Source organism: Equus caballus, chromosome 4 (assembly GCF_041296265.1).
Source record: "Equus caballus isolate H_3958 breed thoroughbred chromosome 4, TB-T2T, whole genome shotgun sequence".
In the NCBI taxonomy this organism is placed as follows: Eukaryota; Metazoa; Chordata; class Mammalia; order Perissodactyla; family Equidae; genus Equus; species Equus caballus.
In genome coordinates this window covers 83822641-83876045 of record NC_091687.1, presented here as the reverse complement: position 1 = coordinate 83876045, position 53405 = coordinate 83822641, and the positions used below count along the sequence as shown (strand labels likewise).

At 37.7% G+C, this 53405-nt stretch overlaps 2 protein-coding genes across 10 annotated transcripts; both read right to left on the bottom strand.

Annotated features, from left to right (window-relative positions):
- Window positions 1–12022: 12022 nt before the first annotated feature.
- Window positions 12023–35969, bottom strand: HYAL4 (hyaluronidase 4). 8 transcript variants are annotated; one of them, XM_070265003.1, is made up of 6 exons: window positions 34126–34168; window positions 32592–32803; window positions 23653–24652; window positions 17569–17658; window positions 15883–16008; window positions 12023–12214 (listed from the first exon to the last, which is right to left on the bottom strand). In XM_070265003.1, the coding sequence occupies exons 3-6, from the start codon at window positions 24604–24606 to the stop codon at window positions 12200–12202; spliced, it is 1185 nt and encodes a 394-aa protein (XP_070121104.1). In that variant the 5' UTR covers window positions 24607–24652; window positions 32592–32803; window positions 34126–34168; the 3' UTR covers window positions 12023–12199. The 8 variants fall into 8 exon arrangements, with proteins under 8 accessions (XP_070121104.1, XP_070121105.1, XP_023495358.1 ...); XM_070265004.1 differs by having other exon boundaries at window positions 32592–32800; window positions 34126–34164; XM_023639590.2 differs by lacking the exon at window positions 32592–32803 and having other exon boundaries at window positions 34126–34161.
- A 4528-nt stretch (window positions 35970–40497) lies between these two features.
- On the bottom strand, window positions 40498–49905 carry LOC106783049 (hyaluronidase-4). 2 transcript variants are annotated; one of them, XM_014739028.3, is made up of 4 exons: window positions 49690–49896; window positions 48058–49009; window positions 44795–44884; window positions 40498–41041 (listed from the first exon to the last, which is right to left on the bottom strand). In XM_014739028.3, the coding sequence occupies exons 2-4, from the start codon at window positions 48976–48978 to the stop codon at window positions 40562–40564; spliced, it is 1491 nt and encodes a 496-aa protein (XP_014594514.1). In that variant the 5' UTR covers window positions 48979–49009; window positions 49690–49896; the 3' UTR covers window positions 40498–40561. The 2 variants fall into 2 exon arrangements, with proteins under 2 accessions (XP_014594514.1, XP_023495356.1); XM_023639588.2 differs by lacking the exon at window positions 44795–44884 and having other exon boundaries at window positions 49690–49905.
- Window positions 49906–53405: the final 3500 nt, after the last annotated feature.

The window sequence follows — 53405 nt, the reverse complement described above, 5'->3', positions numbered from 1 at the left end:
CAATGTTGGCAGCAGAGGCAGCAGCAGCAGCAGCTCCCCATGTCAACAGCAGCTCTGACTGCCCGTGGGTCCTGTCCCCATGCTATTCCTCACTATTCTCTAAATAAAACAGCATTACTGCCAGATCTTGAGAGTCCAAGAAATCTTTCTTTCTTTCAACTCCTTGGCTCACCGACCCCGCATCAGCAGTAATCTAAGTTTCCTTTAAAGAATGGTCAATGAACAAGGAGAGATGGGAAAAGGAAGAGTCATACCTAGCAAAATTCACTTCAAATTGCAGAAACTCAGTAAAAGTTGTATTTACAATTAAAATGCCTCTTTATCTCTACCCATAGATTGGGAGGCTACTGATTTTTTGCCTCAACAGAGACCACATGCTCCTAGTTAAAAGAAGTAGGAGAGCTCAGTCAACCCTTCTGCAGGAGAGCTCAGCTAGCCCCTCCATGCTGACATTTCTCGCCAAAATCTAATTACAAAGAGCATTTCAGAGCAAAAACTGAATATGACCGAAGTAGTTCTATGCATTTTGGCACAAATGGAGGGTAACTGTGAACAAGATTATTCAAGAAGTGATGTTGAGTAGGCTTATTCCCAGCATTTTTTTCTCCAAATTACAGGTAACAAACTATTAGTGGGCCATAAAATTGATTTAATTGGTTGTAACGCAAATGCAGGAAGTGCTCCCTGACCTGCCCCTTTCTGCCTGCAGTAGAGCACCCCATGTGAAAGGTATACTCCCTCTGCCAAGAAGAGAACATCTTATCACCGGAGACTGGGAGTTGACACCAAAATGGATCTATACAAACAAACCTACTAAAATAACCCTTAGCTTCCATTGATTTCCCTCATATATATCCTAGTCACTCTCTCACAAATTACTTCCCCTAGAAGCTTAAACCCCTTTCTTTTGTCTTGTCCTTCCTCCACAATTTATCATTCTTTGGCCCTAACTGCTTCTTTGGGTCTTCATTTTTCCTATGAAGGCTCCCATGTGCATGTAAAACTATTAAATAAAGTTTGTATGTTTTTCTCCTGTTAATCTGTCTTTTGTCGGTTCAATTCATAGGCCTCAGCCACAGAACCTAAAAGGTAAGAGAAAGCTCTTTTTCCTCCCTTATACCTGGCACATAGTAAATACCAAATAAATGTAAGTTGTTCCTGTTGTTATTATTATTAGTGATATCATCCCTGCTTCTACCCTCTTCTGTATGAAAGGCAGGGAAAATCATGAAAAATTGAGGCAAAGCCCAAGACAGTTGAATGATTCATAGATCTGCTAGCATTGAAGCTTCCCTAGGAGGGGCTGGCCCCATGGCCTAGTGGTTAAGTTCAGAACACTCTGCTTTGGCAGCCCAGGTTCACGGGTTCTGATCCTGAGCATGGACCTACACTGCTCATCAAGCCATGCTGTGGTGGCAACCCGCATACAAAAAAGTAGAGGAAGATTGGCACAGATGTTGGCTCAGGCCCAAACTTCCTCATTAAAAAAAGGGAAAACTTCCCTAGAAAATAGAAAAAAAAATGTTTAATCTAAATATGGAAGCCCTAAGGCATTGTTCTGGTGGAAATGAAATACTCAGCAAATTCATACTACAGTGGAGCCAGCCCTGATGATGGTTCCTCAGCAATGGCATCTGTGACCATACAGCACACTCGGAGAAGGAACCTGCCCTTGAAAGTCTTCATGGATCATGACTTTCTCAAGAGATCAGACTGACTCAGGCTTAGTGTGCACTGCCTGGATCTGGCTGCCTCTTTACGTCTCTTTGGGGGAGTCCCTTAAGCAAACAGTCTATTCAAGCTCAGACTTCAAACTATCTTCCCTCAGCCTGATTAAAATATTTTTCTGACTTGTCAAATGTGATTTATCTAGACAGTTTTCAGTCTTTGTAATTGAATTAGTGGAATAAGTAAGTGGCATATAAGTAAGTTACATTTAAAATGAATAGTGGCAAAACTAATTTTAAATATAGAATCCAGATATTTTTACACTGTTTGGTGGTTATATATTAGTTTGGCCAAACAGGCTGGCTCTGCTTCTATCTCACAAAAGAGAAAGAAGATCAGTCACCAAAAATCAAAGAAGAAATAGTTAACAAGATTATCTCTCAGGATCAAACTCACTCTGTCTATTAGCATGTTAATTACATCTACAAGATATGAGTAATCACTAATAACCATTATTGTTGTTGGTAAAGTAAACAGTACATCTAGCATATTGCATAAACATACCAAAATGTGTGACAGATGCTATCCAAAAAGAAAAATTAACTACAAAGTCAACCTTCTAATGCCGTTATAAAGATGTATTAATATTCATAGCTATCTCTGCCCCTCTACACTACTCCATAAAAACCTGAGCACATTTACCCTTAAAGATGAGAAGAGCAGGCCCAAGAACAGAGGAAAACAGGAGTGCCCTCAGGTTCTCACCTGAGACAAGAGAAACAGGAACTCGGTGCTAAAGTGCTAAGCAACTAAGTATCTGGTTAGTTTATGACAAGATGGGAGTGTCCCTGAGACTCACCAGTGGGGAGATGGCAGAGGCAGGGAAGAAACTCTGAGAGGATGGATAAATCAGCTGTGAAAATATCCAGGATTATTCATTATGATTGGAGGCTGTTCCACTTTAGAATTTGGGAAGAATTTGGACCAAGTATGAAGTTGGGGGAGGGATGACCCAAGTAAGAAGGTGGGGGACGGAGCAAATACGAGGTTGGGGGATGGGGACAAGATCTCTATAAAACCTACTCTTTTGCTAAAAAAAAAACAAAAACAAAGACAAAAAATAGAACAGACAACAAGATAACTTTAAAGAGTTAAAAAGAAATTTCAAAGGCATGTGCTCACTTGTCAACACAATTACAGGGCAGTGAGTCTCCCGAGGTTGCAGCTAATTAGCACTTTAGCTTCATAATGAATGTTTACAGTTTTGACAAAAAATATTGTTTTTATTCAATCGCGTATGGCCTGTTTGCTTTAAGCATGCAAATAGCTACATTCAATAGCTACAGTTCAAAAAATCCAAGATATAAGTAATATTTATTGATGGCCTAAACTGCTTTAACCAAATGTGCAATCTTTGTTATATTTTAAGTGTTAACATGAGTACAGCAAGCCTTTCATTAAAATGTCATTAAGAAACAATATTTACAGGAAAGCAATTCCAACCAAATCTCTGAAATCAGGCAATCAACAACTAGCTAGGAAGTCATCGAAGGATTTTCAGTAAACAATTAATTATGGCATTTAAATGTTTCAGTAACACTCTGTGGTCAAAATTATGATCCTCATTTTTCAAGTGAAGAAATAAGCATTAGAAAAAAGTAAATAACTTGCTCACCATCCCGAAGCTAGAAACCCCGTTCTAGCTAATTCTGAATCTCTTGCTCTTTACAATGCTTTCTAGTGGACAAGTCACTATCATTATGGAGATGAAAATATGAAATAAACACAGGACATTTTCTGAGAAGGTGTTACCACACAAAGGGCATAATCTGCTCGCCGCAAGACAAAAGTCAAATCGTCAAGAGACAAGATGGTGGCAGAGAAAGGGCATTTTGTTAAATGATAAGCTAGCAAATAGGAAGGTGGAGGGACTAGTGTCCTAAAGAATCATCCTGAGTGGGGCACAGAACCTTGAAGCAGTTACATAGGCCAATGAGTTACTGGGGGGGTGGTTAGGAATGTTGCCCCTCTGGCGTTACAGACTGGGAGTCGCCACACCAGATCTTTCAGTTGTCATTTGATGATGGCTACCAGCATAGACTCTCTGTGTGGGGGTCATCACAGTCCTAAGGAACTCAAAAGAACGAAGTTATTCTCTTATCACAGCTGGGAGGTATATACGCAAGCAGGGGTCATAAAATCTACAGAGCAGGTAGATCTCCTGGAGGATGCATTTCCATCTGGGTCGTTAGTAAGAGGTCATTCAAAGTTACAATATGGTTTCTTTTCTACAATATAGCTTCCCTTATTTCAACCTTCTGTTGAGCTGGTATCAATTGGAGACTGAGTATTTTAATTGTCTAGTACAGTATGTAGATGATGGACGCCTTTCTGTTTGTATAATTAACCTCCATACTTTTTTTTTTTTTGCTATTAGAATCAACCTTACTTGAAAAAGAGGAATTAAAGCTCAGTCTAAATATCTTCAAAGTGAGCATTTAGTTAGACTCCACTTCAGTGCTCTCACCCCTAAGCCATCTGCCTGCTTCGGTTTAGGTAACTTTAACAGAATGATTGCTTCTTTTATTAATTTTTTGCTCAGCTGTTTTTTTGTGTGTGAGTGCATTTACTCCAAATGATTAGAGATGTTAGCGTGGCAATTGTGTTTTACGTTTTGACGTAGTTTACTGAGTTTTGATAAGAAAAATGGAAATGCTGTATTTCTATTTGCTAATTTTCCACTTCATGGGACCTAAGAAATTAGAATGAGAAATCCTTTAAACTAAGAGACAAAGACTTTACCTAAATTAGAGGTAAATTTGAATTATTTACAGGAGTCTTTTATCTCCTGGTTAACGGACATTACCTTCTAACTTTGCCACCAGAGATTCACTGAAGCACAGCCTTGTTATATACCTTCCTCAGAAAAATACAATGGAGAATGGGTGAAGCCTGGGCCTATCAGTATTTTTGTGATATAAAACACAATGAGGGCAGACGACAAAGGGCACTAGCTTGAATCTAGCCTCAGCCCCAAATCTGAGAAGAGTTTGAATAGTCACGAATATTTTAATTTTTCTTTCTCTCCTTCCCTCCCTCTCCCTTCCTCCCTTCTCTCTCTCAGATGCTGGACATATATTAACATATTTAATCCTAATAATATGCCTATGAAGTAGGCACAAGTATTGCTCTTACTTTACAGATACCATTCAACTTCTTTTGACCTCAGGCCAAGCAAACTTCAGTCTACTCCCTTGGATTCAGATTTCAGAACCGTGTCTACTCCACTGGCAGAGTCCTGGAGGGCTTTAGTCCGGATGAGGAAAATAAAAGAGTTGCATTGAGGCCGGGTGGGTTCTTCAGTTCAGGAGATCTATTTCATCAAAAGGCTGGCTTGGGTGACGTATGAGATGTTTCTGGCTATCTTTAAGGATTTAGAATAAACTTAAAATCTGAGGGAGAGAACTCTAGAAAGTGTTCAAAGGAGTGTGGCTGAAACTAAGGTACCAAACCAGAGGTTTGTCTAAAACTACACTGTGTTCAGGACCTGCAGTCCCTTGTGGCATTGGTGTCTGTGGTCGAGTGTAGCTCTGGCAGCTACTGTACCATGACACAGAGAACCACCAGAAGGGACAGGGAGTGTTCCACACCTCCACCCTGCCCCCTTCCGTATGCCTACTAGCGGTGAAACTGGTGAGTCTCCATTTCTCCACTCAGAGCGTTGTGATAGACACCGTAATACTCTGCCAGCTTTGGCTTTGATTCTGGTTTCTCCCCTGTGCTCTTGAGAACGCTCTTGGCCCTGATCTCTAAACCCAGGTAAGGCTTCCCACACTGCTGCCAAGTTCTGCCATATACTCATTTGCAAATAATTAAAATCTACTGCAAAGTGTATTATTCTACTAACAACAATAATGGTTATTAATCACTACTCATATCTTGTAGATGTAATTAACATGCTAATAGACAGGGTAAGTTTGATCCTGAGAGAAGCAAAGCTTCTTTGATTTTTGGTGACTGCTCTTCTTTCTCTTTTGTGAGATAGAAGCAGAACCAGCCTGTTTGGCCAAACTAATATATAACCACCAAACAGTGTAAAAATATCTGGATTCTAGATTAAAAATTGGTTTTGCTACTATTCATTTTAAATGTCACTTACTTATATGCCACTTACTTATTCCACTAATTCAATTGAAAAGACTGAAATAACCTCAGTTAAAATTTCTCTCTTGCTCCAATTCCTTAGTTAACATTACTTCTGTTTACATTTTCATGATATAATAGTTTAATAGGCTCCTTCAGTGTCTTCACTCATTGCCTGAGTTAGAATTTCAGACATTGCAGAAGGATATTGAGATGCTCTAGTGTCCCTAGTATGTCTCAAACCATACCATAGGTGCCAACTACTTAACTTATTGATTCAACCATTTAAAATGGAGTATTGATTACATGGCAACCACAGGCCTCGAGGATACCACACAGACCAGTCTCTGTTCTTATGGAGCTTACATTCTAGTGGGAGGAAATAGACGATAAGCAAGTAAATAAATGAATAATTTCTGAGTGATAAAAGCTGTCTTAGTCAGTTCAGGCTTCTATAACAAAATACCACAGACTAGGTAGCTTATAAACAGCAGAAATTTATTGCTTACAGTTCTCGAGGCTGGGAAGTCTGAGATCAAAGTGCCAGCATGGTCGATTGAAGGTTCTCTTCCAGGTTGCAGACTTTTTGTTGTATCCTCACACAGTGGAAGGAGGCTAACACACTCTCTTGGCCATCTTTTATAAGGGCACTAATTCCATTCATGAGGACTTCACTGTTATGACCTGAGCACCTCCCAAAGGCCCCACCTCCTAATACCATTAGGGCATTAGCATTTCAAAATATGAATTTTGAGGGAATGCAAACTTTCAGACTGTAACATATGTTATTATAGAATTTTAAAAGAAGCATGAGAAAGAGAGCAATCAGGGTTGAACCGGCAAAACTTGTCCACTTCAAAGTGTAACATATAATGCTGACTCTTAAAGAGACTGTATCAGTCACCACTTTCTCCAAAAATTAAGAGTGCTATTTGTCCATTCCCAAATTAACACTGTACTATTATACTTCGTAAAGTCTTTGCCAATCTGAGTAGTGTAAAAATGGTATCTCATTGTCATTTTAATCACAATTTCTCTTATTTTGAGAAAATGAGCCATTCATAGTTTTTCTTGCCTGTGATTTTTGTCCACATTTTTTTCCATGTTAGATTTGAGTTGTTTTGAATTTATTTGCTTAAGCGCTTTTTACATATTGCATAAGGAGAATTAGTATTTTGTCACATATTCCAAATGTGTTTTTCTGACTTGTGTTTTGACTTGTCCATGGTATTGTTTCCATGCAAGAAGCAAGCTGCTTCTTTTTGTTTGTTTCTAAATATTTGGAAAATAAGTGAGACTTAGGTCCCCTGTAGCAGACTCTAAGATGAGGTTTTATGGGCAAGTGATTTATTAATGAAGTTTTCTCAGGAAAAAACTCTTAAGAGAATGAAAGAAGAATAAAAAAGTGGTCAAAGCAGAAGAAAGGGGTTGAAGCCAAGAAAGCCTGCAATTTCAGGTAAAGTCCCCAGGAGGGCAGCACTAGCCTGATCAGACAGGGGATCCACTTAAGGGCTGTGGGGAAACAAAACCACATTGACCGGGCAGGAGGGAGGAGGAGAAGCACACAGAATTGGGGGAGGGAATGCAGGACATACAATAAAAGGGACCTTGGGGGATCTGTGTGGGCACTGCCAGTGTTTGTTAACAATGCATCAGTCAAGGGTCAATGGAAGGAAAGAATACAGAAGTTCAAACCCAGCATTTTATTTCAATGTGGAAGTCTCATTATTTACTTGTGATTAATTATTAAACCAGGTAAGAGAAGGAATCCACCCAGTCAGGACAATTTAGTCCGCCCTGACCTAGTCACTAACGATTACTCATGTATAATTTGTTTTCATCTCTCCGTCACCTCTTCCTGGATTTCCAGTGAGGCCTGATGGTGCCAAAGTTATTGGGAAAGTCAGTTTTCAATAAGTTGAAGGCCAAGTAAGTAACTGCAGGTGTAGATCTTGGGGGTCTATGAAAAGACGTAATGGATTGAAAAGAGGATACTTGGTCTTGGCTAAGGAACACAGAATTTAGTCTTGTCTCATTACTAATAAAGGATATCTTTGCTATATTTCTGGAGTGACTGGAAAATAGGCCTTGATATTGACTCCCATTAACATCTCAGACTATTTTCTTCTTGGAAGATGCACAGGCTCCACTAAAAATAAATGTTTTTCTTAATCTTCTTATGAAATAAAATTTTATCTTATGAGGTAAGGATCAGGCTGAGAGCGTTTGAAGGAATCTTATACCTCTTTCAGTGACAAACACTTCTCTGGCACAGAGCGATATCAGTTTAGGGCTGCCCTCTCCCAACTGTCACCCCCAGGCATGCCCATGTGTATGCATGTAGATTAGTGGTTCTCTAGAGTTGTGGGGAGGATTGGGGGAAAATGGACAGTGACTGCTAACGGGTTTGGAGTTTTTGGTAGGGTGATGAAAATAAAGCAAAACAGACTGTCAAATGATAAGCAGGATAAGCAGAGAAAAAAATGTCCACTTGGACACAAGTCCAAAACTATAGAACTCCAAAACTAGACACAACATCTTAAACTGGGCCAGACAGAGAAGATAGGTTACTTACAAAGGTAGGCAAACAGATAGAAAGCAGTTTTCTCGATAAAAGCAATAGAAAACTGTGATCTACAAAATCCTAAGGGAAAATAACTATCAATCTATGCTTTTACACCGATCAAAACTGTCCATGTTAAGGGTAAAATTAAGAAGTTATTTAATTAAAAGCACAGAGAATTCTTCCCCAGTAGACTTTCACTAATGGAACTCTAAAAGATGAAGTTCAGTAAGAAGGAAAGTGATGCTAGACAGAAGTTTGACGTATATATATATATATATATATATATATATATATATATAAAAATGTAAAATTAAGGAATAAAAGGAAATATGTAGGTAAATCTAAACAATGTTTATATACAATGAAAACAATAATGATGTTTAATTTGGGAAATTAAATGAAAAGAAGTCAAATATTGGACAGAAATTCAATTTACCTCGAAGGAGGGTAAGAAAGAAAGGAAGGGAGGAAGGGAGGAAGAGAGAGAAAGAGAGGAACAGGGAAAGAAAGAAAGAGGGGGGTGAGGGAGGGAGGGAGGGAGGGAGAGAGAGAGAGAGAGACAGAGAGAGAAAGGAAGGAAGGAAGGGGGAGGAAAGGAAAGAAGGAAGAAAGGAAGGAAAGAAGAAAGAAAGGAAGGAAAGAAAAAGAGAAAGGAAAGGAAGAAGAAAGAAAGCAGAAGAGGGAGGGAGGAAGGAAGGAGAGGCAAGCATCCCCATATTATGGCTCTCAAAACTCCTGAGATTAATCTAGTTGTTTCTATGGATACTGCTTAGGATGTAAAGTGGAACTCCAATTAACGTTCTTTAAAAGATCACATTACTTTTTCTTTTCCTGTTATGTATTTTAATTTTTTTCACTAGGAATGCACATTGTAGTCAGTTGGGGAGATTTTCAAAATACACATCAGCTTGAGACTTCTCACTCCACAGTGGGTGGCAGGAGCAGGAGTGTTTGTTTGGGGATGGCTCCTCAAATGATTTTAATATGCATCTCTGGCTAGGAAACACTGAATTATTATTCTTTGTTTTAACAAACATTTTCAAGACCTCCTGTGTGCCTGGTCTGAGCTTGGCCCAAGAATAAAATGGTGAGCAAGATGACTATTTAGAAAGTCGTTAAAATTGAAATCAGTAAACACCCCTAGGTGAAAGAGTGTAGTGCTCTGGTACACTTAGGTGTACCCAGTGCAACGGATTATACATTAGAAATACAACATTTACCATCTATTTTGGCCTCACACGAGAATCGTAAGTTACTTTTGCTTAGCAACAAATATGTAGAAAATTACTTCTCTCAGTATCTTAATAAAATAGAACACATTAAGTGGTCTCAAAGATGACCTGAGACTTTTCTTTCCAGACAGAGAGAACAGAGTACCCTCTTCTAAGTTTTCACAAAGTGATGCTTAAAGTGAAAAACCAATGGTTCCTGGGCCCACACAGAGGAACAAAGTATCAAGTTCATAAACAAATGTTCAGAAACATTAAAAATTTTCCAAGTTCTTAAGATTAGCATGAAAGACAAAGGAAGCAGTAAGTTTACATATTTAGTTCCCTGATAGAAACAAAAAGCATAATACAGAAATGCACTTTAACATGATATTTATTTTTCCCATTATTAAATTTTATTTTATAATTTTAAATTATAATAACATAGAGCTACTGCTCAAGGTCTAGAATAAGTAAACATCTAAAACAATTGCTAGCACTATTACTTTATATTTTATGTACATGGCTTAGTAATGGCTTCTTCTGGTTCCCTTTCCTTGACAAGATTGTCATTTCCTTTTGCTTGGTTGGTCAATCATTTACAGCTTTTGTATTTGTACCCCTTAGAATTCCATACCCAACAGACACTTGAGAAACTTTAGATTAATTTAGCCATCTCCAGAAAGTCTTTCTAAATTGTGATTAGAAATAAATTTCCAATGTATAAGATCATGAGTTTCCCTCAATCTGATTGGACAGAAGTCAAAATAAAGTCTAAACAAGACAACTGTATTTTAGACAACTTTTGACATCAGCATATGAGAACTTCCTCATTCTTTTTTAAAACTGAATGCTATCCCATTGTACAGATGTTCTATAGTTCATTTAACAAGCCTCATATTGAGATACATATGGATTTTTTTCTCCCTCCTCTTTTTTTTTTTTTTGCAAATTATTTGTTGACAAAACCAGGATATTTGTCCCATAGAGTTCCCTAGGATCTGGATTTTGGCTATTATATCCCTGACATGTTGTTCTGCATTTTTTGTTCTTTATGTTTCCTGTGCATTGGTATAGGCCTGATCAGATTTCAGTTCAATTTCTGGAAAGGTTTATTCTTAAACTGGTGTTACATACTTCATTTAGGTGGTACGTAATATCTGATTTTATCTCTTTTTGTGATGTTAGCGGCCCTTGAGGATCAGGGCCTAGGCCCATTTATTCATTGGGAATTGCAAAATGGTCGTGTTCCATCATACGTTCTTCCTTCATTGGTTTGAATGAGAAGAAACTTCCCCTCCTCCACTACTTGGTTACCTTGAGGCACAGTTCACACAGGAAACGTATAACACATGGTTGATTCTTTCCCTTTATTTACCAGTTTTCAGAGTAATGAGTTAATTCCTTAACATCTTCAAAGGTGGTTAACAAAGGTTTTTCTCTAGCATAGTTTTGACCTCATGGATTTAAATATATTTGATGCATTTCAATCCATTGCAGTTATTTCTTTAGTGATTCTCGAATCTTCCCTTCTTTGGCAGTGGGAGACTCTTTAAGTTGGTGCGAGAGCACTTTTGATACAATCCTAGGGATCCTCGATAGTATCCTGGCTTTATAGTATAGTAAGATATTCCAGACTCATCTTGTACATTTCCTGTCTTAGACCTGGAATCAGACATTTTCCTAAGAGGCTCGGTTTCTTTTATGGGTAAATGATATTTAGATATTTAGAGTAGAAGAGTTAAAGGTACATTGTTAGTAGATCCGTTAACAGTTTTTCTTCCATGGGGTGAAAAGAAGCACTGACTGCCTGATACCAGGATCACTATACTTGTGGGTTATGCTTTTCTGTAAATTAGTAAAAAGAAATTTGGTACAAAACAAGTCTCCTGTATGTTCTGCTGAGATCTAATCAACAGATAATTAGTTTAAGTTTCAAGAGAAAAGGATTCAAAGCCTAGGTACTTCTGTGTGATAGTGAGTAAAATATTTTACTACTCTGAGTCACGCATAATTTCTTCTACTTCAAAATAGAGATAATATTACCTACCACAGCTTTTATGGGGACCAATATTGAAAGCACTTGCTAATGACAGCTGACATTTGCTAGGGGTTTTTTATGTGCCAGGTCTTATGCTAAGTATGTTACCTACTTGATATCATTAAATCTGTGTAAAAGGACAAAGGACCCCATTATTATCTCCTTTTCATAAAAGAGAACACTGAAGATTAGAGAGGCTGAGTGCTTGCTGTTTCCATGAAAGAAAGTCAGGAAGATCGTAAGAAGCTGCGCTCATTAAGCAGTTTAGGAGGTAGATGTCCTATCCGGGAACAGCGCGCCACGTTAAATCCTCAGAGAATCTGTAGCTCGAATATCTGCAAGTTGACTGAACAGAACCAGGAGCAGTAGCCCAACTTCATAAAAAAACGCATCAAATTCGTGGTCAAAAGCTGAACGAATATATTTGGATCCTGTTACAATCAGAGTTACGGTGGAAAGAAAACGGCAACTGAGAGTCCAGACTGGGCTCTTTCACAAACTGGCTCTTTGACTTTGCCAAGTGATTTATTCTCTTCAGGCCTCAGCTCTTCAGACGAGTTAAACTATGTGATTTCAGAGGCTGGTGTGCTAGGATAAGAATAGAATAGCAATGCTTGAGAATGACTTTGCAATAACTCACTATTAGTGTGCAGAGTTAAAAAAAAATCTCTTATAAGAAATTTATAGCTTCTACCAATTCAGACTTTTGAATCATTCATTGATTTATTCATTCAGAATACTTATTGAGCACCTACTGTGTGCCAGGCACTGTAGCAAGGAGTGTTCTAGCAGTGAACAAAATGAAGTCTTTATTTTCCTAGTTTATATCCCGGTGAGGAAAGGCAGAAAATAAACAAATATGTAATATACGCTTTGTCAGATGGTGATAAATGCTCAGACTAAAGAATAAAGAAGGGAAGTCAATGGTGAAGGAAGGATCCAGCCCCAGTGCCTTCTTTGCTCTCCCTCGAACCCACCAGGCCCACTACTAAATGTGCACCAGCTAAGTCATTCGCCCAGAAGACCCTTTCCCCAAGTATCCTCATGGCGAACTCTCGCATTCAAACAGCATCTGCTCAATGAGGCCCAACACATGGAAAGCCCAACCTCCCCCACTCTGCTCTCTATTTTCTTTCCCATAGAGCTAACATATGACATAAATTGCTCATTTGTATGTTTAATGTCTGACTCCCTCAGCTGGAATGTAAGTTCCAAGAAGGCAAGGCTCTTTGTTTTGTTCAAGAACGCGTATCAGGGGCCAGCCTGGTGGCAAGTGATTAAGTTTACACATTCTGCTTCAGCGGCCTGGGGTTCGCCAGTTCAGATCCCAGATGTGGACCTACAGATGGCTTATCAAGCCATGCTGTGGCAGGTGTCCTACATATAAAGTAGAGGAAGATGGACACTGATGTTAGCTCAGGGCCAATCTTCCTCAGCAAAAAGAGGAGGATTAGCGGCAGATGTTAGCTCAGGGCTAATCTTCCTCAAAAAAAAGAAAAGAATGTATATCAAAGCCTAGAACAATGCCCGAGAAGAAACAATGCTTAATAAATTGATTAATCTACAAACTGATTAATAAGTGAATGACTGAATTAGGAGGGTGATCTGGAAAGCCTTCTCTGATGACGTGACTAAATAGTAAAAGCCTCACATTTAAAGATCAAAACTTAAGGAAAAGTGCTAATTAAATTGGCTTTATCTAGTTGATAGACTATTATGTGATCTTAAAATGATATTTAAATGATATTTATGAAGCTTATGAAATCGCATGAAAACTACTTACATGGTTAAGTGAAAAATGGAGGATACAAAAGTATGCCTATATTATTATTACAACCACTTAAAAAAAAGTCTTTAGAAGAAATGTGAGAAATAAATATACCAAAAGTTACCAGTACATGTTATAGTGATTATTGATGATCTCCCTTATTATTTTTCCGATTTTAGAAATTTTCTATAATGTGATTGTATCATCTTTCATGTGAAAATAAATTTAGTTCTTAAAAAGGTAATCTATGTAATGCTACCTCTCATTCAGGGTACCATAAAGACTTTCTGTTTTATTTGTATTTTACATTTAGAAATTACATCTTAACAATGTCAGTAACCTCTGACAAGCAGGGACCCAGAGTTGAAAAGAGCAAATGTTTCATAGAAAGACAAAAGAAGTGGAGGAGGTTGAATCAACTCTCATGCCTTCTATAATAGCATCGTCTATCTTGAGTTTACCTTCCAAGTAGACTGTCTCCAGGGGAAGGAAATCCTATCAACCGAACGTGCCTCTTTAGAGAACACAAGGCACAAGTGACTATCAATAGAACATAACATCAGAAAGAGAAAAGCGGGCGCTGGCCCAGTGGCACAGTGGTTAAGTGTGCACATTCTGCTTCGGCAGCCCAGGGTTTGCTGGTTCGGATCCCGGGTGTGGACATGGCACCAATTGGCACGCCATGCTGTGGTAGGTGTCACACATATAAAGTAGAGGAAGATGGGCACGGATGTTAGCTCAGGGCCAGTCTTCCTCAGCAAAAAGAAGAAGATTGGCAGCAGTTAGCTCAGGGCTAATCTTCCTCAAAAAAGAAAAAAAGAAAGAGGGAAGTTTTCTCTTAAGTGTTTCAATTAATTTGCTGATCAAGGGAAGATAGTTGAAGATTAGCAACATGTATTAAAAACCAAAGTATGCATGGGATGTGTTATTCCATTTACTTCTCAGAATAATTCACTGAGGAAGGAACTATATTACCAAGTTTCAGACGAAAAAATGGAGAATATAAATAACTTGCCAAGAGTCACACAACCAGATGGATAGCGAAACCATAATTCAAATTAGATTCAAACTGACTCTAAAACTGCTACTCAAAACTCCTATGTAAGGGTCAAAATATCGACTATTTCTTGACAGACCCCTTCCCAAAAGTAGTTCTGGGTCCTTAAATGTCATTTATTAAATTTTTTTTGAGGAAGATCAGCCCTGAGCTAACATCTGCTGCCAATCCTCCTCTTTTTGCTGAGGAAGACTGGCTCTGAGCTCACATCCATGCCCATCTTCCTCTACTTTATATGTGGGACGCCTGCCACAGCACGGCTTGATAAGCAGTGCCATGTCCACACCCAGGCTCGGAACTGGCAGACCCCAGGCTGCCAAAGCAGAACATGCGAACTTAACCACTATGCCACCTGGCTGGCCCCTATTAAATATTTTTTTAGTAATGATTTTTGCTTGCAGAACACATCAATCACATTTTTTATTAACATGGCTCCAGTTTCCAGATCTAGAGCAACGTGGGACTAGCGAGCATAAATACTATACGAAGCCCTTCACAGTGTTTAAATTGCCAGTCTGTAAGGGAAGAACTCATGGCGGGTGAAAGAGGCGCCATATTGGAACAGATGCTTTGGCAGTGGGTTGGCTACATCTCCCCTCGCGTCATCTCCTGCGCCCTCATGAGCAGTCGCCTCAGGAACTGGTTCTGCGCTCAGTGAGCCCAGGCAGGGAGCAGAAGCCTAACCTGGCCCTAAGGCTGGAACAGGAACTCTGCATTGGGCCCTCTTCAGGGAACTAGGTGATCGAGTCACACTCTGAGGTGACTCTGTCTGTTGAATCAGATAATTACTTAATAATCTGTCCTTAAGTAAATTGATAGCTAGAAAACCAGTCTTTGAAATCAATAATTTAATATTTACATGTATACTTTTACGGATATATGTTCATATAAAGATTAAAATATATTAGCTCTGGTTTAAATACCACTTATACATTCCAGTAAGAAAGGAGAGGGCATTGACTTTACTCCTGGATCTGGTTTCTTAGTTAAATTGGAGCCAAATAAAATAATATGTTCCTGTTTATGTTAAGTGACCTATATAGCGTCTACTTATAATACCTCTCAATGGATTTCGTAAGGGAAAAAAATTGTCATAAGTTTCATCTCTTCCCTAAGTGACTAGAGGCCACATACTTCCCTTTAAACCCAATTATCTCACAACTGAATGCTCTGATAACCTGCTAAAAACAGAGGACATAGTGTTATTAGTGAACCAGAAAAAGAGGGAAGCCCAGAGCAGCCATCAGCTGTCTTCATTTCTCTGCAATCGGCCCCTTCGTATCCCTGATAACACTGACAGGAAAATTTCTCTGCCATCAGGGCCAGGTCTGTATCAGATGCTTTTCCTTCCACAATAAATTCTCCATCCTCGGAGGCCTCTATGTAGTAACTTGCAGGGTTCAAATGAAGGTAATCGGGAGCTTTCCACACCTTCCTCAGGCATCTCCCGTTGTTCCTGCACAGGTGGAGGCTGCACGCCTCGGCGGCTCGGGTCACGTTGACTATGTAGCGCCCTAAAACAGAGCTCACAAACTGCTTCACCTTTGTACAGTTGCCCTAGAAATGTAGAAACAAATGGGTTTTAGTGTTTTTTCTGGTACTGATAGCGTTAGAGCATCTAGGCCCACAAGGCAGCTATTAGGACTTGATTGAAACCTAAGGGCTTGGTCCCAGTTGGTGAACTCAGGCTCAGGCACTACGACAAAGGGACCCTGATCAGGAAGAGTGAGCGGCTGAAGGGACAGTAGATGGAGAGCCTGTTACAGGAGGGCTAAGCAACTGAGCTTGCAAGTGGGTCCCAGAGTCAGCATATGTGACCTTGCCTTCTTCCAGTTTACATCCTCTTTTTTCTCCTTCTAGCTCCCAAGATAATGGGTGTGAAATAAAAGTGGAACAAATTAGTAATCATGCCAGAGCTGCTGTCCTCCAGCCACCTTTCAGATGTGTGGTACCTTTCATGGTTTTCTTAGAATCTGAATCGTCATATTCTACCGATTTATTGCTGACACAACATATAGCCTTCTGGATTTTCCTGGTACTTGTGCTCAATAGCGACTTCTCTGGGCTCTATCCTGTATATAATTCAAACATAGGAAAGCCAGGAAGGCTGACCAGGTCATTATTTTTGTGGTTCCTGTTATGTTCTAAACTGAGGCCACCTGGTTTGTACACTCGGCTTCCTGATGAAGCTCTTCTCATGTCACATGTGCTGGAAGGGAAATATCACACTGGAGAGTCAGGATTGATCCTCACAATTCCTACCTAAGTCTCACATGTGGACAGAGGAGACTTTTAACCTTATATTGTCACAAATAGTTTCATGAACGATATCTCAGTAGCGACAAATTGAGCCTGTGAAATTCTAAGAATAGTATCAGATCATCATGAACTTGCAAAAAGTTTGATTTAAATGAAGTGTTTAAGATACAAATATTATAATTCAAGGCAAACTGTATTACACTATAGAGATATAAACAAACAACATCTGGAAACACAGAAGAGATCGTGATTAATGCGGATTGGGGAAGACTTCTGAGTAAATAATATCTGAGCTGGGAGAAATTTCAGGAGACATATAAGTCTTATTTTAAATGCTATTAATTTTTGGCTAATTTCTCCACAGAAGAAAAATAAGTTCAATGTGGAGATTAAAAAGTCACCATCTGTTTCAACTTCTCAAAATAGGATATAACACATTTTATGCAGTGATTAATACAAGGGCTCCAGAGTCAAAGTGTCTGTAATGTCAACTCCATCACTAACTAGCCTAACTAGCTGTTACCCTGGATAGATTTCCTTATCTATAAATGAGGAAGCTAGTCTCTACTTCCTAAGGGTTATTATGACCACTAAGTGAGTAAATCCAAAACAAGAAAGCACTTAGCACAATCCTAGCATATAGTGAATATTCAACAAATGTCAATATTATAATTACTCTCTTAACAAAAGTTAATAATATTTATGAGCTCCATCTATGCATCAGGCACTGATTTGAGCTTTTATTCTAAAGCAAGTTTACTGTGCAAGCCACGAGAGCTCTTATTGCAGTGAGCTCTATAGGAAAACAGAGCAAATCCTTGGAATAATGTTAACTATACCTTCAAGGTACCAACTTACCTCAGATGAAGTTAAATTCATGTCTCCCCAAATAACAAAGCCTGCAGCTCCCAAGGCAGCGCTTTCTCCAATGGTACTGATTAGATCTTGCTAGATGAAGAGTAGAGTTTGTTACTCATTTGAATACAAAACAACCCACCAGAGACTAGGATTGGGGGCTGAGTTCAATATAATAGGATGAAACTACTCTCCACTTTCTTCGAGTAACGCAAATGTTCAATGAACTAAGGCTCAAAAATGACACTCTATAATCATATGGAAAAAGTATTAAATATTTTTAAAGGAAAAGTTACATTTTGCCAAACAGGATATTATTCTGAAGACAATTAGCCTGTGAATAGCCACCAAAAGTTGTTTAATCGAAGCTTACTAGGGGCATATACACAAAGCAGCTATATGTATATGACTCAGAAACAGAATCCAATAGTTTAGGAATGCCTGGAGTTCCTCTTAGCTAAGTTCCTTTTCCAGTTTGCAACACCCCCCTGAGAACTTCACCTCTGCAGTGACTCGTGTCATTTGGATCCAAGGCCAGGCAAAGGAACACAGTGTTAAGAACTTACAGGCTCTCATTTGGTCCAACCCTTATATTTGGTCCCTGAAACTATTTGTCTTTACTTTTCAAAATACTTGACTTAATGGGGTTTATTTATGACTCATCGAGTCATGCTAAGGTTGCCGGAATTTTCTCCATATGGTTAAGATAGATGAAAACAAAATTTCAGCATGGGGAATTTTGGTTTTGTAATCCTAAAGGATTATTGTTTTAGTGTTTAAAGATTAACACGGATCTAAGCCATTTCAGAGGGAAATTAAGAGTTGAATGTATGCAGTTGGTTTCCTAAATTAGGTTCCTACAGGAGGTTTCCTAAATAAGTTTGTTAAATTATAATTTGTTTCCCCACTGTTTAGGACACTAAGCATTTACCTCTTATGCCAATGGTGAATTTCCATCAGTTATGTGCTGGAAAATGTAAGTGGGTGATTTGGTGGAAAATAAAAGCAGAACTTCTAAACTATATTTTGCCTGGGGCATTATATACTCAAATCAATACTTGAGAGAGAAATGTCCTTATCTAACACTTTTATAGTCCATTGAAATTAACGGTTTTACAATTTCCGTTTTTAAAGTCTTTTTTTCTGGGAGATTTTCAAAAAAAAGAGGAGATTTTGGGTTAAACTAATTTCCCTTTCAGGCTCACATCCATTTCCATTTCCCATGACCGCAATGTCTGCTGAACAGGTCAAAGCTGAGATGACAGGAAGGGAGGAGTTTTTGTGAGGCTCAAATGAGCTAGTGTAAGTGAAATGGTTTTGAAAATTATCCATGATACGATGCATTTGGGGCAGAGGAAGAGGCAGCCACGCAGTGCCTGGAACGAGGACTCTGCTGGGTCCAGGTCCACTGCCTCTTTTGGCAAAGACCTAAGGGAGCAGAGCTCCTCCCTCCACTTACTTTGAAACTTCCCTGAATACAGTGATGCCATAGTCACATGATGTGATCAGAAGGGCTGTAATACCCCAACGGCCTTCTATGAATTCCTATTACGTGTGTGTTACAGTTTTTTCAGCTGTCTCACAGTTCTTGGATATTCTGTTCCTGTGTTTTTTTCAGTCTTTGTTCTTTGCTCTTTGGAGCTTTCTATTGAGATATCCTGAAGCTCAGGGATTTTTTCCTCAGCCATGCGCAATCTCCTAACAAGCCCATCAAAGACATTCTTCTTTTCTGTTACGGTGTTTTTGATCTCTAATATTTCTTTTGGTCCTTTCTTAGCATTTCCATCTCTCTGCTTACGTTGTCCCCCTGTTCTTGCATGCATCTACTTTATCCGTTAGAGCTCTTAGCATATTCATCATAATTGTTTTAAATTCCCAGTCTGATAATTCCAACATCCTTGTCATATCTGAGTCTGGTTCTGAGGCTTGCTCTGTCTCTTCAAATTGTCTTATTACCTTTTAGTATGTCTTGTCATTTTTTTCTTGATAGCTAGACATGATTTAGTTTTCTTTTGATAAGCAGATAGCTCATCCTGGGTACAACCAGCTGCTATAAATAGCCCTTCAGCAATGAGCTAGTAAGATGCGGGGGCAACGGAAGGCTTCTGTAGGCCTATGAGTAGGCCTCAATCTTTTAGTGGGCCTGTGCCTCTGTACTATGAACTTCACAAGTGGTTTTCAGCTGTTTTTTTACCCCCACTCTGAGGTGGGACAGGCTGGCTAGAGGAGGCTAGAGTTGAGTATTTCTCTTCTCCCACCTGGAAGGCTAGAGCCACCTAGAGCTGAGTATTTCCCTTCTCCAAGTCAGTTAGGCTCTGATAAGACCCTAGCACGCTTAGCTCTGGTTAAACAGTTTCTCCTGAGGACAGACCTTGTTAAGAAGAACAGAATGCTCCAGAATATTCAAAATGGTTTCTTTCCCCCTCCCTCTGCCAGATGTAGGATGGAATTTTTCTCCCATATTTACTGCACAAACCTGGTAGAGATCCAGGAGGTAAAACTCACAAAAGTGCCCCTCCGCGCCCATCACTGGGTCCCCTGGAGTTTTCGTCTCTCAGACTTGTCCACACTGAGCCACCAGTAATTCATCAATTACAGTTCAGGTTTTCCTACTCGGGCACTGGTTCCCGCAGAGGTTTCTGCTCATGGGTTTCTGATCTGGTAAGTGGTGATTCTCTGTATTCACCGTCTGTCTCTACAATTTTGAGGGCAGCAATTTGCCCTGTGTCCTCACTTCTCTTGTGAGTCTAAGAAGAATCGATGTTTTCAGTTTGTTAACTTTTTACTTGTTAGGAAGAAGTGGGAACTTCCTAGTTTCTTATATGCCAGACTGGAAACCGGAAATCTCCCATCAATTCCTTTGGGTTAAGGCATTGTCATCAGAGGAAGGAGGGAGACATAGCATTTACATTTTGTATTTATAGGTTATTGATTATTAATCAGTTTTGATCAACATTTATAGGTTATTGAGGTTATTGATCTCATATTCAGTAAGTAAGGAAGCTACAGATGTTTGTGGTGAAAGCTATACATTCTAAGGTTGATATCAGGAGAGAATGTTAGTTTCTTCCCAATGTGTCCTTTAGTGTCATTATCAGAGAGAGTTTATTGAGACTGATTCAAAATTGCAAGTCTTCATGCGCCTGTTGACTGGAAGTGAGCAGGCAGCAGAAGATATTAATGCAAATTTCTCTACCAAATTAGCTTACTGTCCCTTAGCTGAGAGAGGGGTCCTGAATGAATCACAGAGCAGCCGTGTTTGGGGGACCGAAAAAGCAAGAGCACTAGTCAGTGAGGGAAGTCACAGGTAGGATGCCTCTGAGAGTAGATTGGGACCACCTGAGAGCATGAGCCACATGAATGATGTCGCATGAAAGGGGAAATAAAGGAACAGCGCATGAAGTAATGGCAACAAATCTCCCAGGTCCTAACACAGTATAGGACTGCCTTGCCCTACTTGTGATTTTCGGCTTGAATCAAGGTTTTGGAAGTAGAGGGTGGGGGCACCCAGAGGACTCATTCTCCACACTTGGGTTTCAGTCCCTAACACTTTTATCATAGTGCATGTAAGTAAGGTACCCACTGTGGGGAGCTGGAGCACCACTAATGAGCTCCCTTTGTGTGTTACCAGAGGGAACATTAATTAGTTATAGAGATAAACATCTTTAAATCTACAGTCAAGAAAACTCCTTTCATTATTTTTTAAAGCATAGCATCAAGTTGTATCTCAGTTGTATTTATGTATAGGTGGTAGGAATCTTCTGCATGGACTGGGGTGTTAATGCCCCCATATCACCTCCCAGGCGGTGGCTGCTGACTGAGATTCCATTCTTAGATATTCCCCTTTCAAGTTGAAGACTTTGACACCTGTTAAAAAGCGATAGCTATACTACCTATATTTTTGTAGTGCTTCAAATTTTCATATGTTTCCTCATTTGATTTTCATAATACTTCTGCTAGGCAGTTAGGGCAGGTAATACTTTCCCATTGTGTAGATTAAGTCAATGAGGTACTGAGGTTAAAAGATTTGCCACTATTGGTAAATTATTTTTCTAATCCTATTCATAAGTGTGTGTATACACACACACACACACACACACACACACACACATTCTAAAATGCAGATATCTTTGGGAAAGTCAGAAATGGAAGCCATTACTAGTCATTTACAGTTTGGTATAAATGAATATCAGGTTTTTAAAATTTTGTGGGCAGATTTTTATGGAGGATAGGGTAAAGGGGTGGGTAAACTGATGGTTCAAAACACTTGGAAATACCTTTTAATTCAGAAAGTTTTGGGATTATCAAAGAAAACTGTTTAGAGATGAGAAACCTGACTGTTGTTGCTTGTTCCCTTAGAACAGAAGCATCTCTGAGGTAGCTATTCAAGAAGGAAGCTTACCCTGGATTTGCAGAATGTTCAGAATGTAGCAGTAGCGTAAACTAATCTTTTGAAATGAACACTTTGTCCCTTAAAGTTTATTGTTTCTTCCAAAAGTAACTTTATTACCACTAAAGAAAGGAACTTGTGTGAGCCAAATATAGAAAAGGAAAAGAAATTTCACAGAAGAAAGTGGTATTTAACTTTCAATTTCAGAGTCAAGACTATTTTGTAAAGATTTAGATAATCCTTTAAAACCTTCCAGATAACGTTAACTATGTGTCATTCTCAATCATTTGTTGCTGAGTTTTCTAGGTAGTATGAATATCAGTTCACAAAAGAGACTCTTTTCTCTTACTCATCTCATTAAAGGCGTCAGAGGCACAGTATTCACCAAATCCCGATACTGCGTGTGTCATTTCTCCTTGAGTAAGCTCTACGCTCTACATGCTCCACAGATGCCTCCTGCTCACGGGAGAGCCCTCCCCTGAGTGCTTCTGAGCCTCCCCCTTTGGATGCCCAACACTCAGAACGTCTTTGTATTTTAATACATGCTGGTGAATTAAATTTTGTGATGGTGGAGAAAGAAGAAATGCCTCTGTTAAAATTTGACAAACCCTTGGCATCCAGTTACATCATAGAATACTACTGCTTCACAAATGTGAAAGTCTGAACAAGTCCCAAGTCTTCTCATCATAGAAAGTATACACATAATTATCCAAGTCCAAAGATTACAGCAGCAACTACTTTCCCTAGAAGTTTCCATTCAAGTGACAAGAGTAGCAAAGGGAGAAGAAAGGAGAGAAAATTGGGCTGAAATTTCATCTATTTTAAAAGTCACCCTTGTGGTGAGGTTTTTGACTACATAAACGACTGAAGTAAAATAAACGGATAGAATAAAACTTCTATTTGTAAGTTTTAACCTAGAGTTACAAAAACATCTACTAGTGATGAATTTCTTATTGAATTTAGAAACTCACACCACTCTTACCTACTTTCCATTTGTTGTGGTCATAGAGTCAAGAATAAACCAGATGGCTATATCTATAGATTTGCCAACTTTGAGCAGATTTGCAACTCACTTATACCTTTTTAAAAAACATCTAAAAATTTTTGAATTGTAGTATAAAACACATAACATAAAATTTACTCTTAACCATTTCTAAGCGTACAGCTCGGTAGTGTTAAGTATATTCACATGTTGTGCCTCCCTTACATCTTTTGTTAAGGCTGGCATCATGCATTAAAAGGAAAACAGTCTTTTTTCTCTTGACATTTTAGATGGTGGGGCCAGACAGAAACAGGGATGCCTTCAATTCCACGTCTACATGAGTAAGCCAACTATTCCATTTTAAAACATCCTCTCTGATTTTCCAACCTGTCTACCACCAACCATTCTAATAACCCTCCAAAGGCAGATTGTAAGGCAGTGGAATCCACGCTAGGAGGAGGAAGGAACAATTGCCGATTTGCACTTTAATCCCTTCCCCCTTATTGTGGTCCTTAAAAGAATAATAATGAAGAAGATAATCAAAATTCAGTTTCCATAGATGAAGAGTCTAAACGGATGACTAGTCAAAGGAAGAATTATGCTCCTATCTAACACCATTAAGATTGGGAAGTCTTCAAAGAATATAATTAACAAAGAAATGTCTCTTTCAGAGATAGGGAGGAAATCCCCCTATCTTTGGCAAGAGTTGTCTTACCTTAGAAAGAAAAAATAAAGGTTCGTCTCTGTAGCCTAGTCTTGTGTAGACAAATACAGGCAGAGCATAATCGTGGGATGTCATGGTGGAGATCCTCATGGATTCATGCACCCGAAATTGCGAGAAGCGCAAAATGTTTTCGCTGTCTCCAAGAGATTTCCTGACACCAATAGAAGGATATAAAGCAGCACTGCTGTTCCAGAGCCAAGAGAGCTCATTATTTCTCAAAACTTCCTCTTCTGGGCATGACCCAGTATAGTTTGGGTCATAAACATTATAATTGTGGCAATCAGGATATAAATAATAACCCCAAAGGCCCTTGGGTCGGCTCTTAATTCCCAATTCGATGGTTTCCTTCATAAAAGCTTTTGCACTTTCTTCAAAGGTTGCTTTAGCTAAATATTCAATATCAGTAGCTGATACATTCTCTTGCATATCAGAAATAAGCTTTCTTGACTTCTGTCTGTAGACATCTTTTGTGTTCCAGTTCCGGGCCCACTGGGGTCTCCAGTATTCCCAGTCTATGACAGCAAGTCCACTGAAATCTTCAGCAGGGATGTAGTAATTAATATCTTCGTCAGCTTTTTCTAGGTGTACTTGCAAACTTATGTTCTGGGGGAGACCCCCGTTAACAGGAACCCCCTGTGATGTATACCATGGATAGTAGCCCAATCTGTTGACATAAAATATAGTGACATTTTGCCCTCTAGCCTTGGCCAGTGGGCTTCCAATCACCTGAAACATTTTCAGATTTAGTCTTATATTATATTTTATCAAACACTGATCTGTTGGAGCATTCCATGCAGCTATAAAAGGTTTCCTTTGATAAATTGGAAGTCGGGCAGGTTTTAGAGAAGAGATAGACTTCAGAATGAAAAATATAAGCAGCCATGATGTGAGATGTATTGGTTGAACAACACAAAACCTGAATTGTCCTTCAGATAACAGTTTCATGATAAGAAAAAAGTCTTATCTTCTGTTTTAACACACTCTGGAAGACCTGTGAAGAGATTTAATTTTCTGTTAGTGATAATTTTGAAGAAAAAGACTCAAATATTGGATGGATATTACTATTGGTGTTATATAGCTATATTTTTAAAGTGCGTTTTATTTAAAGATCTTAAAGAGGCCTATAAATAAACAGAGATATAGATGCAGGTGTAGAGACCTAGCTTCTATTCAGGGGCAAGCAACGCAATTCAACACATATTTACTGAGCATCAGACCCTGTGTTCAGGATACAAGATGAGTAAGATGTGGTCCTTGCCCTCAAAAAGGCTCATGAGCAAATAAAGATGTAAAATAATATTCACTATCATTTTGGAGCACTCATCAAATCCCAGGCACTGTGCTTAAGTACTTTATAAATATTTATCTCATTTAATCTTGTAATAACTTTTTATTATTTCATTAAACAAGCCAAAAGGTCCAGATGCTTTCCCAGCCTTCCTTGTAGCTCGGGTGCTGCTATGTCGCCGTGGCCAGACAGTTAGGTGCATCCTATTCTACACTTTGAATCGAGATCTTGGGAATCAAAACGACTGAAAGGGGGTGGTGCCAGTGGTGACAAAAATTCCAGTGTCCAGGATAGGCAGTGCATGTGGGGGCATCCAGAACCTGACATCCATAGTGTTAATGTCAAGTGGCAGAATTGTCCTCATAGGACAGCACTTTTCTGCTCAAGTCAGTGAGGTTTTCTTTTGGTTGCTTACAACCAGGAACTCTGATTGACAGAGGTTCTTTCCACGGAACCTGCAGCTTGTGTTATTTCCTCCAGTGAAGCCAATCACTGTCAACTGTATGTTGCATGTAATTATCATTTTTAACCACCAGGTGTTACCAGCCAAACTTTATAGCGTTTCCCAGGCCTAAGACACTGAGGTAAGCAAAAATTTTAAATAATTTATAAAACATCATTCAAAGACATTTAAATCCTAAGTAAATGGATATACACAAAATGTCGATTTTTAAGAGCTATGAAGGTAGATATTTTCTTCCTCTGTTCATTGAATAAATATCTGTACTCTTTCACAACACAAAGATGAATAAGATCACTCCACTTAGTAACATGAAATATAATAAACTGAAGGTATAAATTATGGTTTGAAGAGAACAGTATTTTCAAAAGAATTTAATTTTATAAGTACAAAAAGAGTTGTGGTCCTCAATATGGCCCCATATCTTTGATCATTTTATTATATTCTGCCTCAGGGTAAGAAAAATAGATTTGGATATGTGATCATTAATAGGAAAAAGAAAAGCTCTTCTTTTCATATTAGAGAAGGCTGTATATATGTACAAAAAAAAATCTATTCTACCAGAACACTTCCTGCTTTCAGTTTTATTCAAAACATAGCTTTCCACTGATTATTGTTTCTTCTTTGGTCAGCCCCCTCATCATTGCCACAGAATAGCTTCATTCATTTATTACAAAGTTACCAAGTGATTCTTTTCTCCTATCCCAGAACATTATTATTTTCCTGATTCCAGTTAATGGAAGGTACACATTGCACGGCGGGTGGCAGGCAGAGCTCCTGATAAAACGTATGGATACACAACAAATGCAGGCAAAATAAATAAATAAAATTTGGTGCCTATGTCTTCTGTTTGCTGTGCGTCTCAGGTTTCTGCTTCCCACACAGGCAGCACCCTCTGTCATGCTGCTAATTAAACATGGCTTGCTAGGAGGAGATCCCTTCACTGGGCACCTCCCAGACACTTTTCAGTCCCCTGCCCCCATCAGGCAATCATTAGCTGTCTGCTTCTCCCACCCTCCTTCCTTTGCCAGGGAGCCTCCCAGGCCTGCCCTTTCCAAAAGTGCCCTTTGCTTCTGAATTCCTCTAGACTCCTTTCCCTCACCCCACCCACGCCACCAAAATCCCCATTCCTGGGCTCTACTTGTATCTCAACTAGCTGTTAGAGCCTCGCAACCTGTGCAGTTATCCACACTCAACCATGAGTCACCAACAGCAAACTTCCTTATCTTTCTCCCTTGCCCCTCTCATAATCTTCCTGGGAAGGTTTGCTCCTTTAAACAAATCTCTACTTGATGGAACTTTGGGAAGAATTCTCACGCTACTGAGGGTAGAGATGAGTGGGGAGTTTAACTTGGACTTCTCCGCTAAATTTTATCAGCCAATTTTCTCTTCTTAGGAGTAAGGTTTGTTCCGGGGACACATATGAAACACTAGTTCTCTTCCTTCAACAGGGAAACTTCTGGGATGACATTTTGAAGGCTCCTGGACGAATGATTTCCAGCAAAGTGAAACATCTGTGAAAGGCAGAGGGTAAATGGAAGGAGCTTTCTCCTCAGATGCCTCCCCTGGTGGAAGGAAGAGCCACAGTGAGGAAGGTGTGGCTGCTACTGCTTTGACCTTGGCTTCACAGTTCTGACCTTCTTAACCCACTGAGAGGGGAAGGTGACAAAAACAATAGAGAGGGCGGACTGCCTTTTATCAAGCAGGCCTCGTACCTCACCTTGTTCCAGTTCCCTGGTTCTGACAGTGAAGGACCATGAAGGAATGGGGTCCTCTTTGAGGAGAGAGGCCTGCCCTGTACAGATACGAGAGTCTGCAGAGAAGGCTCTGCCCCCTGCTTATTCCTCTTTCCTCTCTCCCTCCTTCCCCACAAAAGCTTACCTGCTCATGATAAATTTTTAAAAAAGCAACCCCCACATTTCAGAAGCTGGCCATACTCACAGCTGGGCCAAAGTATTCTCCTCTTAGAATAAACAATCTCACAAAATACCAACCTCAAACAAATTTACTCTCAGACCGCAATAGGATGAAACAGAGCATGACTACATTCTCATCTTGTCTAAGTACAGATAAGAACAAGGTCATTGTGCAACCCACAAAATACCGAACATCCCTCTCTCTTGCTGTATGAATGACTGTCATTCTTTACCCAATCAAAGGAATGCCCCTGCTTTCTGACAACATCCAATCTAGAGAAAATTCCCATTTTCTTAGACCTCTGCCAAATCACCCAACTAATACCTAAATTTTATAACAGGTTCTTTCTGATCCCTTCGTGCTGAGACATCCCACAGTTCCCCAGGGAGTACATTTTCCCTGGCTACAACAAGTAATCAACCCAATTCATTTAACTGCAGGTGTGTTGCTCGTGGTCTTTGGGGCACTGATGACTGTGTGAAGGCAGAGGTACTTAGTGTGCAGGAAATTTTTATTGAGCACCTTCTATGTACTAGGCTCCTGTTCCAAGTACTAGGAATACAATAAACAGAACAGACAAAAACGCTGCCTTCACAGAGCTTAAATTCTTGCAGAGGGAGACAGACAATAAACAAGATGAGTAAATAAAACATATAGTACATTGGAAGGTGGTAATAGCAAAGAAAACAAATAAAGCAAGGATTCATTTGAAAGAGGAAGTCCTCAGTGAACCGAAGGAGGAGTGGAGAGAGCCTGGAGGATGTCTGGGGAAGCATGGGGGAAAAGCAGGAGCAAAGGGCCTGAGGCAGGAGCGTGCCTGCCAGGTTTGAGGAGCTTCAAAGGGTCCAGTGACTAAGTAAAAGGGACAGAGAGGTAAGAGAGGGTCTTGTAGGGCCTTGTTGGGACTCTGGCTTTCACTCTAAGTGAGATGGGAAAGAATTAGAGAGTTTTGAGAGAAGAATGATATGGTCTGACTTGGGCTTAACTGGATTCCTCCGGCTGCTGTGTGGAGGCAAACCTGGAAAGGAAAGGGCACAAGAGAGAAGCAGCCGGAAGCCTGGAGGGAGGCTCTTCCAATAATCCAGGTTCAGAGACAAGAGCAGTGCAATCCAGTTATTTAGAGGAACTGCACAGTATTTTTAACAATCGCTGCACAGAAAAATAATAACACTATAAATGAGTAAGTTAATCCTGCTAGTTTTGCTTTAATTTTTTTTTTTTTTTTGAGGAAGATTGTCCCTGAGCTAACCACTGTGGCACTCTTCCTCTATTTTGTATGTGGGACACCACCACAGCATGGCTCAACGAGCTGTGTGTAGGTCTGTGCCGGGTATCTGAACCTGCGAACCCCGGCTGCCAAAGCACAGCGTGTGAACGTAACCACTATGCCATCGGGCCTGCCCCAGATTTGCTTTGACTTTGATTGTCACTCTAACTTTCTGTTCTCATACACTGAACATCGTTTTTCTTTCACATGGCATGATGATCCACATTGGTCTTTAACATTAGAGGGAATGCTCTGGGAAGGCTTTTAAAAATATACACACACACAGCCCTCTTCATATTAACGTATTTGTGGAAGGAATTAATTTTCCTAAAGTACAATTCTTCTGGGGTTTTCTTTTATGATCTTAGGATTTTGTTTTCAAAACTTTTAAGATGGCAAGTGTCTACCCCTAAATCCATAAGGGTTTAAAAAGTTATCCTGAAGGTCATGATCTCCGTTTTTACTGAAATTAAAAATGCGATGTTTTATTTCCAACCCTTAAGGAAAATACTGACAGGAGTGATATTTTGTTGCCAGTAAAAAAAATACGTAAATATTTATCAGAATGGAAGACAGAGCGGAGCCACTGAGTTCAGAGCTGCGTCCTCCGCTCTGCAGAGCTGATTGCTAGCCTGCTTTCTAACAATAGCTTAGGAGAGCAAAAGCAGATAATAGGCTTCCTTTTTTTTCTCTGAAGGACATTACTGCCTTAGTCTGATTGTAATCAATGTCCTATCCTGATGGTTCTTACATTCTTCTCTCTTGGAATATCAATACCGTAAAAGCTAGCTCTAAGCGTTCCAGCAGAAGAAAAAATGTATTTTAATGGATAGAGTTTTCTCAATTAAGTTTTTCCCATACATTTTTCTTAAAAACTCGGTGCCTATTGGTTTACAATATAATCTACTATGTGATAATTTCTTTAAGCCCCACAATGCATCATTAGGTACTGAATTTTATTATAACTCTATTTCATGTCATTATCAGAGAACACTGGTGTCCCTCCGTCTGAACAGCTTTTAGAACTACTGTGTTATCTTCAGTGTGCAAAACTGCTTCCCTTCCAGTCTTCTTAAAAATAAGCATAAGTTTTGTAAATACATAAAAATGACTATTTCAGTGTCTCTTGGGCTAATGGAAAATTCACTCTTCAGTGTGGAAGGCCACATTTTTTATGAAGTGAAAACATTTTGCATTTTAAGAAATGGAATCTGAAAGAGAATATAATTATCTTTATATAAGAGTATATACTTAGTCTTTGTCAAAAAGTATTACTTCTCCTTTAGGACTTGAAATTTCTTGCAGCCAAGATCAACAGCTTTCTTGGGAAAGCACACAAAGTCTTGGGACCACATTTTGAATAAAATGTTCTCTCTGTCAACCTGTTTTTAACTAAGCTCCTTAAAATAACATTGTTGATTTAAATCCTCAGTTTTCTAATTAAAGTTTTTAAACTGTAAACCAATCTAGTGATCTGAGAATATTTTTAACTCCTTTCAATGTCCATAGTCAAGATTATAATTTAAAATACCCCATCCTCCCCAAATATGGCCCAAGCCATTGACCAGAAGAGCTGGGATACCGGGCAGGGTAAACAGACAAACTAGGAATCGGGAGCTGAGGCTGAACCTTAGGCCTGAGGACTGGAATGATATTCAAAAGTCAGGAGATTTTTGAAAACAGGAGAGTTTGATCCAGATTCTCCAGATCCTAGATCTCAACATCAGGGTGCAAGATTGAGTGGAGGGTCAGGCACTGGAGAGGCCAAAGGTCATGGCCAGATGACATTGTTTTGTTTCAGGTTAATGTCTTAATCTCAAATTCTGCCTCAGTCCTGACAGGAATGGCTTGGAAACTAGAGTTGACCTGACTTTGCAAATGTCACCCATCTCATTGTACAAGCAGACATGTCTTAGCAAGGTACAAAAGTTGAGCAAAGTGAAAAGCCAGGCATGGACTCCAAAGTGTGCAATGAAGAAAGAGTAAAGGACTATGGTACATTCCTGATGAAACAGAAGATTAGAAATTTCTATCTGAATTACAAAACCTTTCACCTAGAAATTCTTCTTCTGTGTTTCTCATTGCTGCATTGTCTGTAATGACCAAGGTGGGAAACAAATGTCCCTCATTAAAGGAGTGGTTAAGTAAATAATGGCTTTCCAGACAATGGAATACTGTGCAGCTGTAACAGAATGAGACTGCCTATGTATTGATATGAATATTCACCAGATTTTATAATTATTCTTTAAAGTTTATATTTGTTTTATACGTGTGTCTGTATATGTACTTAAAATTTTTAAAAAGCAAAATATATATAGAATGCTGCCATTATTTTTCTGAGAAAGGGAAGTATGTATATACTACATGCATATGTAGCAATTTGTGTACTGAGGAATTTCTCTGGAGGGGAACTCAAGAATTGATTACATTGCTTAGCTCCAGGAAGAACTGGATGACTGAGAGAGAGAAGTGGCTAGAGTTGGGTAAGATGCTTTGGGAGGCAAGTTCTTTTGGGGTACTGTACCATGTTGATGTAGCAGTTACTCAAAACCATTACTTTATTTCAAAAACTAATAAAACACAAAAGAAGATGCAAACTGATTTGACTACGAGGAATCAGTCATGGCTTCCTAAACAAGGTAACATCTGAGTTGGATTTTATTACAAGGATCATTTTTTATAATGTTATTTGAGAAAATGATACGCTTTTCTGCAATCTGGCAAGAAAATCTTTTTTCAGGAAATGAGAAGCGTTTTTTGTTTTTTTGTAGTTGAAGTAAACACCATCAGCCAGAGCTTTAAGTTACCACTCTATTCTGACATGTGGCTATTAAGAGCTGATTATGGGTTGGTTAATTACCTATGGTAAAGGAAAACTAATAGTGATTAATGGTTTAGTAGATATTCAGTAGGAACACAGAAGATAGGATTCAAGAATTGATCAGTATTATTAGGCAGCACAAAAGGCAGGGCACAATACCGGTGCGTTATTTATTACAAGTGGAAAAATATGCTGTAGAGTAATAGGCCTTCTCCAATTGTAAACAATGCAAAACTCTAGTTACAACAATACAAGTATTTGGAGGAACTGGATATGCAAAAGATGCTTTGGTTGTTCTTTCTTGTTTTCTTGACTATGTATTAGTTTTGGTGACTCATCCAACCTAATTTTAAATATCTCAGAAAACTGGATTTCACCTATTCAACTCCAGATCATTTTTCTTGGATTGTCTTAAGCACTTCAATTATCCAATTATATGAAGATTAAATTCTGACCTTTTTTTTTAATTCTTCAATGTTTATGGCATTATTTTTGTTTCTTTATTCTTCCTCACACTTTCCTCTTATAAATCCTTTCTCAAATCTTATTGCCTTCCTTGAATTCTGTCCAACTACCTTGGTGTGTTTACAGCACAAAAAAGAAATCTCAGTGTAGTATAACAGAAGTCAGTAGGAAGCAGAGGTTAAAATTTTAGACTCCAAGGCTAGTTACTATTATCAGCACACTAGAAAATGTTTCATTGTCTCACTCATTCCAGCAATAGTCATTTTTTTAATCTTTGTTGTTTTAATTTTTATTGTTTTAAATTTCCTTTCCAGCAATATTGTCTTTTTTGGGCGTGACATGGGTATGATGATAAATACTCATAGTATTTTATATATCCAAACATACTACTGATGTCTATTCTTTGCCTACGAGCTGAAGTCTCAGCTTTTGAAAATTATGCTTATGAACTACAACTTAAATTCAGATTTTTAAATTTATGAGTATGGGATGGAATCTTGCCCACCCACCCCCATTTTTCTATGCTTCTCTGCTACTCTGTAGCCCTCTGGCTGACATTTTCACACAAGACAACTTTTCTAATCAAGATGGCAAGTCCTCTGAATCGAACTGCTCTCTGGACATCTCACCACGATGGTCTGACCTCCTAGTACTCAGTAGATTTATGCTTGAGTTTACAATGCCCTTTGACCTTGAAACTAATATTTCTTACCTGAAGTATCCCTGTCAACCTTCAGTAAACTTGACTATAAGCTTCAAACCCATGAAAATTAAGCAATCTGAAAAGGCTGTGGCACATGAAGAAAGTCAGAGTTTGTTAAATTATGTTTCCATGTGTTTTTCTTCACTTTTTATGTTCAGATCTTGTATGAGGATATCTCACATCTCCTTCTAAGGCAGTGGCTTCCACTTCAGGTACACCTGCTGGATGAATGATGAAGCTCTTGATGTTGCAAATGACTGTGCCAGTTAGACTAATCTCCACCAGGTCTTAATAATAGATAGTATGTATCGTGCAACCAAGTGGATTATGCTTTGTTTCTTAAAAAAAATAAACTATTGAGATACCAAATATACTAGCTAACTAATCAATGCTTTGCACGCATTTTAAAGAGATCATTAGAGAACTTGTTCTCTGCTTTGGTTGCCCATTCACACTATATGAGAACTGTGTCGCACTTTGTAAAGAAAGTTGTTTCTGTATTAATTATAGTTCCATATGCTAACCATAAATGTGGCTTACCTTTTCATACAAAGACTTTTTAATTCCTTAAAAATAAAGTTTATTTATTCAAGAACATTAATTGCATGCAGTCTAATTATACAAACCATATAACTTGAAAATATTTTGAAATGAATTTTTATTTCCAAATGTAACCTTGAGATGGTCTCCTAATACAATCGGAAAATTCAGAAATGTTCCAATCACAGGTTGAGGGTGGACTAAGGATGCAATAAGGTTGTTCTGGAATGCCTACAACAAAGGCAGAGTAATTATAGCCTAGGATAATAGCCAATTCTTGAACCACCCAATATAATTTGTCTAAGAAATAGTGCTCCTTAAGGAGTGGGATTTATTTTTTTCAAATATACTCGATAAGAGGGAACATGGGATTCATTCATTTGGAGTTATTATGAACATTGGACCTATGCTTAAGTGAAAGGCATTATTCTGTGAAAAAGACAACTGGAGATTGTTCCTGTTAGAAATTCACAGCACCTACTATTCTATTATACGTAGACAAGTTCAAGGAGTGTGCTAAACTTAGGAGACTAAGGTTTCAATAAACAATTAATTACAGATAATGAGGTAAGTTTAAATATAACTTTAATTACTGAATTTTCTAAAGCTTTTCCCAAGAAAAAATAAGGTTCACATAAAAGTTTGTTGCTATGAAAATATGGTATATAGTATGATTCTCAAAAAAAAATCATGAAGAATACGAGTCCTGAATCTCTGCACATGAATTTTTTATAACCTGTTATTTTTTAGAATTTTCTTAACTTTCTCCATTTAACAGCTATCCAACTCTTTGCTTGTAATTTACTTAAATGTTAAGAAACTGTGAGTGCTTCAACAAGAGGTCTTCCTTCCATCATCAAACTGAATTCTAATTTATAAACAAGGCTGAAATAGATCATGTGACAAAACTTTCTTAGATAGTACTACAATATCAGTATATATCATAAGATAAGTACAGTATTCCCTCCTTATCTACAGTTTTGCTTTCTGTGGTTTCAGTTACCCATGGTCACCAAGATGGGGGAGCAGATGATCTTCCTTCTGACATGTAGTCAGAAGGTCAATGGTAGCCTGATGCTATGTCACAATGCCCATGCCATTCACGCCACTTCATCTCATTGCATAGGCATTTTATCATCTCACATCATCACAAGAAGAAGGGTGAGCATAGTACAATAAGGTATTTTGAGAGAGAGATCACATTCACATAGCTTTTATTACAGTATATTGTTATAATTGTTCTATTTTATTATTACTTGTTGATCTCTTACTGTACTTAATTTATAAATTAAACTTTATCATAGGTATGTATGTATAGGAAAAAACATAGCATATATAGGGCTCAATACTATTGTGATTTCAGGCATCCACTGGAGGTGTTGGAACATATCATCTGAGAATAAGGAGGGACTACTGTATCTTGATTAACAACAATTCTACGTTAAAGTTAGTTACACAGGAGCTGCCAGTGAAGGAGTTAAAAAAATCAAGTTTTATGGCCTAAACTATCTTATTCAACTCATGATTTTTCAGATCTTTCTCTTTACCTTTGCTATACGTAGCCACAGAAGTACACAGCTTTTTTTCTCCATCAATAGGAAACTTTTTCCTTCTTATTAAGGTACCATTGGTTTATAAAATTACATAAATTTCAGGTTTACATCATTATATGTCAATTTCTGTGTAGACTACATCATGTTTACCACCCAAAGTCTAATTACTATCCATCACTGTACACATGTGCCCCCTTTTACCCCTTTCGGAAATATCTTGACTTTAAGATTTTCGCTCTCCAATGGATTAAATTATTTAAGATTTATCTTTCTCCTATTGTTTTGCTACTTGTTATTTCTTTTCTGGAAAATCTAAGTCTATCTGTATGTATTTGTATGTATATATCCTCTTCCCAATTACTAAGAGATTTTCTTATTTGAACTGCCTATTGGTTATCATCTCTAAATATTCAGTGCCTGTATTAGTATTTGGGGAAAAAATTTTAAACCTATATTTATGACAAAAAATACCCATTTTCTGAGAGGATACGTATTTCCTAAAAAATGCAATATTTGTTCCGAATAACAGTCTTCTAATACTGCCCGTCATGGTAGGTATGATAACTATGGAACACGTCTTTGAAAACTTCATTAAAGATCATGCAAAAAGAAAATCTGTATCACGTAAGGAAATGCACTTATACTCTAAAGAAAACCATTTATGTCTATAAGATTAGCATGAGGAATTCTTCACAGCTATCAATTATAAAAAATATTAAACTTGTCGCTCTGTCATAAAGCCACATGTTCCTAATGCTTATCAACAGTTAGTTTACTAACCCGCTTTGGGGAACACATTTGATGCTATTGTAAGTTAAGTATTAGGTGATGATAACAAACTGCAACATACTCCAGAAAGCTGCTTTTCGGAGAAATTGTACATGTAGAGGAGAAATAAAACCAGGCTTGAATAGTTATTAAAGTGAGAATCATTTTTAAATATAAACTTATAATAAATAACTGAAATTTAACACAACTATCCATGACAAATGTATTTTTTAGGGTGCTAGGTTCATAAAAGCAAGCTCACATTTTGAGAGGTACCATATTTGAAAAGTAAATAAAGTAAGTTAGGCCAGAAAAGAAATTGCGGTCTTCCAAAAAATGAAACAAAATTAGTTTTTTTTCTAGCTCCTCTAAGAAAGCGTATTTCTAAAAACAGTCCTTAAATTTTTTCAAACAAAATAAAAAGTATATTTTACCTTTGCTTTTGTTTGCTGCTGGTCCTTTAGTCACCTGATGCAAAGCAGAGGGTGAGTGGCGAAGTATGCCTTGTGGCGGTTCAGAGAAACATGTTATTACAGGGGTGACTCAGTGCTCCAAGTTACACTGGAGGCCGGCATTAAATCTCTTTATAACTAAAGTCAGACTCTCTTAAAAGCATATTGGTATAAGTGGCCGTTGCTTTCTGAAAACACCCCAATTTAAATTCACTTTAAATGTAAGAAGAAAGAAAGAAAACTTTGATTGAGACTTTAGTTGGGAAATAGAATGGTAGAGAAAACTTTGTATTTAAAAAATTTCCAGATTAAAGAAAAACAACGGGTCAAGTGCTTTGCGTACTATGATATATATTATTTTAAGAATAGGTCCTAATGTGCTATCCTTGATGATAATGGAATAATTAACTGTTAGTGGGGCATTAGCTATCATCCTGAGTAATACAAGATTAATTTACCCGAACTAATGGGTCAAGGTGATGTACTGAGCACAGGTATGTACTGCTTCATCTTCAGTACACTATGAAGCTGAAAACAAGAAGCAATGACTTGACTCAAAGACTGAAAATCGATGAAATTGAATCAGAAATTTAAATTAAAGAACAAATCAAAACAGCAGAAAGTTATTCCAGAGGTATGAGCTGTCCCTTCCATTGGAGGGAAAAACCCTCAGCACAGAGAGAACAGATTCAAAAAACCAAAGTGCATGGAGGACTAATTATCAGAGCAATCAATTAAATATTGCTTCCAGTATAGCAGAACCAGTGAGACCATTCAACTTCCCAGAGGATGTAGAATGACAAGTAGCAGAGTCATTAGACCCCAGGACATTTAAATATAAGAAAGATCTTCTTAGGCAGGGCTCAGAGTTTGACAGTTGGACCGCATACAAACACGGAGCTGAACTAGATAGAACAGGGGGTCTCCCCAGCAGACATGGAGGGGACAAAAAAGGAAAGGCTGCTCAACCCACAAGGGAATTACACTCCTCTTCCATGATAATTTTCTCCTTACTTTGATGATTGTGAGGGTTCCTACCAACCTGCCTGTTATCTGCTCGCAAACTCCAGATGGAATCTTACTTGTCAGAGTGCCTCAGCTCCTCCCAGGGCTCCAGTTCATCCTCCCATCCAACATAAGAATTTTGAGTAAACATAGCCAACAAGTGAACTATGACAGTTTTTTCAGTCATTCCGGTCCTTCATAAATATAAATGGATGACAAAGATTCACCAAACACTAGATACAGACCAAAAGTATGAAAGAGAAGAAATGAGTAAAGAGAATAACTTATCCCAGAGGAAATGGAACAGAATAAAATGAATAACAGTAACAATAAAAAAAAATCTAATTGATATTCTCAGAGAGATTTAAGAAGCTGTTGAATCCACAAACCAAAACAAGGTTACTATGAAAAAGGAGAAATCACATTACACACACAAAAAAGGCTTCTTTGGAATTAAAAATATCAAAATATGATGAAGACTAAACTAGTAGTCCAGAGGAAAAGGTGAGGAAATCTATAATAAAAGAAAAGAATACAAAGACTTAGAATCTATGAAAGGAAGGCAACACCAATTATAGATCTAGAAGACCTGAGATCCATCTAATAGTAATTTCATAAGTGAGCAGAGAGAATGGAGGAAAGAGAACCATTTGGAAGATAATGAAAGAAAATTATTCTGAGCTGAAGATGAGAATCTAAATTAGGAGAGAAAGCTAGAAGTCTTTGTAAAGAATATCTCTAATATAAAAAAAAACGTAATGACATGAATTTACTGAGGACCAGAAAGTATGATTGACATACTGTTTCTGCAATGAAGACATACATTCCTTCTGATTTAAAAATGAGTGGTGTGGAACAATTAAGAGACTGGAAAAACCAAATATCTGATCAAAAAGTTCATGTCCAAATAAAGGGTACTGTGATTTTTGAACAATTAATGGGAGGTAAGAAACAACGCTGCCCTAGACAGCAGTGTCATTGTACAGGTAATTCAGGAGAGAGACAGGAACTCTGGTTTCTAACAAGTACCACCTATCATCTTAGAAGGTACGTTTCATCTATTAAAGTGACTTGTAGTATTTACAAGATATTTTGCTTACAGATGTATCCTTTATTAATGTCTCTTGGAGAATTATCAAAAGCATAGAAATAGAGTTCAAATTTTGATATTTTTATTTAAGAAAAATAGAGATGTGTGTATTTCTCTTTGGATTAGACATAATTGATGACTTCTCTTTTTATGAGATAGTTGACTAAATATTATAGACTGGAAACCCCAAATTACTCATCAAAATAAATTATAACAAAAATTCAGTGTTTTCCATGATGCTTTTTTAACTTGAACAATTTTTTTTTAAAAACCAAAATTTTGAAGAATCTGTTATTAGACATGTGGCAATTCTTTTGGTTTTAGTTTCTTTTGCTTGCTATTGAATTTAAGTGAAATAAAATTTAACATTATTTTTAATTTAGAAAAAGATGATTTCTTGTGGGTGTTAGGATTGGGGTGTTTCCTATTTTCTTCACGTATTTTCCATATATTTTCCCTTTTTCTTTCACCTACCTCAACCCTTCTCCTTGCACCCTGATTATTTGGGCGGCACTGTATGTTTAAACACTGGAGAGCAGCAATGTGTCTCCTATGCTTGATGTATTCACTGATGACTGGATAAAATTGGCTATACCTCTCATTCTATACATATCTTATTTTCTTCATCTTCAAAATGGTGATAATATTTATTAATATTTGCCTTTTCCTGCTTTATTGGAATTCGTTGAATATCAAAATCCTGATGTAATCTTGTTGAAAAATTTATCATCACTGAAAGGATAAAAGCAGCATTCCTTTTCACTTATTATGGCTTATGCCAACTTTAATAGTTGTAAAAACATTTCTTCTTGTTCACAAGAATCTAATTACCGTAATTGCAGACTTGGTGTAGCAGGATACCAACGCAACAGGGAAACTTAGCAAATAGACCTCAATTTAGCTTACTATATTTTACTGCCTCTAACTTTTACTTCTCCTGAAAATGAATGAATGAATGATGAATGCATGGACAAACAAATGAATTCAAGTCTGAATCTGAGTGTGATCTATCAATCAAAGCTCTGTATGTATTCCAGAACGAAATACATATGAAAGTGCAATATGTGAAAGATATACAAGAAAATCTCTTCCCTAAACTAAGGAGGGAAATAGCATTTGGGGTACTATAATCAGAGTCTGTATGAAAGAAGATAATCTGGGTTATAACTAGGTCAGGTCAAGTGACCACATGAATTTTTCAAATGATTTGCCACTCATTGAGAAAAGGAGATGAAAGGAGATGAATTGCTTCAATATGGTATACTTTAATAAACCAACAAGTATCAAATCAAAGAATTTCACATATAAATTCCATCTTACGGGAGTCCAAAAGGACTTACCTTCTGATATTGACGATTGCCAATGAATTTCCAAGAGCCCTAGATACTTTGGATAAAATTGAACTCTACAGCATTTAGTATGGATCCCCCTCACTCTATGACTTGGTATTCTGGGTCACTTGTATTATTTAGGAATTACCAGTCCCTGGAGTGAAAACAGCTATAACATAATGGTTGCCTTCTTTACCTCCCATGTTATTGTGTTTTCCATGGCCCATATGACCTTATTACAAGTTTTTAATTTTTTATATACGACTGGAGTCTCAAGAACATTGTTGCAATATCTAATCATAGTAGACGCTCTTGTTACTACAAAATTTAAGTGTATATTATTTACTTATTTTATTTATTTATTTTTTGGTGAGGAAGGTTCACCCTGAGCTAACATCCATTGCCAATCCTCCTCTTTTTTCGCTTGAGGAAGATTAACCCTGAGCTAACATCTGTGCCAATCTTCCTCTACTTTGTATGTGGGATGCCTCCACAGCATGGCTGATGAGTGGAATATGTCCACACCTGGGATCCAAACCCACAAACCCCAGGCCGCCAAAGCAGAGCACATGGAACTTTAACCACTTGGCCACAGGGCCAGCCTTGTATATTTATTTTTTTAAATATAGATATTATATCTTATTTGACCTGCTTTCCTTCAGAAATTTCTCTTCAATTATTAAAAAAAAAAAAATTACCTTCACTCAATTCTTAGTTTGAAAAAGTTAATGACCCGCCCTCCCCCCTGACTCTTGCTCCTGCATCGGCCACACTGACCTTTTTGATGTCCTGAAACACTCCAAACCTGATCCCACCTTAAGGCTTTTGCCTTTGCTCTTCCTATTCCCTATTCTGAGAAGACTCTTCCCAGATACATCTGTGACCTGCTCCTCCTGTCTTAGGGTGAGCTCATTAAGGAGGCCTTTGCACTACATTATATAAAATTTCCTGCGCTCCCTCACACTCCCTAATCCCGTAAACCTGCTTTATTCTTCCCCATAGCACTTATCACCATTTGATATATATGTACTTGCTTATTTATTGTTCATTTATTCTCATTCATTTTCCCACAAGAATTTAAGCTCACCAAGGACAGGCACTTTGGTGTGTTCACTTCCACATTCCTAGTGCCCAGCATGAAGTAAGCACCCAGTAAATAATCACTCTATCAAGGAATGCAGTCAATGATTAGTTATTTTTTTACTTTAAAGCCAATAAATATTTTAGAAGTAGGTTGAAGTTAAAGAAAAAATAAATCAACGTTTTCTTCTCTTTCGTATTTCAAGGAAAAATTGACATTGTAGTAGGGGGTAAAAAAATTCAACAGAATCACAGATAAGGGCACGCTGAGAAAAACTGAGAAATTAAAGTTTGCCATAGAAGCCTTATTCTTCCCTCTCAGGAGATCTGGAGGGCGTTGCTGGCAAGACTCTCCATGCCAGCCATAATAGCAGTGACACACAAATGCATTCTTCATGTCCTTTATTGTCTTCAGCTTATTGACTGGAGAAATGAGGAATTTGAAGCTCTTATTTAGGACATATTTCTTACTGCTACTTTCAGGCATATGCAGATATGAGGAGGATTCAAGTGTTTTTCGAACACATCTTCCATTATTGTTGCATAGACTTTGACTGCAGAGTTTGGCTGCAGACGTAACATTAACAGCGTAATGGCCCAACGGTCCTTGAATAGACTTTTGCACAGACAAGCATGCCTCCTGTTGGAAAAAAGAGATCTATTTAGTCGCTTTCCAAGTGTCGTTCCATTATGCAGGTGGTATTAATGCCTTAAGTTTTCTATTTGGTAAGACTGAGGAGAAAGATCCACGTCTGGTTAGAAATACTATGACCTACCAACTCCATATCATTTTCAGGGGAAGACAATTACACATTTTCCCACTAGAGACTATTCCTTAATACAAAGAGATATTTGTAGTAACACTTTAAGAAGATAATAATTTATATCGGATTTTTTTTTAATTTAACTTTAATTATGAAACATTTTCAACACTGAAAATGTTGCTTTATGTCAACATGAGGTCAGATTTTTCTAAGACTGCCAAGCTTTCCCAGTCTTCTCCCTATCTCTACAGAGATAACAGTTCTCCTGAAGTTGGGGGAGTAGACTTTGCATCCATGCTTTTATAACTTTCCTACATATATACATGTAATTATGAACAATATGTAGTATTATTTTGTGCTTTTAAAGTTTTATATAAATTTATATCGCTTGGAATATTTTATTTTCTGCAATTTGCTTTTTAAACTTAACATTTTCTAAATTTTTTTTCATGTTGAGACATGTATCTCTGGTGTTTTCATTTTAGCTGTGGATCAGTATTTCGTAGTATAAATATACTATACTTTATTTACCCATCAGTCACATTGTAGGAGGTAGAATATAAAATATTATTTACAGACAAATGCCCAAGTCCCTGTACTCGTATATAGTGGTACCCCCTTTTCCAAGGGGGATACATTCCAAGACCCCCAGTGGTTGCCTGAAAGTGTGGATAGGACTGATCCCTATATATACTATGTTTCTTCCTGTACATACATATTCATGATAAGGTTTAATTTATAATTTAGGCATGGTAACAATAACTAATCATCAACAATAACTAATAATAAAATAGAACAATTATAACAATATACTGTAATAAAAGTCATATGAATGCAGTCTCTCTCTCTCTCTGTCAAAATATCTTATTGTCCCATACTCATCCTTCTTCTTCTTGTGATGATCTGAGATGATACATGCAATGCCTACATGATGAAATGAAGTGAGGTAAATGACGTAGGCATTGTGACATAGTGTCCTGGGCAAGATGGAGTAGGATGGCACAAGATTTCATCATGCTGCTCAAAATGGCTCTCAATTTAAAGCCTATGAAGTGCTTATTTCTGGAATTTTCCATTCACCATTTTCAGATCACAGTTGACCACGGATAACCGAAACCGCGGAAAGTGAACCCATGGATAAATGAGGGTCCAAAGATGCTAAGTAAGGTTGTCTTTCTACAAGTGTGCCATTAGGTGTTATTGATGTATCCACAACTTTGGGCTTTAACAGGAGGACACATTTCCACCTATTGGTGATTTTACTGCTCCTAGGATGGGCTAGCCTAAGCGAAACGATATTATCGGCTAACCCAGAAGCATCCAGCTAGAATCTTGATAAACACCTGCCTTTATCCATATAGGAAGGACTATGGGAAAATCCTAGTAGATTCATTAATAGCATAAATTGAGTTTTCTATTAGTGCTCCAATTATTTTGATTAATATTAACACTAATTCTTAATTAAACTCCAATTAATTTAAAACACTAAGATATTTTCTCAGTAAAAAAGAGGCCCCAGAACAGTGAATCCATCTAGTAAGGATTTAGAGGGTTCCAATGGAAAGTCAAAGGCAGAATAAAGCTCCTAACGACAGACAGCTGCACAAGGTATCGCTCTGGACAGTAACAGGTTCTGAAAATCCTATGTGGAATGTTTTTGATCCAGGCACATTCAGTCTAGGTCAGCCTCATTCTATATTTAGGAACAAATGCTATTTTTAGCCAGAATGAGATTCCTTGTCTGAAGCATCTGAGAGGTTTCCAGGACAGATGGAATAAAAGAAAAACAAGCAAACCATTGAACAGAAAAAAAGAAAGGAAAAGACTGGGGGGAGACTGTAATGAAAGAGAGCATAGAACACAGGTAAACACGATCAAGTTCACCTTGGGCATCCCCTGTTCTGTCTCAGCCCTATTCCTTGAAATACCTTCTTCACTTACTCCCAGGACATCACACTCGCGGCTTTTTCCTACCTCACTGGAGGCTCCTTCTTAGTCTCCTTTACTAGCTCCTGCTCATCTTCCCTGCCTCATAAACACTGGAGTGCCCCAGGCTTAATTCTTGGACCTCTTCTCGAGCTATACTCTCACTAGAAAAACTCATCCCATCTCATTGCTTTAAGTAGAACTCCCAAGTGTGTATTTCCCACACTCCATTCCTGAACTGATTGTATACCCACCTGCCTATTGGACCTCTCCACCTGGATGTCTCACAAGCACTTCAAACTTAACGCTCTCTAATTTGATCTCCTGACTGTCTTCCCAGCCTGCGACTCTGGCAGCCTTCCCCATTTCAGCATATGCCAAACCCCTCTTTCCAGTACCCCAGGAGCAAAACCTTGCAGGTGCAAGTTGCATGGGGGATGAGGGATCTCAGCAGCCCCTCATGCAAGAAAAAGCTGGCCCCCACATGGCAGCCATGCAGGAATACCTTAAAGAAACAAAAACAATTAGAAATGGCACCAAATAAATAAAAATTACATTGCCCACTTTGCCTCCTCCCCAACCCTATCTCCTGCCCCCGTCCTTGAAGCAAATGAACAAAGGGACCGACCATACTCCTCTTCCCCATACCTGAGATCCAAATTTGGGATGTGAGGAGGAGGGGTGAGAAATTTTAACCTGGATAACAATAACCAACACCTATATGGCACTTATTGTATGTCAGGTGCCCCATTTTTAAGTGCTTTACATCTATTAATAATGTAATTCTCAGGGCTGTGAGATAGATACAATTATTCTTCCCACTTTACAGATAGAGAAATTGTAGAGTCAATGACTCGGGCAAGGTCACGTGTCTATTAGATGACAAAAAGTGAACACTGGAATCCAAGCAGTCCAACTCCAGGCCTCCTGCTCTTAACAACTCCATCATGCTGACTTGTGCTATGCCAAATGAGAGAGAGACAGCTGTTCTTAATTTTATGAAACAAAAAATACCTGAAGATGGGACTATCTGTTAATACCTGGAAGTAAGGAAAAACTATGATCTCAGAATTTTCATGTAGGCAGTGAGACAGGAGACCAACAGAGCATGTTCAAAGTCAGTTGTGGAAAAATAAGTTATTTTGTGTGTGCACTACTGTCAAGAGTAGATTGTTAATACATCTTTATACACAGATGTTTTTCCTTCCATAAGCATTTTTATCATAGGTAATCAGAAGATAAAGAACTGTTTTTGGAGACTCCATCCTCCTTAGTGTGGATGAAATAATATTTATTTTTTTAATTTAGTATTCTTTTTCTTTTGTCACATCTATATTATATCATTTAATCTACCACAATCCCTGTAGAGTAGGTTTTATTTCAGGACTTTTTTTTTTTTAGATGAAGAAACTGAGACTCACAGAGATTAATAACTCGCCCAAGATTACGCTCCTAGAATGTAAAAACTGAATTCTCACTTAGGGCTGTCTGATTGGAAAGCTGGTGTTCTTTCTGCACTTCTACTCGCCACAGTGGCTGGTACACAGTAGGTGCTCAAACAATGTTAGTCTCTGTAGTCTTTAAACTTCACTAAAGTCAGGTGAGCACATAATCAGCAACCATTTGCCTTTGACATGAAAAATTAAAACAAAAAACAACATCTAGAATATATTCAAGATGCTGACAGAGCAATCACTGCTTACCTTTGAATTAGCGTACTCATATCCTCCCCACAATATTATTCCTGCCGCCCCCAATGCAGCACTCTCACCAATTGTATGTACTAAGTCCTCCTAGAAAAAAGAAGTACCGCAAGCAGTTTCTGCCCAACCATATTTAGCCATTGACAATTCAATCACAAGACTCAACCCATCAACTGTGGTAAAGAACACATTGATAACATAATCTTTATTTCTAAAACAAAGGACTGTAGAGCAGAATTGGAAAAGGTAATTCTGCCTTGGATACTTACTTTTATTTGATATATATTTACGATATTCCAGGCAATATTCTAGACACTGAAAATATAAAAATGAAATAGATTCTAGTTCCTGTCCCTGAGAGAGTGCTTTAGTGTGATGGTTGAGATAGATATGTAAACAAGTAATTATAGTATAATAAATTAAGCTCTATATTAGCACCTACAAGACACATATAGATTAGAAGAAATGCTTGATGCTTCCTGGAAGAGGCTGGGAAGGCTCCTTGAAGAGGTGAAATTTCAGATGGATCTTTAGAAATGAGTATAAATTCATAATACAGATCGGAGAGAGCAAAGTTTTGTGTCCAGTAGGAAGAATAGGAGCAGAGGCTCATGTGTAGGAAAAAGCATGGTCCATCCAGAGAACTGCCAGTAACTCTTGTGGCAAAGCACAGGAGATCTGTGGAGAAATTAGGCATCTAAATCCTTGCATATAAACAGGATACAAATACAAAGAGTCTTTTATGCTATTTTGAAGTATTAGGACTTAACTACAAAAAAGTTTCGGTACTAGAAAGACAAAATTTGCAACTTTGAATGATATTTTTGGTTGTCACATAAAAAATGCCCTGGAGGGGGGGAGTCAAGATGGTAGGCAGGGACACCAGTTAGGAGATGTTGGAAACTGTTCAGTGAGAAATGATGAGCACCTCAGCAAAGACAGTGTCAGTCCTTGTAAAGCAGAGGGAACAGATTGAAGAGTTATTTGGAAATTAAGATAGATGAGTCTTGGTTACCTATTGGATAATGGAAAGAGAAGGGAGGCATCCAAGTGACTTTCAAGTTGGGTGACTAAGGAGGCTATAATTCACCAAGATGAGAAACTGAGGCGGTTATGTTCATGATTATAGACCAAGAGCAAAGAAGCAGGAAATAGGGAGGGATGAAAGAGAGAGCATGATTGATTGAGCAATCTGCATTCTTTCCTTCCCTGCGAGGTGTGGAAAATCAGAGATCCTGTGCAAAGGTGGCGTATTCAAAGACCAGACTGAGAAAACGGCCATGCTACAGCGAATCTTTCCTCATTATAGGAAGTCTCCCTTGATACTAGTACTTGTGTTCTGTAATTTGTCTAAGTAATACAACAAGAAAGGAAATCATTCTTCCATTATACTAACTAGTACCTCATTCCTTAAACATAAATCGTCTCTTATTTAAATTGAGACACTTCTGAAAGAAAATATCAAGAAGAGTGTTTTAAATGATTTCATTGAAAAGCTATGTTATTTAGAAAATAGGTGAGAAAGATCCATACTGTTTGTTGATAGCGAAACATGGAAGGCAATAGAATAGTATTAAAACACTTCAATATAGTAACATTCAGGTAATTCTATAGTTTTGATGAGGAGGATATGTCATCTATTGATTTCTGAAGTAGAACTCAGAAGCGATTCTTAAAATTGACTTCTAAAGTCTAATAGTGCAAAAAATGGGAAAGTTATGAACAAGACTTTCATTAAAATGTGGTTCATATCATTCTCCCATTTTCTATAAAGATAAAATATCTGTCTGTATGAATTATCTTTTTCTACTATTATAATTAATAATATATCATGCCTGACGTATTTTAGGCACTCAATAAATAATTTTTGAATGAATAAACATAATCTAGTCTTTTTCCCAAAAGGAGCTGAGAAAGTGATGTGGTTTGAGAGATCTGTTATTTGAGAAATAAATTATTCAGAAGACTTTGGTAGATGGCTGATGTCTTCAAAATATCTGGAGAACTGAAAGAAAGATTTGATTTATTCTATGTTGCACCAGAAGGTAGAATCAGAAGTGGTGGTATGAGGTTATTCAGAGACAGAGCAGACTCATACTCAAGAACTTTCTAGGATTTAATATTGTTCCAAAATGGGAGATTTCCTCTGGAATAGGGAGAGTCCCATCAAAAAGTACTAAAACAGAGGCCAGGTAAGAAACAATCTACGTTTGTATGAGAAGTGGATTAGATACTCTGAGACCCTCCAAATTTTTGTCATGATACTATGATTCTTTTCCTCCTAAACTTATTGAACAAACATTCCATTTTGAATAACCATGAGTAATCCTGCAATGATAGAAACGTCAAATTTAATTAACAGTGTTTGGATCAATAGATTTTATTCTGAAATATTTGAGAAAGAATTGATACTGCTTTTAAATGCCCTTATCTCAAATATAAGTGGTCTAAGAAAGTGAGCTGTGAGCTTTCTATCCACTGGCCCTGCTTTGTGTTGGGTACAGGAATAACAGAATTGTCAGACCACAGGCATGGATGCAGAATTGAAGGTTTCTTGTCTAGCCACCCATCCAATGATTGAATCCCTACAATAATATCCCATCTAAATGACAATCTAGCTTGAACACTTCCAAGTGTCTGCAAACTCAGTCTTCCAAACAAGCTCATTCTCACATCTCTGTGCTTCCTGCCTTGTGTTAAGTTTAAGGACAATCAATGTCTATCTGTTTATATAAATCACTTTTAATGCCTTGACATTAACCACCAGATGACACTGTAGACTCTTAAAGAAAAAAATCAACAGAATTTATGTTATTTTTCAGTTAACCCAATCAGCTAAAACATAAAAATACAATATAACAAAAAATATAGCTGGTTAATAATTTAACAAAGCTGTATTTTATATATTTTTGATTTAGAAAATTGTTGCCACTCATTTATATTAAAAAGGTGATTCTGAAATTTTTCCCTGGTTAAAATTAATCTATCTGTTACATGATTTAACTCAAGCTTAGCAACTGTTCTGTAGGAAACCTCTGTAAGTGTTAAGCTGGTAAGACTCATCACCTAAAAATGCTAACTAAACATCTAATTGTCAGTGACACTGTTTAAGAATTGGCTTGACATTCGAAGAAATATAATAATAGAATAGTGTTCTATTATTAAGGGAAAAGAAGCATCCTAAAACATTTTTTCCTGGATTTTATATATAGTCATTCTACTAAATTTCCATTTTATTGGTGAGTGACTGTATTTTTTCTTACCTGTGACAAAGCTTCAAGGCTGTGCAAATAAAATGGTCTGGAAAAAATAAAAACTGGCAAAACATAGTCATGTGTAGCCATTTCAGCCACTCTCATGGCTTCTCTAACTCGATAATGAACAAATTTCAAAGCATTTAAGCTTGATTTCAATATTTTATCCAAATATATTGAGGTATAAAGTGCTGTGCTTTTTTCCCATAGCCACTGGAGCTGGTCATTGTGGAAAATTTCATCATTTGGGCATTTACCTGTGTAGATCTGTGGATTTATCCTGTAGTCATAATTGTAGCAGTCTGGATAGAGATAAAAGCCCCATAAACATTTTGGTCTCATTTCCAAAGCCAGTGCAAGAGTAGTGTTCATAAAACTTCTTCCAGCATTTTCAAACTCCTTTTGGGCAACTGTTTTCACTTTCATTTCTGACCAATCAGGATGGTGGTTTCTAGTGAAGGCTAAGGAGTAGTTTTTATATATCATTCTATTGCCCCAATTTCTATCCCACTGAGGTTTCCAGCTTTCCCAGTCAATGACAACAAGACCTTCTGATCTCCACCAAGGGACAATTTTTGCAATGTCATCAGCAGTCTTCCTAAGGTGTTTAGAAAGGCTCATATTCTGTGGTATCCCTCCATTAAAGGATTTTCCATCTTGAGAGAAATAAGGATAATACCCTAATTGATTTGGATAAATTATGGCAATTGTTGATCCACTCTGAGTCTCTAAGGGATTTGATAAAATATTAAATAAAGGAAGATTCAGATCCACGTTGAAGAAATGTTCACACTGAATTGTTGGAGCAGCCCAGAAAATGTTGAAAGGTTGGTGCTTAATCACTGGAGGCATCGCTGGTTTGAGGGCAGAATGAGTGAACACGGTCAAGAGCAGCAGCATTCCTAACCATCCCACCAACGGGTTACACATAGCTTGTGGTTTTCACCATTACAGCAGTCTCCTTCAAAATAAAAAGGAGAAAAAACTTAGACGTGATGGAGTCAAATGTCCCTTTAGTTTTATACCACACAATGAATAGCATATCAAGTAAACTCAGGGTGGTGTTTAAGCTGTTCTTTAAGTGATAGACCAAGTTTTTTTAAAAGATTTATGAGATTTATTGACATCTAGGTCTAATTTATAGTTCCATCTGAACAAGGAAGTAAAGTCATCCTTTTTTTTTAAACTTGAGCTGTGAAAAAAAATTCAGTGAATAAAACTAAAGTAAGAGTTTTCATTCAAATCTCCAGCTATGCAAACTCTACCTGTTAGGTGTTCCGGTTTTGATTTCCTATTGTTCCAACTATATTGATTGAAACCATCCTGTAATAACAAACTTTTGGTTATAAGGGAAACTAGGAAAGAAAGTATAAATGGATAGCCATATCTCTTTATTGATTCCCAGAAAAGTGACTCCAAGAACACGCCCTATTGAAAATTAACAAATATTGGCATTTTAACAAATATTAAACAGAACAAAAAGAAATAACAAATGGCACTGACAGTAAGCAATACCTTGCTTGCTATTTGAAACGCACTGGCTTCATAAGTTTGTCCATCTGTTTGTTGTTTTCAAAAGACAGCAGTTCCCCTTGGAATTAGCATAGGCTGAAATAGAAAACAGATCGATATGGCATTTACCTGCTGTTGATTATGGATTTTGGTGTTATCATCTTCTCTCAGGTATGTAAATAAGCCTAAAAACCTATTAGTTCTTTAAGTCCATGACTTTGCCTTGAAGAAATTGGACTATATTTTCATTAGCTAAATTCCAAATGAAACCTGGCTCTTTAAGTCTTTTCTAAATCGTCAGTTGAACCAAAAACTGCCAAAGAATCTTTCCAGAATACAAGAACTATCTAATAATTGACACATTCCAGCCAACAAGATCTCACCCTGAAAGCAGTGAGGTTGAAGTTGTATACCAAAATTATTTTATCATGTACATACTTTTTTAAATGAAGGAATTTTAAAATAAAACAAAGGATGAAATATACTCAGCATCTTTTTAAGAGTCATATGTTACTTTTTATATAGTTTTTGCTGTGTGTCTTTAACATATTAAATGCAGGACGGATACCAATCAAAATCACATTTTAACTCTTGCAACATACCCCTCCAAGTTTGTAAAGAACCTTGGCTAAGTCATAGGCTCTCTGAACGTTGAATTTTTAAATCAACAACTGAGAATGATAATTTACTCTTTTAAATAAAGTAGATATTATTGAGACAACTGACTTCCTGAGGAATTTGTGTTATGGCACCAACCAGATGAATCACCAAATCAACAGAAATGACTCCACCCCTTCGCTCTTCTTCAACCGAGAGGTCTTAATGGGATCCCCCTTCCCCTAAAAAAGTCACAATAACCCTTCTTCTTAACTTTGTCTGGAATTTAGGGAAAATATAAGGGCACCCACTATCCATAAATATTACTCTTTATTTCCCTCTTCTCATGACGGCATATATGGTACACATGTTTAACAAATTATGACACCCTTGGAAAAACAATCTTTGTTAAATGTCATATCACATTTAACTTTTTAGAGACAAAGTTGCTAAAAATCCAAAATATTGTGCTTGGTAAAGTCCAGTAAAAGTTTTCTTTTCTGAAGGATTATAATCATGTTTTCAATGTATATAAAAGTTACACAATCTATCTTTGTCACTAGCCTATGGAAAACTTATTCCTTTGGCATTATCTTGGTCCCCAGTGTGCGTTTTATAATAAACTTCTACTACAGTAACAAAATTATGCATTATGAATAGTACGATTTTTTATATATAATTAATTCTTTCTTCATGATGCTTACTGAGGTTTTATTCTATTTTCTAGCCATTTTTATTATTCAGAATGTAAAACTGATCTAAATTTTCTAACTTATATATACATACATATATACACATACATACATACACTTGCTTTTATTCAGCAAATCTTCATTGAGTATCTGATATGTTTCAGGCAGTGAGCCAGGTCTAGGGATACAGTGGTGAAATCAATTTGCAAGAAGTTATAGATACCTAAATGAAAGATGCAAACCTGTAAAACTCCTAAAAGATAACATAGGAGAAAATCTAGAAGACCTTAGGCATGGCAATGATTTTTTAGATACAACACCAAAGACAATCCATGAAAAAAAGAATTGATAAGCTGGACTTCATGAAAATTAAAAACTTTTGCTCTATGAAAGACAATGTCAAGAGAATGAGAAGACAAGCCACAGACTGGGAGAAAATATTTACAAAAGACCCATCTGATAAAGGAATATTATCTAAAATCTATGAAGAACTCTTAAAATTCAACAATAAGAAAATGAATGACCTGATTAAAAGTTGGCAAAAGAGCTGAACAGACACCTCGCCAAAGAAGACATACAGATAGCAAGCAAGCATATAAAAGGATGGTCCACATCATATGCAATTAGGGAAATGCAAATGAAAACAACAATGAGATACCAATACACACCTATTAGAATGGCCAAAATCTGGAACACTGACAACACCAAATGCTGGGGAGGATGTGGAGCAACAGGAACTCTCATTCATTGCTGGTGAGAATACAAAATGCAACAGTGACTTTGGAAGACAGTTTGGCGGTTTCCTACAAAACTAAACGCAGTCTTACAATACGATCCAGAAATTGTACTCCTTGGTATTTACCCAAATTACTTGAAAACTTAGGTCTGCACAAAAACCTGCACAAGGATGTTTTAGCAGCTTTATACATAACTGCCAAAATTTGGAAGCAACCAAGATGTCCTTCGGTAGGTGAATGGATGAATAAAGTGTAGTCCTTCCAGACAGTAGACTATTATCCAGTCTTAAAAAGAAATGAGCTATCAAGCCATGAAAAGACATGGAGGAAACTTAAGTGCATATTACGAAGTGAAAGAAACCAATCTGAAAAGTATTCCACCTATATGATATTCTGGGAACAGCAAATCTTTGGAGACCGTAAAAAGATTAGTGATTTCCCGGGGTTCGGAGGAAGGGAAGAATGAACAGGTGGAGCACAGAGGATTTTTAGGGCAGTGAAACTGTTCTCTATGATACTATAATAGTGGATTCACGCCATTATGCATTGTCAAAACCCATAGAACTTACACATCGAGAGCTAACCCTAAGGTAAACTGAGAGCCAAGTACAGATTGATGCCTGTCAAGTAAACACTTCCTCCGTCTCCCCGCAGCCCCGTGCATCCACCGGCTTCCACCCTGAAGAGGCCAGCAGCCTAGTATATGGGAGGAAGTACTTAACAAGAGAATGGAGGAATGAAAAACACATCCTTTTTCTCATGGGCATTATGTTCCCAACAGGTTTAAGCCAGAGGAAAAAGAAAAGAGTGAACTTTTTGTTAAACTTCGAATTTAACTTTACAAACTCGATCAGTGACCCAAGTGCCAAAATCTGGTCGTTGTAACTAGGGATCTGTAGACGACTGCTCCTTGGAGGGGTCTGGCCTCAACTTCAGTTTAATTTGATGGCATGTGCTTCAACAAATTGGAGTTTTCCAATCAGTTGCTAATGGAAGCACAATGGTCCCAAGCAGCAACAAGGAGATACGTGCTCCTTCCCTGTGCAACAGGAGGTGACAGGTGAAAGAAAAAATAACCAGCAATTAAGAAGTTTGCAGGGGGAAATGTCCTGGAGGTGGACAGGGGAGATGAGTGCACAACAATGTGAAGGTACTAAATGCCGCTGGACTGCACATCTAAAAATGGTTGAAATGCTAAGTATGCTACTTTTTTAACTACAACTAAAAAAAATTTTAAAGAATGCTGCAGGGGAAGCAAAGGACAGTCAGTGTTCTATTATAGCAAGAAAATAAAGAGACCATTCAGAAAAGAGGTGTATGTTCTAGGGGATTTTTTTGATGGCAAAGTTTAAGTTGAAGGACATAATGGACAAGCTGGCCAGGTCAGAGAGTGTTGTGAATTTGGCCCTATGACAGGGTGTAGAAAGGAAAATACAAGTGATGAGAATAAGCTGGGAGTTTGAGCTTTATGCACTAAAGGCGTGATGGAATGAGTTCTGATGGACTCTCAGAGGGAGATAATCAATTCTAATTATAACCTCCTACTTGTCATTGTATCTTAGATACTTTCTAGTGAGAAGTATTAGGGAGAGAGGACACCATTTTGCCAAAGCGTTCAGTTTTGTCGGCCCTTTTTCAATTCTGCTAAGGACAGTGGCAAAGGTGAGAAAGATGTGGTTTTACCATGCTTTTCATTATACAATTTCTCCAACTGAAATGTGAACAAATTATGATGGTTCTAAATATAGATGTATGTGTCTATGTATGTGTGTATATATACATATGTAATTTATATATATTAGAGTTGAAATTTCTATAT

Bases quoted from the DNA above. Each gene is read 5' to 3' on its own strand.
- HYAL4 (XM_070265002.1), bottom strand. From the start codon at position 24,606: ATGAAACTGTTATCTGAAGGACAATTCAGGTTTTGTGTTGTTCAACCA. The intron at 17,659-23,652 runs GTAAGACAACTC...CTCTTCATCTAG, and splicing joins CTTTATTTTTTCTTTCTAAG to CAAGATCTAATCAGTACCAT. The intron at 16,009-17,568 runs GTAAGTTGGTAC...CTACATTTCTAG, and splicing joins TGAATTTAACTTCATCTGAG to GGCAACTGTACAAAGGTGAA.
- LOC106783049 (XM_014739028.3), bottom strand. From the start codon at position 48,978: ATGTGTAACCCGTTGGTGGGATGGTTAGGAATGCTGCTGCTCTTGACC. The intron at 44,885-48,057 runs GTAAGAAAAAAT...TCTTTTTTCTAG, and splicing joins GCCTTGAAGCTTTGTCACAG to GAGGACTTAGTACATACAAT. The intron at 41,042-44,794 runs GTAAGCAGTGAT...TTTTTCCAACAG, and splicing joins ATGAGTACGCTAATTCAAAG to GAGGCATGCTTGTCTGTGCA.